This window comes from Anopheles coustani, chromosome 3 (assembly GCF_943734705.1).
Source record: "Anopheles coustani chromosome 3, idAnoCousDA_361_x.2, whole genome shotgun sequence".
NCBI lineage: Eukaryota > Metazoa > Arthropoda > Insecta > Diptera > Culicidae > Anopheles > Anopheles coustani.
Genome location: NC_071288.1, coordinates 88,423,404 through 88,481,344, shown reverse-complemented (window position 1 = coordinate 88,481,344; position 57,941 = coordinate 88,423,404). Strand labels below are relative to the sequence as shown.

The 57,941-nt window shown below is 41.9% G+C and overlaps 2 protein-coding genes across 2 annotated transcripts; one reads left to right on the top strand and one right to left on the bottom strand.

Moving 5' to 3' along the window:
- The first annotated feature begins 13,301 nt into the window (after window positions 1–13,301).
- LOC131271449 (uncharacterized) lies at window positions 13,302–55,232 on the top strand. Its single transcript, XM_058272882.1, has 6 exons — window positions 13,302–13,451; window positions 52,208–52,410; window positions 52,487–52,898; window positions 52,982–53,085; window positions 54,351–54,798; window positions 54,866–55,232. The coding sequence occupies exons 1-6, from the start codon at window positions 13,302–13,304 to the stop codon at window positions 54,992–54,994; spliced, it is 1,446 nt and encodes a 481-aa protein (XP_058128865.1). The 3' UTR covers window positions 54,995–55,232.
- Window positions 18,765–41,228, bottom strand: LOC131271450 (lipase member H). The gene is made up of 4 exons (XM_058272883.1): window positions 41,174–41,228; window positions 22,008–22,107; window positions 21,497–21,909; window positions 18,765–19,291 (listed from the first exon to the last, which is right to left on the bottom strand). The coding sequence occupies exons 1-4, from the start codon at window positions 41,226–41,228 to the stop codon at window positions 18,765–18,767; spliced, it is 1,095 nt and encodes a 364-aa protein (XP_058128866.1).
- Window positions 55,233–57,941: the final 2,709 nt, after the last annotated feature.

The following is a 57,941-nucleotide window of genomic DNA, read 5'->3' as shown; positions in this document are numbered from 1 at the left end:
GCAATCCGCGTTATCCGAGGTGGGTGGTGCGAATGACGTCACATCCTCCCGAGTATAGCATGTGCTGCTTGCGTGATTGTGCCAAATCTGTATCCCCTCCCGTAACGACCGTTGCGTCGGATTTTCACTTCGAAGCACACGGCTTGAGGAAACGTGCATTGCTATGTCCGGAAGCTGCCCTCCTCATTACGTTCAGTGTGGCAAGTGGGAGAGCGACATAGAGGACGTCTAGGAACAGCGCAAGGACATTAGGGAAGCACACTACAACCCGCACACACTACAATACATACATGTCGATGGCAACGACGAAGGGATGGATGCTGTCGGAACTTCTACGTACGCAATTTTCTTGCTTGTTCCGTTCTCTGGAGGCAACCGGTTGCTCCGGGGGAAGAAAATCGATGAAGGACACACGCAATTTCGGGCTTGAATCTGCGGATTCTGCTCGTATGAACGCTGTTGTATTTAGGGTAGCACTGCTGTGTTGGGAGTGATGCTGGCTAAATGTTTTCAAATGCGGATAATAATGCGGGATTGTGTTATTTTATGTAGCTGACATAAATGTATTGCAAGAATTAAAGCGTAAAGTTTTGAAGTAGAATATTTAAATTGTTCCTAGAAATACATTCCTTAGTATCTGGAAAGCCCCGTAGAAAGGGAAAATTCGTAGGAAAAGATTTGATTACGCTCACTTCCAGCGCTTCATAAGCAATCTCTAGGGAAAGCATTCTACAGCCTCCAACTTTTGATCAGAACAACAGCAACAACAACATTGTGCTAGCTTACCATCGAACGATTCCTGGAAGGAAGCAAGTGGGAACATTATAATTAGTTTTCCAATTTTATACCCTCGCCTCTCGAAGGCAACGTGTCAGCGGTTATTTAATTAACGAGTTTTTACAACTGCTGGCAGGCCTCGTTCCGCGCGTCGTAAAAAGTTGTTGTAAAATTTGAAACGTACATTTTGTTGCGTTTTTGTTTACTCCGAATAGGCTGTATCCATTGCGATTGCATAAAATACTGTTGAGGGCATATCAAAGAATTTTATTGATTTTGCTTTCCGCCGCTTTGAAATTTGAACCGGTTCAATTTCAACAACAGCCTGCAAGTAAGCAATCGAAAGTGCACGGTGCTTAGTTTGATCTATCCGATTACCGGTTTCGTTGGATTTAAAATTTAATTCCGCTTTTTTAATTAATGCGTGTCCGTTGCAATCACCGCACGATGAGGGATGGACCCCGTGGGACCACTTGACACGTGCAAGCGTATCAGTTGTCATGGGATGAATAATGAAACTGTTGAAGGAAGCTGAAGGCATTTGAATGATGATGCTTTGCTTGTGCATTCAGTACTAGAAGTAACCTCATTATTCTCATCGTCCTGTGCGATGGATAAATTATCCAACAGCATTCTTTGGGTACAATAAATATACATTTTATGCAATTGTGCGAATTATTTTATTTTTGTCGTTACATATTTTAACATTACAAAAACATCACTACCAATTATGTGCAAACTAACGAGTCAGAATTTCTGCAAAAAAAATGGAAACTATATAAAGCCAGTCGGTGACCGAACTAAGTTAGTCAACCTGTAGGAATAAAATGGAGCGAAATTAATCATAACCAACCGTTTGTGTTTTCTTCATCCACACTTTTTCCTACATATGTATTATGATAAAATTGGATAGAAAAAGTGTTAAATTGAAAGAAACATTGATTTCAAAAACATGTGCAAAACATAATCCAACCTGCTGGAATGGAATTGCTGCTTTGTACCCCTTTTAGCCTTTTTTCAATATGATAAGTAATTTGAAGCATTCGATGTATAACTAAGTAGAATCATCCTTGTTTGTGTTATGCATGAACAAACGAAGATTTTTTTCGAATAATGACATAAAGAAAATAAAGTTCAAAATATCAGGCAACACAAGCCGAAACAACGGCTTCATTTAGAAGAAAACTACATTATCTGCAACTTCCAAATTTGCCCCATGTTTTCCTCCATAGCATTCAAACACCTCAATGACGATGAAACAAGAACGACGAAGGTTCGGCGCGGTATCCATTAGAAACCAGCTTGGCCTGGTCGTGGCGAGCCTTTTTTCCTCTCTCACTCTCGATTGGCTGATGAAGTTCACGATAAACTAGGGCTCGCCAACGCTCGCTTGCGTGGCGCTGCCGGAACGACGGACGATTGTGCGGGGGAAACTCAAGGGTCGATTTTGCGGCCCGACTAAAGACGTCACAATGCGAAACCACACCGGCACTGCAACGGAAACGTGAGTGTGGTGAACGCGTGCCTCCGGTGCATCAATGCGGTCCGATGAGTACGACGTCAGCAGCAGATGCGCCGATGTTCGGACCATGTTTGGCCAGAAGGCTTCGAGAACGAGCGAGGTTTATCTTCTGGCAGGTGGAAGAGTTTCGTAGCTTATATGGGAAATTGAGGTTGGACTTATTAAGAGTTTCCAAGAGTTAAGATACTTGGGAGGAGGCTTTAATAAGATCATCTAAATTATTGACATCTCGAATATTGTGAAAAACCGCAAAAAAAATTATACTTTTTCAGCCATATTCTTCCGCAACGGTTTTGAACTTACGTCAGCAAAATAAGCCATCAGCTTGGCGACGGCACTGCACACTTCCCTGCAAATGTCCTGCGTGCTCCGTGTACCATGTGGCCTGTGCCGAAACGTGTCAGCGAGCAGGTGTGAAGTTGATGCAGATAATATTTCAATTCTATTGGAATTCTGCAGAACGCAGGACACCACACCGACCACTGCCAAGTGTGGCCCGGTTCGACTCGGTAACTGGAAGGTCAAAGTGTTGAAATGCAGTCGAATCCACTTCCCTCCAACAATGTTGTATACTGCAATCGAGGATGGAATAAAAACACACTTCTGTTCTTTATTTCGGACCAATCACTTATTATGAACTATTTTTTCGTTTTATATTAAAAACTTTTGGAAATTTATTATACGTCATATTATTTTAGTACATCAACGCCTACTGAATTCACAGATCATATGTTTACGAGCACAAAAATCACGGATCACGTATCAATTAGCGCAACGTGTGAATTATTCTTTTACCACGCCGATTCCACCATTCCCGCCATTTCTTGTTAATTAATTACCGTGCCAACATAATTGGCAACCGGGTGCCTTCCCTGGCGACCCTGCAATCACTAACATCTGAGGCCAGGGAATTTAACGTTAATGCACATACGTTTGTCGGTACGGAGAAGAAGGAGAAAAAAGCCGCTTTTCCGCCTTTGCAAACCAGTTCCAAGTAAACGCGTATGAAAGCAGATTTAATGCCCCATATATTTATATATATTTGTGCTAATTGGTTGCTTTCGTCTCTAAGTGCACTGCAGATGAAAAATGCCCACCGGCGTACGTCTGCGTGGTCGGTTAAGAAATTAATTACTGCCGTGCTATATTTGTCCCTTCCGACTTATAAATATCTTAATTACTTCGTCATAATGAGATTGTTTCGTACCGGAGTGCCACGGCAAAAAGGAAACAATTCGAACTTGTGTAATTTAAGACGGTCGGATTGGCCGGAATAGTCGGGAACAATTCGTCTCGAGTGGGTGTTTCTCGATCGTGAAGCACCGGGCGCCTCCATCAGAGGAATTCCGGGCAAAAGATGGAACATTCCCGTCTTCGCTGGGGTATTTATTTGCTTGCGAATAAAATCTGCCCACCGTGTCCCCGGTTCGATGCTGAACAATCATTATGTAGTCATTAATCCCCTGCTTGTCAGCATAAAATAAACGTCGACCAGGGGAAGCAAACTGGCCGCGTTCGGTGGGGAAAAAAGCTCCCCCTATAATCAACTGTCATAGTATTGGAGAACAGTCAACAGTTCCCCTACCGCTGAATAATGTAGCAATCAAAGTGGAAGAACTAAAACGGACGGCAAGCTAGGCAGGTAGCTATAATAAAGCAGGTTAACGAGCTGCCAGCATCAACTGGACGGAGATCATGGCGACGGGAGCGCATTTTTCTATGAATTTTAGCGAGTAGAAGCTTTCCAACAAGGGAAAGGAGACAAAAGAGAACAAAGAAGAAAAAAAAGGACACGACAAACGATGCAAACTGTATGCAAACTATTTTTAGACTCTCGTTACCGCTGGAAAGTATCTCTATTGTCCGCTCTCCGGACACGGAGATGATTCGTGGACATAAGCTTGTGGCACAACAAAAAAAAGGAAAATTCTTGGGTTCTAGTTTCACTCGGGAGTGGAATTTTTCCTGCAGAGAAATTTGTAAAATTAATTTTCTTAAACGAGCTTCTTATTAGAAAACTTTCGAAAGGTTTCCAGATTAATTTTAAAATTATTTACCCACCACTATTTTTCATCTCTGGGAAAAGCGTTTTCCCATTAATGCAAAAGCATGTCTCTTGAAGGAAAATTAATATTCCCGAGATTCCCGGAAGCTTCTTAAGGTCAAACTCTCGTCAAATTAGTCACGTAGATGGTTTTTCTTAATATTTGTCAGATATATTGCTAGCAATATTTTTTGGAAAAAATGAAAAGATTATTTTAAATTGAATATTATTAAAGATAGCTTTAATTTTTAATTTGGTGATCTAAAAATACCTTCGAGCTCGTGGTTAGCTTTAACAAGGTGTCGGTTAACCTTTCCGTTCCGCCTAATACAACCTCAACCCGATGATTCAACAGCTTCGCGATTCGGTTTCGTGAGACTCGTGGGGGTGTGATGGCGCAGCAAGGAAAAACAACACAAATGAAAAACCTATCATTCATCGCTGCTGACGTCATAGTTTGGTGCTGCTGCAGCTGGTGGCCGGAGGTTGAGACTCTCAGCATAATTTTATGCCGTGCCAAAACGTGCCCAATCGCCACGCGATCCTGAGGGGACGGGATTCTGGCGGAAACAGTGAGGGTGTACAAGGTTGTATTGGTTGGGTTTGCATGTGTTAGCGGGTGCATGGCGCTGTGAGACCTTCGTTGGGTGGTTTCGGTTCGGTGCGGTAACTTTTAACCGTACCGTACACGTGCTTGTCGTAAAGGAATGAATTCAGTTTCCTCAAAGCTTCGGAAGGTTCTGCATTATTCCTCGCATGAATCATCCGCAGAAGGAAAGGACAAACAATAATGCATGGCCCGGGGCAGACAATCAACTATTCATGCCGTTTATCGAAACCAACAGTAAAAGAGCAGCATAAAAGCCGATCGGTTTACATTTATTCCGACGCGTCAACGGACTGCGGTCCATTCGGTGTTCGGGATTATTGCTTGTGTATGACACTAAATACTGAGCGATTTCTTTCACTCTCATTTGCCAGATTGCCTCTCGCATACTCTCTTTCGTCCAGTACGGACAACAAAAAACAATCGTTCCTGTCGTCATGGAGAGCTGATGGCAGACGGTGTGGTTTTCCAATCGCTGGCCGCCGGGAAATGAGTCTTGAAAGCGCCTTCCACCGAATTTCAATCACGTGGCGAGAGCAGTGTTTTCGCACGTCGATTTCTACTCACCATTGTGTGAGTGTATGTGTATTTGAGTTTGTGGTAAGAATCATGTGTACACTAACACATCACAATGAGTATCGAGAACACTTGTATCAACGGAGGATGCACGGAATCTCCTGGTTCTGGTAAGGCTTCTATGTGTAGCTCTAGTACTTCACGCGCCGTGAGTATCCAGGAGTCGTGAGTTCCCTTCGACCAACCAGTTGGGGCTTACAAAAGAGAGAAGAATCATAGTAGTAGCCCACTGAAAATGTAAACCTCCCAACGAGATGTACTACCCGCATAAAAGAGAAAATGGGATCCTGGTTACTATCGAGATATAGAGGGTGAGAAACGTTGCCAACTTCCACATATCGAGGAACGTTTTCCAGAGAAAGAGAGTCCGCGCCGCTGGCGATGGAAACTCCGCGGAACGGCCCAACGTCTAGCTGGCCTCAGTGTACGCAGTGTGTTCCCTCGGTGAGGATCATCGGTGTCAATTTCGCTTCCGTTAACTGTACTGTCGCCTCCAAGCTCAACCTGCAACCTGCAAACTGCCGCCTGGTTTTTTGGTGGGTGATTGTCCTGTTTGCTCCCATTTAGTTTACTTACCTCGGACTCAACAGTAACACCAGATGTGCATCTGGTTACGCACCAGAAAACTGCAGTAAAACTCGTTCCGCAACCGTCCGACGTCGGTGGACGGTGCGAAATTTTCCGCACGAGCCTTTTCAGGCGATGGCCCGGGGATTCTCGGTTGGCAGACTCCGGCCCCAAGGCTTCGGCGTCGGTGCTGTGTTGATATGTGTACCGCCAGTTTCCGTGTGAGTGTTTTCGTGTGCCGTTGTTGTGCAAACGTGTCGAAATGCAGTGAACTTGGGCAGGGGTCCAAATCTCGTTCGCCCCGAAGCGTGGGAAAATCGTGCAAAAATCTCCCCCACTGGCGAGCGTCACCGACAGAAAAACGCGCAGTGCGTTCGATGGTTTGTTTTTCACATTTTTTTCGCCCACAAAGTTTTCCCAGATAGAAGCGAAGGGCGGAAGCAGCAATCGGTTCGGAAGGATCGAACGAAAAACGCTAAAGTAGTAGGCTAAAAGCAGTACATTGTTTATCATGTGGCGAAAATCACGAAAGTTTGTTGAAAAAGTTAAACAGCGGATTTGCGATGTGTGAACATATTTGAAAAGAAAAGCTACAGCCAGCATCCGAATGTATTCGAGAGATGTGCCCGTGTCCAATTACACTTGTCAGTAATAGGAAAATTTTACAGGAAATCACACACGTCTTTCGGGAGTTTTCTTTCGGTACAATGTGTCCTAATCCAATCCGAAGGTCGTTCAAAGGAAAATTCGTGAAATTGACGGAACGAAAGTGTATCCTCGGTCTTGTGTATGGAAAGCTCTTGAGATGAGGCATTCGGGCCCTTCCAGCGAATCGGTCACTAGAATGTTACGTCTCCTTCAAAGGCTCGAAGTTTTCGGTAAATTTGCGTGAAGGTTAGTGTCCGGACATTCCGGATGTGCTTTTGCTCGGTATAGAGGGAAAGATGTGTGACAACGAAAATTTGGTGGTTCAAGTGAACGGAACAAAGGGCAAGTATGTGTCTAGTGCTGGGCGATGCGAGTGGACCACAAAGAAATATGGAATTTGAAGGTTCGTTAGAAACAACTTACAGTTTCGGAAAGAAAAAAACATGTTGAGATAAAAGCAGCGCAAAAGTGGACAAAAACGAACGAAACCAAGCAGACGAATTGACTATTGCTAATGGTTAATGCTGAATCGCAGATAAATCTACACAAATCTGAGCCTACAGATTTGCCTTCGTTCGCCGGAAGCTGTCGAAGCGTTTTACCGTGTTCACGTCCAAACCAATGAATTTCACGATGTGCAGGGAACGAGGGGAGGCCATCGTTGGGGGGCTCGATTTATACTTTCCCTCAAACCCATCTCCACAACTTGGTGTGTTTTAAGCAAAGAGAACAATCTGCTCGAAGAAACAGTCGCGCTAGAATGGCGGCCTAAGCCGTGTCCTTGTGCTTGAGAGGAAACGTTTTTGCCTCCTTGAAAATCCTCCACAGTCGGGGACCGTCTGGTTGAGTAGGTAGATAGTTACTGTTTGCTGTCTTGCTGTGGCAGCTTCGGTAGTGAGTGTTTCTCCATTTAGAATCTCGGTGGCGAAGAGCAGTGGTTTTTTCTCCCCATCATCCGTCAAAGATGTGGAATGTAGAGTTGCTATTTCTTTTGCCATATTATGCAAAGCTTTTTTGTGCTCGAGGAAAGAGAGAAGACAAAAGAAACGAGAACCTGTTGTTGCGACCCCCTTCTAGACTCCCTCTGGTTTACGCAGAAACGGTTTTCTGATTCATGACTTTTTTCCCTTGATTTCAATTATGTTTGCTTCTATTTATTCGGAGGAAAGAGGATAAAGTTAAATGTTGGATAAAATTTATCTCATTTTTCACCCGCTCAGTTGAATATGGTTTGAGTTATGGAGTGTCTTTAAGTAAATTAAACACTGGCCTTGCGTCTTTCATGGAAAATGAGAATTTTTCTGCAATATGTATTTTGCCAATCATCAAAATGAGCAGTAATTTTCAAACATTATTTACAAATTGATGAAAAATATATTATATTGCTTATTCATAAGTTATTTTCCCGAAACATTCTGAAAATGATGGCGGCGGGGGTTTGAATTCCAACCGAGACCGAACCGTCCCCTGTACGAGAGGACTGACTATCCACCTACATAAAGAGAAAATGTCTAGCAAACTCTTAACGAGTAGACATGACCAAAAGATAGTAGTTACGCAAAGAAGCAAAAACATTCTAAAAATCTTTAAAGTATGGGATGCATGTCTCTGTTGAATTATTTAGCAAGATAAAAAATACTATAAACCAAAAGTAAAGACAAGTTTAATTCAACGCAATTGAAAGTCATGTCGAACAACAAATATTGTTGAAGATCTAACTGTGAAAAACTAAACTTAAATATTATAAATTTTTTGCGTTGAATTATTCTACAATCTATTATAATTGTTGGACATGTTATTCTTGGAAATATTATGTCATTCTTGGAAATATTCACATTTTGTAAGTTTTGGTTTTAAAAGATAGTAGGAGAACAAACAAAATTTTTGGTTTTCATCTCGGTATTTGGTTATTTTCATGCCTTTGAACATTTTCGCTAAACTAACACTTGTTTACTTTAAAATTTGCATAAACCTTTATATTTTGTGGTACCAATCCACTATTATGCTTAAATTAATTACTACTCTAGTCCTACTTCACTCATTTCTGAAGCCCTAAGCTACCAAGAAACCTATGAAAAACATCGGAGAACCGTTCACGTTTTGGAGCCTAGATCAAGATGCGTCCCTATTACTTAATTACTGCAACACACACCGCTGATCCAATTTCCGCTACATCAGTCGGCATCTTCCCGGAACAGGTTTACCCCCGGCAGGTTCTACGTCCGATCGCCCTTAATTCGCTACAAATCTGTAACACTTCGCCGGACACGACGGTTCCGAAGCCCCGCCCAACCCCGAACGTGTCTCAAATCATTCGACATCCTGTAACGGATCAGGTTTCCGTTTTGTCCTTAACGCGACCTGTGGAAATTCGTCGTAGGTGGCTATTTTTGGGGGCAATACAAGCGCGCACGGTGTTTACCGTGATGTCCGATTTTGGCCGGACTAATTTGCAAATGGACGGCCTACGATCCGGTGCCGCTTGGGGTGGTCGAGTTCGGCCTCAAGGGCCTCAGGGTAAATTAGACTTCCAAATGAGGTGCCGCAGTCTGGCGAACGTCGTGAGTCATGTGAACGCAAGAAGTGTCACCTTGCCACTCGAGACTCGGGGACTTAAAGATGGAAAGTCAATTAAAGGGCAGGGTTTGTTGCTTTTCGTGTATCAATCATTAAATTGGTTATTGTTTTTGTCAAGACATTTGTTTTAGTTTACAAATTCGTTGAGTCTTTCAGCTTTGTTTGTTGGAGTATATTTTTATATCTCATAAATGGCTTATGTGTACTTCTTTTTTACTTTGTTGATCTAAAACAGCTTTTCACACGTCATGTGCCATGTTCTTTTTATTATTTAAAACATTCTTCACCGGTTTGGTAATAAAAAAAGATTAATATAAATACTTAATTTCTTTATTTTGGTTGGAATCTAGTGCAGGATTACACTCATAAGGCTAGCTTATCTGTAATCAGAGTTACCAACCAAAACCCCTTGGTTACTTCCATCGATCACCTTGAACGGTATCGATATTGACTCGGAGCTGCTATCGCACGAGAGCCACACGGTGAAAACTAACCCCACCATCCACGACGCCATCCAGGGGATCGATGTTTTATCAATACGAAATATGAAATAGGAATCCTTACAACGACCACAACGACGATGACTAGAGCCGGCCCGGGCGCACGGCTGTGCAGTCACTTTACATAATGAAATTCGAGCATTTTTGTTTTTCCCCTCGCCGTTCGATCCGTTTTCCTTTGCGCGGGTCATCGTGAGCGTCCCGTGGAGGTGAAAGGCTGCTGGTTTCTGCCCGTCATCGGTATCGCCGGTACTCGATCCCGGTCCCGGTGGGGATTTGTTTCGGCACCCGAAGGGTGCACATATAGGGAGGGGGTTGATATTTTATTGGCACCAGATCTGATTTGCATCGGAGTGGATTGTCGTGCGGGCCAATCCAAGTACCGGAGTGGTTAGGATTTTTAGTGTCGTCGGGAAACGTTGAATCATGTGCACAGCGGGGTCAACCAAGGTAGGTGAGATGGTACAGTGCGAACACATAAGTAGTTCAGGAAATATTATACTTTTTGTAAGAGGGATTTTGGGACGCCTTTTTTACCACTTTAATAATAAAATTGTGCAAATTTCTAAAATACCTTGATACTCTGCAGTAAAATTCACGAAATTACATTTCACTTCTCCTAAGAGTAAGCTTAGCATTATTATTATTTCGATCATTTCCGCATCGTCATCAATTTTCCTTTCTCTTAAATGTCCCCGACCCTATTTGTCACTATACATATTCAACACAAATAGTACCACGCGGTGTACACCGCTTCCAGTTGACACCGCCCTACGTCGTGATTTGGCACGCCCAGAGGAAACCCACGTGCCACTTGAAGGTGAATTTTCCCTACCGTCGAATCTCCTTGAACGATGGCCGCCGTGTGGGAAATGGCAGTAAAAGAAATACCATACCTATTAATCCACATCTACCCTCGAGGTTGGCATTTGGCGAACGCGGTGCCACACGGATGGACGATGTTCGAAGGACGGCATGGAGATATCGCGGCACCATCGCATCGCGTCGCAGGTGTCAGGCGGCAATCGACCAATGTTGATTTTTCCACAGGATTGCGACCCGATGGAGGCGCCTGGTGCGGTGTGGCCTTTTTTGCTCTGCACAGGTGAGGGTAACAGATGTGGGTGCGTGTGAGTGTGTGGGTGAAAAGTCTCACGGTACATGAATTTATGCGTCATGATAGCACATGGGAGCGTGTAGGATGTCAAGCGGCGCTCGGGAAAGATCAAGGATTACCCTGGTTTAGCATGTGTGATATATTGACTTTTAATGCCGCGATCGTGCGAAAAAAGGATATGTTATAGTTTCATGTTATCTACATACTGATCAAAAGCACTTGTCGCTTACGTAAAATAAGTGTTTGGTGTACCGAAACGCTATTGGAAACCATGTACAGCGGTTAAAATATAGCATAACGGTTTTAACTAACAATCGTATAACTAATATCTTAACTCACACGAAAAATCGAGTTATATACCTCATATCTTGTTTTAAATAGTTCCAGAAAATATAATTTGGAATATATTTTGCTAAATACTTTTTTCGGTAATAAGTAAAATATCAGCTATTTTAATTAAGAATTTAATGAAATTTGTTATTCTGTTCTTAACTTTTCAACTTACAACTCGGTTGATTTTTGAAAACATGAGTATGATAGTAAAACAAAAATAAGATTGACTTTGTTTTCTAATCCCACTGCGAAATTAATCATTTTTAACCTGCCCAGTACATGCACTTTATCAATAAAATCACGTTTATATTTTCTTTATTTGTTTCGTGCTGTTTTAACAAATTCTATGATGAAGATCAAGCTGTTTATTACTCATAAAATTCAATTCTATGATGAAGATCAAGCTGTTTTTTTCTGAACAAATTATAATATAACACACATTTGATAAAGTTCCGTAGGCCAGTTACCAGAATGAAAAACGAATCGGTCTGTTGTTTTTCTAAAGCAAAGCTTTACGTTGGGTAATACAAACATTTGTCATTGGTGACTTCTCTTCTTTTGTCGCAATTGCGTTTTCTGCTACCGAGAACAACCAAATGTTGTGGCTTAACATGGGTTACTTCGATTTTATTGAATCCTTTGCTGTATCGGTCTTAGTTCTCACTAAAATGAAACATGCTATCGTACCATGGGATTCGATTGATACATTACAGTACCATTACCAGCAACATCGAAAGACCCTCAATCGTAGCGGTTAGCATAAATTCTACCAAAAACCAGTACGATAACTTTTTGATGATGTGGTTGTGGTGCGAAGGGACGGTTGGAACGCCATAAATACGCATCTCGCTGCGTACACGCGATTGTTTGCGATCGTTTGTAGATAAGACACTCCACGAAACAGCGGGAAACGACTCGACATTCAGCAACCTACCGGGAATAAACCCACCGGCCTGTTTTTCTTTGCATTTATTTCCCCCCCTCCAATGTCCAGGGAGTGAAGCGTCCAGCAACCAATTCCGATGTTCTGGTTAATGTGACCCCTGAGGGTCGTGATTTTACGATTTATGCTGGAGGACTTTTGGAAAACGTACGCAGTGCTTTTGCGTACTCATGTTTTCCTTCCCAGCAGTTGCCCAAAAACACCCGCGGAGGGGTTTCCAGTTTTCGTCGTTCGTACCATGGGAGTTACTATAGTAAAGGTACGCGGAAACAGTTGTGTTTTGCAAGTGGGAAGGTTGTATCGATGATTTTCGGTCGTTGGTATTCACATGTGATCGATAAAATGATAAAACAGTGTCTTAAAAGCACTCTCGTACTAATAGAATGAGTTCCTTTTTATAACAAGAAGACCACAATCTTTAAGCGTATACCTAATTTTTTACCAGTAATAAACAATAAAATATATTTATAGTACATGGAAAAAGTTTATCACAGCTAAAGTAATATTTTGATGATTATTCTTGAGGAGATACTTTACTCTTTTCAATTTGATGGCTCAAGTTGAATGCTTTTTTTATTTTGTTCTTATGTTTACTGTATTAATAAATGTGTACTGTTTGCAGCACGATATTCCATAGGTATAAATGTGTTAAAAAGAATTTAAATAACAAGAATTAAATTTAGTCCCCGGTGCTACATCAGTGCGTGAATCGGTGGGTAAAAATTGTGAAAACAAATCAAGAAATCGGAAAAAATTCTCATATGTGCGTGTGTGTATGTTGTATAACCGTTTAAAGATGATGATGCTTTAGCAGATCGTGTAAGCATCATTCCGTTTGGGAAAAAGTCGAATGTGTGAATCATGATCGGTCCTGACGATAAATCAGGACTGTTAATAGAATCCAGTGCTTCCGGAGTGTATGTGCGTCTTGGAAACGAATAAAACCAATACCTCAGTCGCACAGCCGTTACGCAGCAGATAGGGTACTGACCCGACCCGGTGAATTTGGCTATACGTTTGGGTCAAACAACAGACAGCGAAACATCCGGGACGTCCGAGGACGATACGGCTACATTTCCATTTAGTAGACATGCCGTTTGGCCGGAAGTCACCCCTGGAGGCCCTGACAATGCCGGGCGCCCTTATTGCCCACAAGTACAGCCAGTTCCGGCAGCGTCGTCGGGAGGCCGCGAATCGGCGCGTGACGGAACGGGAGTTGTCGGCGCTGCACACGAAAATCGTAAGTACTACTTTGGTTTTGTTTTCATATGACGCTCTTTTCCAGGAAAGTTTTCGAACCGGAAAAATATTTACAACTATTTACAACTATTGGGAAACTTATAAAGATAGTTGTACTATTCTTTGGGTGTTCAGTTACTAACATACCTACTATTGATGAAAAGCAAAACACAAATTTCAGTAAAACTGCTAATGTGTTTGTAAGTTAACAAATTTTAAGCAAAGACTGGGTCTTTTTAGGCATGTAAATGTGGAACTTTCGGTAGCACTTATATATTCCAAACGGAGTTTTACTTTCTGGCTATTGAGTGTTGTTGGATAGTTGAAGCGTTACATCTCGTTACACTCCGTTACAAGTACAAATATTAATGCTTCATGCTGACTTCAATTTATAAGACTTTCATGCAGTGATAAAGTTGTTAAAAGTATGCTGGTGATATAGTAAAGTTTTTTGAAAAATGGAAGGAATCAGTTGTTGCAGGATAAATAAGTTTTACCCTTTCCCTACCAACTTTCCACTTTCCCCTTCCAACGCGGACCAGTTTGATCAGATTGACGCTTGTTGATAAATCAATTTCTCACTCACGTCGCTTACAGCTATCGGGTTTGAGTAAGAAAAGATAACCCGACCACAGGCAATGATGGTGCCGCTGGATCCGGAATCGAATTCCCAGAAGCCATTCAAAACGACTGCTCCGTGGTCGCATCGGGTCGGACGGGAAGTGTAAAAATAGTTTCCACCCTCGCACTTCCTGTGAAGCCCGCTGTAACGTGAGAAGCCTGAGAGAAAAAACTAGTGCGAACTCTTTTGCGGGGGGAAAAATGCAAAGGTGTGGCGTCAAGGAGGTTGGAAAACAGCTTTCGATCAACTCGCCCTCAAGAGAGAGAGACGGAGAGATTCAGCCTCGATATAAACACGACGCACTGCTTCCCACGCCGTCAACGGTGAACGCTTGGAGTGATCCATTTTCCACGGGAGCAAATCATTACGCTGCTCACCAATCGCCCACCCATCCAACCGGAGTGGGGTTGGGAAATTGTGTGTGTGTGTGTTTGTGTGTTTGGTTCGTTTTGCTCGATAGCGAAGCAAGTTCTGCATCGGATAACATCCGCCCTCGGTCGCATAAAAGCAACAACAAGCCGCGCGGAGGAGGACTGTTTGATGGACGGCTTACGGGTTGGATAACGGCTGGTTCGAGGGAAAAATCACGTTGGGTAAATATTTGCCATTTGTATACATCGGCTCACCCTCCCAAGGGTGGGAAAAAATGTGTGGGTTTGCTCGGAAAATGCTGCCCGGGCGTTGAGGAGGAAGCGCGCACAAAGGATTTGTTGGATAGTTTCGGACTGGGACTTTGCATGTACTGTGGACAAGTTTTTTCTTTTTGCATTTGGAGTTCCACTCTTCACCCCCTGTGATCCTAATCCGTGAACAATAACACAGTGATGATGTGTGACAAAAGTGAATTATTACTCCCGCAGGATATTATTATATTTTCAGATGATTGGGGAAAAACCAAAATGATGATAACCCTTTATGCTTTTGAAAAAAAAACCTAAAACATTTGTATTCCTCTTGCGTATTGAGGAATGTTGTTTGTCCTGGACTGTTTTTCTTTGAAAGACCTTCTATCTAATCATTTATTTCATTTCACTATTTGTTTTATTTATATATTTTGAATAAAATTAGATTACTTTTAAGATTTTATTTTTTCGTTTTCTAGTCGATCCGTGCATTGACATATTCTTTTACACAATCACAAGTGTAAAAGTCCATCCCGTTTTATTTAGTTATATTTTTATTTACTTTCAATGCGATCAACGTGTGCACACAATCCAGTTGGTAGCACACTGAAACAAACCAGTGTGGGTGTTCAATATTTGGTGCAAAAATCTCACCACGAAAATGGCTCCGGAAAGTCTGCGACAATCAGTCTCTGCCAGTCCGAAAAGCTTGGATCCCAAAGTGGCGCATATGTGTACGAGATTCGATCGGTTTGACGTTCGGTTGATACCTACACAAGTGTTCTCTCACGGTACATCTTTGCCCTTTGGGAGCGGCATGTGCGTAGCTTCAGGCCACCACGTGACAGTAGTATCCGTTGTGGGAGTAAAAGTTCACTAGCACTTTATGGAAGAAAGGGAGTTGGTGTGGATGCCATTTGCTAAAAATAGTCCCGTACTGACGAGCGCAGGATCATCCTAGTTGCTACCGGGGCAAATAGTTCCTCATGTCTGGCATCTGGAGAACTATTTGATGATATACTTTAGAGTCTGTCCCTGATTGGGGCTCTTGTTGCGTTCGACGTATTCAAATGGATTGTCTACTTTGTCAACTTGCGTCGTCCAGAGAATGGACTATTTTGCAATAGCTCCGAAAAATGATGCCTTTCATCATTTCCAACTATTCAAACCTACCGGCACGGGAAAAGTTTGCCATCACCATCTCTACTTTATTGTGAAGAAGCAGCAAATGTCTATCCTTTCTAGAGGAATGATAACCAACGAGTCTTTGAGGAGCAGTTCCACGATTCAGGCTATTACTTCTGTCGTTTATCCTAATGAGGCAGTTTGTCTTTCTCCCCCAACGGTTTGGACCGTTCTCCCACATTTACTTGTAGACGGAAGGTTGCGTTGAGTAAATGGAGAAAAGAGAACTGCTCCTGTTCTAAAAAAAGGCATCGGATCATGTGACTGAATGTAGAATGGCAGGAAGATAACATTTGTCTACCAAAACGGTCTACATGGCGGGTAGTAAAAATCGATTTTCATTTCACCGTATTTGAATCCATTTTATGAGATGAGATATATTCAGATTGTAAGGTGTTTAGGTTAAATGAATGATCTTTCAAAAAGACATAATAAGTTTGTTAAAAATTAGGTCAAATATGTACAAAATAAAATAACTTGCTTATTGCTTCATTTCTTCTCGTGGCTTAACTACATCCAATCATTATTCATTCCAACAAAGAAACCATCAAAACATGTGAAAAATAATATGTTAATTAACAAATATCTAGAGGATGCTGTAGAGAAAAGCGACTCGTTGAAACTGAAAATAAAATCTCAGCACATCCACAAGAAGCGAATCTCACGATGGCACGACAACGATGGCCTTGGGCGCGATTGAAAATTATTTGTCATTTGTTGTCACGCCTGACGCTTGACTTCGCACTTCTTTTGCCCGGTCTATCGCGCGCTTTCGAGAGGCCTCGGGAAATGCTCCACTATTATCCCATGGAAAGCTTAAAAATGTGCAAACGAGTGACGCCCGTGGTTCTCCCTTTTCCTGCTGCAGGGGAACACAACTCTTTTTCGAGGCAGAGAAAAGCGTCGAAAAACAATCACATCACTTGTCAGGGGCGAAACACAAAAACGGGATAGAGACAAATAAGAAAGTGGGAAGGAAAAGTTGTGCCATCGAGCTTTTCAACCCGGTCGTCGGGTGCGGGAAAAAAACAAAAAGGCACAAGTTAGCGTCAAGAACGTCAGCAATAAAAGCAAAACAGTGTCGGTGTAATAATCGTTGCCTACCCGTTCCGTTCGTTTGCCACCGGGACGCATACATTTACGGATGCAGCAAATAAACCCGTCCGCTAACTCTGGACGAACTCTGGATGATGTTGTGGCGTACTTGGCTGAATTCGCAGTGCTTTGGAGCGGGTGTCTTTTCCGATGCTTTTGCCTTTCCGAATCCATATCCCACGCTGTTTGTCTCTACCCACAATTTGTCCTTAAATCGAAAACCGTTATCGTGCTGGTGTAACTGTCACAATGACACTCAAGCTGTTATGTTTCCAATTTGCATTTGTTATTGAGCTATGTTTTTTAATCTTTTCACCATAATACCCTGCTGAGTTATTATACTTACTCTCTCTCGCTTCTCTTTAATTTTTTTAAAAACAATCATGTTGCAAAATGATGTCATAGGTTTAAATTATTTTTCTAAAATATGTGGTGACATAGAAATAACAAAACCAAAGCTAAACTAGTCGGTTGTAAATTCAAATCAAAACTGTTCAATTTACGGAAAAAAAAATCAGAACATATTAATAACTTCCAGCAATCAAGAGTAAAAAACTACTTTGTGGTTGATAAAATAAAGTGTGGTTCGCCACTTCGCGTTATCTCGATATTAGAACGTTACAAAAAGTAGTATAATTTATTCTTAAAAATCGTTAGAAAAGGAAAAATTGATGCAAAAACCACTTCAAGGTTAAACATTGAACTTGACGGTATAAATTATGGTACAATATTATGACCGACATCGTGCTTTCAGCTAAACCTAACAAAGCTGTTATGTCATCTGCAATAATATATGGGACGGAAATTAATCATTTTCAATATGATACACGGTTGGCTCCCTGCCGGTAGCGTCCAAACATTCTTTATTATCTTCCAAGGCATAAATTCTGAACCAAAGTCACCTACAGTGAGTAACGTTCTAGAAGGCGAGAAGAGTTCTCGTTCCCACAAGCATCGTGAGGTAGGCGATTCCGTGAGCTGCGCAATCACACGTCCGTTTGGTAATTTTCAATTTTCCCAGCATCCCCGATCGATGGGTAATTTTTCCATGAATTTCCTATCAGGTCGTAAGGAAGGTTAAAAATCCTATCAACACTTCATTTCCTATCTGCCTCCGGAACGGCGTTCCGGGTTCCATCGCATTCGTGGAATTGCACGGACGGGTGTTTGTCTGTATGTCTGTTGAAATCGTTTTTCGCTGATTGGTTGGCAATAAATTATGGAGCAAACGGGTTGACTCCCGACGCTGCTGTAACGACGATACAAAGGCCGTCGTTGTATAGAAACGAAACGGCATCTGATGCTCATGAAGTATTCGGTAGAAGGTATGAACGAGTTTGGGAAAAAGAGAAACAGTCCCGCGAAATTTAATGACTATCAGGATAAAAAGGACGCCGGTACGTTGATAAAGTGGAGCCTGCGAAAAACTCCGCTCCCTTGTACCACGGTACATTATGATGTGGTTATGTGGTGCGCCCTGGACCTTTTCGGTCAAGGTTGTTCATGGGGGTTTTCGGCGGCTTGGGGTGAGGATTTAATTTTTAATTCATTCCAGAGAAATGTGGTCTACCAGTTGTTCTTGTGTTCTTTCTTGCGCAGCGTCCCCTCGGTTGGGAGGGTATGAAAAGAGGCAAGGGGTCGTTTGAAATTTAAATTTATTATTAATTACATAAAACCTACCTACGTACTATTTGGTACGCTACGGCTTTCCAGACTTTTGCCGACCTGAAGAGGGGTTTGCGAAAGTCGGCAAAAGTTTTCCGGAAGCTGAGCGGACCCGTTTGGCATTCTAGGACTGTCGTCGCTGCAGCTCCTTGTTTCGCTGCCGCTCCTCGGGCATCTGGTTTCGGCCGAACGGAGGTTCCGGATTGGTCGATAGGTAGAACTTGCCCCGCAGCGTCCGGTCGATGTACATGCCCATGAAGACCTCCTTCGTCATGGTGCAGTTGCTGGCCGTATCTCGCGAGGACCGGGTCGAGCCGGCACCGGAACCCTCGCTGGGCGTGTCGTTCGGTTCGCAGCGGTCACACAGGAAACCTCGTGGCCGCGTCAGAGACTCGGCAAAGTACTGCCAGGCTCGCGCGTGGCTGCAGCCTATGAACACGCCGAGCCAACGGTTTTTGGCCAGCTCTTGGCGGGCGCAGCCGGGTTGCAGCGGGACGCCACCGTTGGGATAGAAGTCGACGTGCCCGAGTGGCCACGGGTAGCCCAGCAGACCACCGTCGGTGTGTATGACGTCCACGAACTCGGCATCCTTCGGGCTGAGACGCTGCGAGGCCCGTTCGAACACGTACAGTGGAAATGCCGGGTCGAGACCTGTTGAGGAGGTGAGATACAGATACACAAAAAGAAGGGAAAACTAAAATAAGGAAAACATTTCTTGTTTATTTGACTACAGGAAGAGTTGAAACAGGGAGACACTCTTCCAAGCCAGACGGGCACAAGGCCAGGGAGTCGTAATGCAATTAATCAAACCACTATAGCCTATTGGTTTCTGTAGCTCACGAACCTCCGGCGGACATTGTTTTATCCGGCACGATTATTACGAATGCCACGCGGAGGTCCGGAGGAGCCCAGCCACCTCCAACAACCGGCGGTCCACGACCTGAGGGATCTTGGAGACCATGTCATACTTCGCTTTGATTTATTGCTCCGGCGAAAGTTTTGATGGCAGCTTCCCGTCCTCCTTCTGACTGGGAAGGGACTCCTTCATGCTGGCCTATGGAATGTTACCTCCCTTTTCCATTTGGCGATCGGTGGCATACCAAGAACTCTACCAGTTTTACGACCATCGTACGCTGGAGCACCATCGAAAAACCAATAAAATAAACCCGATATCTACTTGATGGTTTGGTCGGGTTGACAAACCTGCCCGCCGCGACCAAATGGATATTGGCGGGCAAACTAGCAGCGGTACGGATGTATGGAGAACTATTACGCAACGTTCTATTCGTAGCAAACTGCCCGCACTTCATGGTAGCCGTTTTTCTTTTTCGGTGGTAAGTGGTTGTAGGTTCCATTGGAATTCTTTGGAATAGACCGGTAGCCAGAGTAATAAATAAATACCGTGTATAAATTTTTATCGTCGTTCTCTTTGAGGGAAAATAAATTTCCGTCCAGCGCAACCGGGCACGAGACGAGACGGAATCCTCGTCCTCGGCCATTGGGACCGGAATCGATTAAAGGTGCTCTAGCCAGGCGACTTTCAGAGTGAACTATTTATGTGCATTCTTTGCAGGCGGAAGGGGAAGTGGGATTGAAAAAAGGGTGCGGGTGATGAACTTGGACATGGTACGTTTGTGAGACATATTTTCAATATCGTTTGATTGATCGATTTGTCGCCTTATTCACTCTTCAAGGCGAACCTTTAAAGTAAGTGTCAAACTTAAAGCTTTTTTTTAAGTTGAACAAATACAAAATAAAATCCATTATACACATTACTAGTTTCAGCTGGAACAGACACTATTTCAATACCTAGAGCGGGCTTCAATAAGTGTCCGAAACAGTTATTCTCATAATCATGATCAATTATACATGAACGACGAGTTACAAGAATCTCGTAACACTATTTGGTACATATTACAGAAGTAATTAAGAGAAAAAAGTAATTTGCTAGTGGGTCTTTTCCCTATTAGAACACATCAAATGTCACAAATTAATGCAGGATGACACAGTACCGAGCAGTGTCCTATCCATCATATATCAATTAGTAGTATTGACGAGCAATCGAGAAAAGGTGTCATATTGAAGAGTATTCTATTAAACAAGGGGTGATAAATGAAACGTTGAAGTTGTGAAGTTGGGAAGTCCTTATTGTAGCTTGTTTATAGAGTATTTTGAAAATTGTACTTCATCAACGAGTCAAAAGTTTCATAAACTTTACTACATCTACTCTACTCTAAACAAACGTGTTGATTTTGTGTTGAAAATCGATTGAACTTGAAGCTAAACTTGCCCAGATGGAATTGAATTTATTCTTCGTTTCTCGTACACTTTAATTTGTCTGTACCTTTAGTGCAACAATCTCTTTGTGTTGAAACTTGCTGCCGAGTTTATACAAAATTAAGCTACCATATAGTGGAACACAGCAGCTTGTACGAAGTAGATGAAGTTCGCTACCTTCTTTCATATTCCACGAGATTTTATGTTTCGCTCCTGTTTTTATCCAAGAAAACTTTGCTGTTGGTTTAAGGGATAAACTTTTGAGCAACGGTCCGGTACCATTCACTTGGAGTGTGTTCAACTTTCAGAACATCCAACTAGGAATGTTGTATCGTTCGTTTTTTTGAAGTAGAAATACGGTTTTTAGGTAAAGGGAACAATGTGCACTTGTGTTACATTTTACATGCCGCAACTATAGTATTGCACGTTGTGCTAGTTTTTGTGTCGGTCTTCTGGTCTAAAGGCATCTTCTAGTGAGTGTTTACTGTTGCATAAACTATAACGTGTAAAATATAACACCTGAGCACATTGTGTCCATTTACCATTCCTTTGCTGAATTAATTCCCTCGTCCAACAAACCTGTGATCCGGGGCAGCTTGAGACCCCACTCGTTCAACGTTTTGCCGGCGAATCCGGCCACCTCCGCCCCAAGGCTGAACCCGATCAGATGAATCTTCTCCAGCGGGAACTCGGACAGCACCAGAAACCGGACGAAGCGTGCAATGTACCGGCCAACGCGGGGCCCATTCTGGACCGAGTTCACGTACCAGGGCAGCGCGGTCAGCGGGCTCCAGTCGACCAGCACCACGTTGTAGTCGTCCGCCTCCAGGAGCGCGTCCCGCATTTGCTTGCTACTTTCGCCCGAGCCACCCGGCGCCCGCTCGGAAAAGCCGTGCATGTAAATCACGAGCGGGTTCGAGCGGTTCAGGTGTGACGCCCGGAGGTGCTGCTTGTCCGACACGAACAGGGTGTCGCCCTTTTCGGGGTTTTGTCTGCAAAAGAAGGGAGATGGAGAAAACGGAGTCGCAGAGTTGGAAATTAACGCCACCCTGTGGTCCCCGTCGGATCGAAAGGGATTTCGGCTTAATACCTGGTGAAGAGGAAAAACTGTATATCTCTCGGTTCCCGGATGGGGCAACAATTATCACAGTCGCCTCGTGGAGCCGGCGAGTACATCAAGGGAAGACCACCTGTAAAGGATAATTTGGAATAGGAATAGAAAAAACACAGCAATTGTTTATTTATATTGCAAAAGTTCATAAAGTGTAAATGAAGGAGATGCATCTGACGTGATACACAATTTATTTTTGTATTACTATATAACAATTTCTTAAACCAAATATCGAATAATTTTTCTTCGCGTACCGACGGTTTTTTGTCATGCCCTCCCCGTGAAGGGCTTACAAGACTTTTTCCCGTTGTGTACATCGATAGTCAGTCCTCTCGTACAGGGGAGGGTCCGGTCTCGGTTAGCAGCTCACCACCCCAACGCTCATAGGCTAATTTTCAACCCTCAAACTAATGATTGTCTTTCGTTATTGTCACCTCGCACTTTGCCAATTTCAACATCCTTAAGATAGAAATAAAATAAGATATCATAAATAAGACTTCAGATATCTTATGGGACTAAAAAGCAATGGTAGGTACTTTCGTTAAAAAGAAAGTTTTGTTAAGAAACGTGTCGTTAAGAAAAAGTAACCGAAGAAACATTGTGAAGAGTAATATGAGAAGCATTGATGAAACAAAATAGGAGGATGGATGCATTTTTGTATAATGAACCAAATTTCAACAACTACTATGTCAAAATAAATAAGACAATGGTTGAAAGAAATACCCAGCATCGAATGTTCAGTATTCTTCCCGACGTTGAACGAGCCATATCAAAAGTGTTCAGGAATTTGTGTGCGGTTTTCAACAAACAGCTTCTATTGAAAAAAAAAACAAATGAATAAGAGAAATAGAATCTATTGGTTCACGTGCTAGTGCTTTATCATGATGCTACAAGCCGTAAAATTATCGATGCGTAGCCGAAAAGTTTTTTTAAGTGAAATTTTGACTTTTTTGTTATGTGTACTGTTTTCGTCGAACGTTATAGGTGAGTTATTGGAAAATAATCATTGAATCGAATGAAACGAAAGTTAAGCCAAATTAGAGCAAAGTGGATTTTGAAACAAGAAAAAAATGGATATTATGGACTTATTGTGAGTTCTAGAACGAAAATATGTCACAAAAAGCCCTTAATTTTTTAAACGGCTGAATTTAAGAAAGTCATTAAGAGATTTAGTCATAATCGATATTTGTTGGTGTAAACCATGATAGTTTTCAATCTTATAATGAAAGTGACACTAATCGAGCTCAACTCAACGAACAAACTATTTTGTTAAGCTACTTTTTCGTTGGTTTAAAAACGTCGATCAAAAATATATGTTATGGAATAATGGGATTTTCCCATGTTGCATCACCAATACCTTTACCAGTTTTTCTTATCTACTAGCATACCAGTTTTATTTCTATCCATTAAAACCGGGTTATCAGGCGTAAATATATGAGTCATACATTTTGTCCAGGACCGGTATGTTTTTTGTTCACAATTTTTGTAATTTTTGTCACGGAATATGTCACAGAATCCTAAAAATTATTTCACGATTCTTAAAAAAAATAATAAAGTTTAACCTCAATCATCCTCGAGTACATTATTTTGCAATTTTTCTTCCTTTTTTAACTAATATAACATGTAAAAGACATAGAAGTTAGATTTGTCTAGCACTAACAAAGCATTTAATCAAATAAGTCAGTTATTTAATGATAAAGAGAGTAACGGAAGGGAATTGTGTTTTAAATAAAAATTTATCATGTTTTTACAAATCAACTAATTTGTAGATAGTACTAAAAACAATCACTAAGGTGGTGCCAAACTTATATATATATGGTGTTCGTATGGAATTATAAAATGTTTTTAAAAATTGAAAAAAGATATACGAATGTTAACAGGACGCAGCTACAAAAGCGATTGTTCGTTACCATCCTGGTACGATTATATTTTTGTAAATTGTAATATATGATTGACCTAATGTCCACAGTTTTTGACGTATTATTTGTGGATCTTTTTATGCAGCAATCCATATAGACGGCCCACGGATTGTAGCGGTAGGAAGCCTTGTGGAATGGAAATGCGTCAATAATGCGTCGGACAATCAGATGTTTTCTTCCGGTGTATGGTATTTAAAAAATAGTTCAAAACCTATTGACATTACGCCGCAAACTAACCCGTTAATTATTTCAAACGTTGATGGAAAAGATGCTGGACTTTACAAATGCTGCTCCATAGATCACGAGTGTGTGGAACAGCTATTATTGGTGCTAAACTTAAAAAATACGCTTGATTATATCGGAGTAAATAACTCTGCCGGACAATTAGTGATACGGAATCTTTCAATGAAGTTTGATGTTATCCACAACCTTGGCGGTGCAACAGTTGATATGAAAGATTTGTGTTATCACTTTAACAAAACTATATACACAGTGGTATTTCAAAATCACAAGAAGGGATACAATTTTAAAAATGCAACAGTAGCTCAGAGCGGTTGGTTTACCATCACGGTTTCTTACAAGAAAACAGAGCACATTTTCCATTTACTAATTTCGATCAAAGGTAGGTACACACATTTAAAAATGAATCAAAAGTTAATGATTTCATATTCTATAATTAAATGGTTTTTCATGGCCTTAGGAGTACCTGTGGTGGAAATTGGACTCAATGTTTCACTGCCGAGGACGGAAATGGTTGAATTCACTTGCCATGGAATAGCGTATCCTCCTCCGAAATTTGAATTTCAATCAATTCCATACTTGCAAAATACATCTCAAGAGCTACAAGTGGTAAGTTGTACTTTGGACAGCTCTTAAAAAATGCCCTAGGGTGTTAATTAAAGGTTTCATTTAATTTATTTCAGTTTAAACAATCAAATGACATGCTAAAAGCGAGTGCATCCACGCTTGTCAGTGTTCCGTCATCTGGACCTACTATCGTTATTTGTAAAGCATCGAACAGTGAGGGAAGCTCAAAAGTAAAATCATTCTTGTATCCGGAAGACTTTAACGACCACGTCAAGATAAATGTTATATCTCCGGTTGGTGAGATATTTTTGGGTGACACAGTTGTAGTGCAGTGCCTTTTGCATATTTATTACAATTTTACAAACCGCATTATTTTTATTCACGATACGTACGAGTTCGTGACAGAAGGATCAAATGTTTCGTATGGTTGGGCGGCCAACTTTTCAATGTTCAACGTTTCGTCAGAACTGTTTAAATGCCGGTCCAATTTGAGGAATGGAACGATAAAAGAAGCAGAGTTAACAATAAAATTGACGGTTCCACGCGCACTACATTTTAATAGTGGCAATGCCAATGAAACAACCATTTATTTGAATCCGGGTGAAAATACTATGTTGGACTGTGATGCGGATGGAAATCCTGTTCCTAAGATATATTGGTTCGAAAATGACATATTTTTCGAACATCAATATGGATCATACAACGCGACCCTGAACTCCGCAAAGATCATCCAGAAATACAAATGTTTAGCCAAATCAAGGAAGCAAGAAATTTGGAAATCATGGACAATCAAAGGTGAATATTGAAGTAACTTCTAGGGTTGTTGTACTTGGAATTATTTTCTCATCAAACGTCCATTTTTTGTATAACCTTAGCGCCAAACCAAATGGTTCAAATAGACGGCCCACGCAAAGTTTATGAAAATAGTAAGGTTACATTCGAATGCATTGTTTCTTCATCGATGAATAATAATTCATTTTTTTGGTACTTCTATGATAGGAATAATTCTAAACAGGTATAGTTTATTCTAAAGAACAGTTTTTAAAAATTGGATTTGCTGATTGACGACCTATTTTATCTTAGCGCAGCCTATACATATCTTCGCATGGAGAGCAACATTAGATATTGTTGGAATTGTTAAAACTTTTCACGCTGGTAGGTGCGAATGTTGCGTAACGAACGACACCTGTGCTGGAATTAATTTGTCTGTTTTAGAAGCTCGTAAGTATTTGTTGACAAAGTGGTGAATACACATGGAATGATTAACTTCGGTTCGATGAAATTATAGATGGTTCTGGTCGTTTGATGAACAATGAGACCGCGCTCTGGAACGATGGTGGCGTCGACTTTTTTTGTTACTTCCAATATGTGAATCCGGGTGCACGGGTATTATACACTCCTTATACTGTAGATCTTGAAGGACAACTGTTTTCACCTGCTAAAAACAAACTCCTTCGAATATATGCTAACAAGGTGAGCTTATAATTATTTAATGCTACTTTATTTGATCTGGTATTACAAGAAGGTAACTTTAATCTTATTATTTAAAGGTCGAGCCTTTCTACCCTCCGTACGTGGTACGTTACAGATTTCACATTCCTGGACCGATACAAGAACCAGGCACCGTCGATTGCAATGACAGATACTCAAGTTTAACATCATATCTAATGGTACGAAATTTCCATGAACCGATGAAACTCGAGATCGTGGGAACCAACGGAAGTACTATGATTGTACGATGCCAGGTGTACGCGTACGAATTTAGAGGAGACTTCATAATGTATGGCGATGAGCGAAACTACCATGCAATGGGACATCAAGAAGAATATGCATGGGTCGTAAATCATTCACTTAGCATCTATACCAAACAAGTTTCGTGCACGGCTATGCGAAAGACTATAGGATACTTAAAAAAGACCTTGGTGGTTAACTCGCACAAACCTCAACCACAAACATTTGAACTGGCTGTCGTTGTCATTTGCATTATCACAGTGATTTGTGCAATCGTTTTCCTGGTCATACGAAAACTGATAAATCCCCAGCGTAAGACATCTTTCAATGATGCTTCGATCAATGATGACTCGTTTAGTGATGAATCGTTCAACGATGACGATGTACAACTAGTTCCATCGGAATATGAGTTTTCAATGGATAAACTAACACTAGGTGAAACAATCGGACAAGGTGCGTTTGGTGTCGTAAGGAAGGCTGTTGCTAGAAACATCTTTGTCCATGAACCATCGACGATCGTTGCTGTGAAAATGCTGAAAGCGAACCATTCGACAGATGCGATCAGTAGTTTGGCTACCGAACTCAGCATGATGATCCAAACTGGACTACATGTGAACATTGTGTACTTCTTGGGAGCCGTGACCAAAAACACAGCGAGAGGTTAGTGTTATCTTGCAATTGAATGTGTGAGCGTTTGATAATCATACTCGGTATTTTCTTCAGGCCAGGCCATGTTAATTTTTGAATACTGTCAGTTCGGGAGCATGGATATTTTCTTACGTGACAACGCGCAACGGTTCGTTAGTTGCTTGGACACACTGCAGAACTATGAAGTTAGCAACGCTCAACCACAAATGACACATGCAGATCGAGAGGACAACACTGATACTGGCGAGTGGCAGTTGAGGACTACAGATCTTATCAGCTGGGCCTCGCAGGTGGCGAACGGTATGGACTATCTTTCAACTAAAAACATTCTGCACGGTGATCTTGCCGCCCGGAATGTGCTCCTCTACTCTCTGAAGGTGGTCAAGATAAGTGACTTTGGTTTATCGCGAAAACTGGAACGAGGTATATACAAGAAATCAAGCGATAGCCCCCTTCCATACAAATGGCTTGCCTTAGAGTGCTTCACAAATCACACCTTCAGCGTGAAGACTGACGTCTGGGCGTTTGGAGTATTCGTGTGGGAGCTGTTTTCGCTTGGTGCAATGCCTTATCCAGGTGTAACAGATGGCAAGAAGCTGTTGACAATGCTGCAAAACGCGTATCGTTTGGAAAATCCAGTTCACAGCAACAAGGAGCTGTATTACCTAATGTTGTCGTGTTGGTACGTCGTTCCACAGCGTAGACCAGATTTTAGGGAATTGGCCTCGGTCTTCAACGCAATGCTGCCGGTAGAGCTACGTGATGTAAGTTGAACCATTTGAAGAATAAACTAATTACAATTGCATTTAAAATAAATGTAACATTTCTTTTTCTACAGATCTACATAGCCTTGAAGAGCAAATATATCCAACAAGCAATTCTGACGAATTCTGCCGCTCCAACCGTGGAAGAAAGTAGTGTGTGACCATTTTTGGTATACATAGTGACATGGTTTTGCTTTAAGAGTTGCGATCTATCAAGATAGCAAGGAGTTGTAGATCAAAAAGAATCAACGTTAAGTATAAGTAATAAGTTTAAACAGTACGAAATCATCTAACGACAAATAAATACTGTAGAGCAAACCAGTAACAACAATGTTATAGCAACGGAATATGATGGATCATAAATCCTGATAATTCGTTGATTACAGTTTCTTAAAAACACAAAGCTTCATTTATTTATCTCATAACCAAGTCACTCCATGAGAGTGCAATATTTAAAACTTTCTTAAATGTAAACGCTGAAAATGCGTAGGCTCACCTAGTAATCAGCTTCCGGACCTCCGAATAATATATAATAAACCTAACTTGTATGAATTACAATGTGAATTACCAATTTTGTCTGAATTTTTTCTGCAATGGCAAACAATTTAGAATGTCTCTTAATTTCCCTAATTTCTCTCCGACCAACCATTACTGGGCAGCTTTGCGTGTAATCGGTCAGAAAATCACTGCGAAATCATGCTGTACTACGGAGTATTGTTTGTTTTTATTGGCCAGGCCACGAAATACATACACACCCATCCCGAGCTGTGGCGAGCTGAAATGTCATTTCACCAAAGTCCATTAGCTAATGAGGACGAACCATCGACGAAAACCACCGGCGATGAGTAACGTACGGAAATTTTCTTTTCACGTGGTTTTGAAAATGAGCAGGTAGAAAAGGTTGGTCTACAACAGTAGAAATGATTCAGTTGGTGATATTTCACAAAATGGCTGTAATTCTTGTCTGCTAACTGAGCAAATACAGTTTAGAATGCTTCTCGCTGATTAACTTTCTATCAATTTATAATTTAACCATCATGTCACTTAGCGTTTGACGTAACGAAGCCCCGTTTGACATACATCACAATTAAAAAATTAATGTTGAATAATTGAGTGAATACTACATGCAACCGTGCTTCTACAATTCCGCACTTTTTATTTCACTGTTTTGTCACACGAAACTCCATCGTGACATGTTTGAGTAATGTAACATAATTAATTGATTGATAACGTCCCTGCTGTCCCCTCTTTGAGTGGAAAGTGGGGAGGATGGGGAACGGTCGGTCCTTTTGAACCGAACCCATCACAATCCATCGAAAGCATCGTCGCCAAATGACACCAACAGCTCCCCAACTGCTTTTCCTGTCGTGTTCTGCTTTGAATCGACCATGCCTTTTTTCACCTCACCGGAAGTAGGCACCATCTAGGCGGCAAGGACGAAGAGAGGAAGGACAAAAAACATGGGCACTGACAGAACACTGGGTGACATTGGTGGGCATGTTTTCGGAGGTGATGGAAAATGCATTACGGAAATATGCGGACAGCCGGATGTCTCTCGGGAGGAAGGTACAAAGGGGAAGGGCGAGGAGTTGGGAGGGTGAATAAAAAGGTGACACGAAATGGCTGTCAAAGACTTGTCAAAATAACAATGGGTAAACCGGAACTTTGTGGTCAGGAGAGTGTGAGTATACAGCAAGAAAAAAGAGAAGCTGGAATAGTGTGCTTCAATTTTATTTTATTTTTCACTGGTCATTCGAACTACTTGGAAAAACTAAGGTTTAGTAGACCGCGAGCGATTGGAAAGGGGAAACATTTCCTTGTTGTTTGAGCGCACCATTTCCAAGGGAGCAAAACAAGACCGTGTGGCCCGTTGCCAGCAGAAGCTGTGGCCAAGGTGGTGTTTTGTTGTTGTTTGCTTTTCTTTTCCTCTCAGTTTTGGTCGCAAAAACTGTCCAAATTCGATCAAAAGCGCAGCAGATAGATTCTTCAACCTAGATTCTTCCCTTTCGGAGTAGGAAAGGTTCTCGGAAAAGCGAACAAATAGAGCACAACGGAATTGCAGCCAGCGTTGCATTTCATTAATGTAGAGCAAACATAAGACATAACAAAAAAGCAAAGTCACAACAAGCAACATGAGTTCTTTGGGTGGCTTTGCACTTTTAAAGGCAAACGAGCTTGCTTTCTTTAGGACACTCCGTTTTTTTTTTAGGAATTCATGTTGTTTTGATTGTTTCGGGCGTGTTTACGCAGTGCTAAACAAAATATGATTTCGTTCTGTTCTGAAACCTTGTTGATGTTCTCTTGCAGGAGGATTAACTGTGCATCAGAATCTTAAATTGAAATTTTCCACATACATTACGTTGCGTTTAAGATTTTTTAATTAGATGCTTTTTCTTTGAGATGGCAATAATGTTTTTAGTAATAATATTGCAGTTGGAAGTAAATTGAATGGATATATATTCATTCTAACGAATGTATCATTTACAAATACGATAAAAAGAAACTGAAAAGTTAGCTTGTGAACCATCTTTGCACAAAAGAAATAAAGTTAATTTCAAAATGTACAAATAACTTTATTTAACGACTTAGTCTCAGCTTTCCTCCACGTTTAAGTAAATTCCGTTTTACGAGAGCAAAAGGAAAATTCGAACAAAACTAAGTTATCAAGAGTACAAAGAGATCATTGTTTTGCATCTTCTTATCTTTTTTTATAGATATCAGAATTGTGCAATTTTAAGAATTCCATTTAGCTTTAACTGGTACGCGTTTTTCTATGTGCTATCCACTTTTTGCTCTGTATTGGCACTGTGTGTCGATGTTTTGCAGACCAAAATAATGCTTTAAAAAACGGCTAGCGCATTTTCCCAGGATAGATCCGCATTTCCCGGAATCGTACAATTTTTCACGCGAACAACGAAGAGGTCCGTAGCAGCAGCGGTCCAAAAAGCCGACACCCTTTGCTACCGGTACCGTTCTAGCGTGAAGCTTAACGATTTCCGATATGCAAATTAATTTTACACCGTCGTTCACCTTCGGGTTGCGGGGGCGGGCACGCAAGGTGGTGGACAGGGTAGCTAAATCGTTACCGTTTTGTCGGGTGAAATTAGTCATTTTGAAACCCATTCCCTCGGCTCATACTGGGTCGCTCGCCCAGCGGGTGGTGAGGGTGGTTTTCCCACCGGGCGAGGCGGAGTAAACGATGTTTTCCTTTCGTGGCGCATCCACTGGACATCCATCTTGGGCCGTGGGGTTGCGTGGAGCCCGCCGCCTCGGAACCGGTTACGGACATCCTCAATCACGAGCCGGCACGAACTGCACAACCGGAAATCACGTGTCTCCCGTGTATACTTTTTGCACCGGTGAAAAGCGTTGCCAAATCGGTGCGGCAGACCGACGCCAGAGAAGAAAATAGTATTGGGGAAAAAGTGGTCTACCGGAAGGGGGTGGTGTTGGGCTGTTTGGGGTTTGTTTTTTATTTAGAACCGGTCGGCTTTCCAGTAAACGTATTGCGACGGAAATGTGCTGCCGGTCGGATCCGCATTGGCCAGTTTTTCCGCTATCAACGGTTGCAGTGGCGTTCATTTCGGTGTGTTGCAAAAAAAAAGAAGAAGCGTAAAGCTGTCAAACATTGAGCCATATTGAGGGCTGTCGGCATACTGACGTTTGATTCACGTTTTCTAGCGAACGGATTCTTATTTCCTCAAGAGCGATCGATTTGAATTGTATCTTTTTTTTTATATACACACATTTATAAGGTTTAACGTCGATATGGATAAACTGAATATGGACACAATGAATACAGAATAAAAACAAACGGAACTAGTAAGAATAAATTTACATCGTTTTATGTATTGTATCCACATAATTTCGAACGAAATTATCTTCTTACATAACCAAGCAATGCTAGATAATTTCGATTGAATATTTTGAATAACAGTCACCAATTTTTAATTATTTTTATTTATTTATTTTTTATATTAATCTTTTGAATTTGGCGATGTTGGGCAGATGCAGGCTTGAGTAAGTAATTTATTGAGTAGGTCAAAGATCAATCTTCGTGTTGTTCTCGTTTAAACTCTCGTTTTTTGTTTAAACAAATATTCAACTGTAGCCATAGTTTTTTCTTGATCATTGAATCATTATGTAACTTGTTTTAAACAATTTGATTGCTTCAGCGTTGTTCATAAGAAAAATAACAAAAAGTGAATCATGAATAACAAGTGCAGCAACAAGTGATAAGCAACTATCGGACCCTAACTAGAGTGGATAGTTTCAGTTATAGTTAATCTACTTTTTTCATAGTTATAGGTTTTTTGAACCCTGTTTCGATAAGAAGTCTTCCAAATGTGTTTATAGCAAAGAATTTTGGATTTGTTTTTTTTTTTGTAAATTGAACAGTAAAATATTGATAAATCGATTTAGAAAAGCTGTTATAAAGCAGAAATGTCTTACCAACCAAATTTTTGAATTCCGTTATTAAAAGCGTAACATTAATGTATAGATGTTGGAAACCACTTGAAAGTTCCAGTTCTGAGTAGGTTAATTTTCGTCCCATGTTTGGTGAGTTGCTTAGGTTAATGGAGATGGGCTATACACTCGTTCTCTAAACCCTTATTTACCCATCCTTCGGCCAACGGACACGTTCGGCATATTTGTTTGCATTGGACATTGCAATTTGGAGTAATCGTTTCATTTGCCGATGCGTTGACAGTTGAGTCATCGCCGGTAACAACCCGACCCCTCTTTCTTCCCGCTAGGGTTTTGTGCCGATTCTGGCACGTGCCACTCACTCGGTGTCCGGATTTTACCGCTAAATGATGACATTATGACGGCTACCCGGTGCGTCAGGAAGCTTCCCGCTAGTGCATTCGATACGGTGGTGCGCATTTTCGTTTAACCAAACGGCCAATTATCGCCATTTTGAAACCCGGCTCGGGATCCACGGTGTCGGCCATTGTTGAGGCCCGGCTCGGCGTTAACCCAGTTCGCTCGTCCAACGCACGGTCCGCAAACAAACTCCAAACGGCCCGGGCTCAAAAGGGCGCCTGGTTCTTCGGAAGTGGACACTTTCCCATCCATTTCCGAATTGCTTCCGCATTTCGTGGAGCAAGGAGATAGGACCGGGTCGGGTAATTATTTCCCAAACCGTGCCCGAATTCCGAAAGTCTCGCCCGGAACGGATGGAAAGTGTCGGTTTTGGGGTACGGAATCGTTTGTAACACTCACACCTCGGCGTTCGTCGGTTTAGAGACGCCTTCAGACGCCACATTTTGGAAGCACCCAACAGTGGTGGACATTTTCTTTCCGGTACATTCCAACCCACCGGCCTCCCCGACGACTCCGGCAACTACCGAATGCCAAGCAAACACGCCATATCGCAATCACGATCCGGTTTCGGGTCCATTTTGATTACTCGCTCGGATTAAGTTCTGGCCCGAGATGGACGGAAAGCCATTCGGTGGAGGAATTCAAACGCTTCCAACCGTTGGAGTTGTTTTGTGGTGCGCAATTGGCGACCCTTTTGTTTTTTTTTCCCACCCCAAAGCCAACCATTTCGGTGGGGGACATTAGCGAAAGGTCAACTTTGGCAAAGATTGGCGATAAGGAGAGTAATGACTCTGGTAGGCGGCAATCGATACCATTGAAGGTCTTCCATCGTCCTGCGGTCGTGGGACGAAAGAAAATCCGTAGAAAAATCGATGATTCCCACAGGACGGCAAAAATCATTGAACGTTTAGAAACAATTCTCGACGATGACGAACCAAGGGGAGGGAAAATCCCAGACTCATTCCATTGGGAATGCGTCCTTGAAGCTCCTGAAAAGGAAAACACGCAAATAAGGGTGCGATGGTCGGATTGCTAGATAAATTAACTTTGCTTCGTCCCGGAGACGCCACACCGAGACCCATTTGTCACGGGCCCTGCGGGTGGAAATGGGTTAGTATTTTCTCCTCCTAAGCGAAAACGTCCGTAGCTCGTACGGTGGATAGTTTATAAGCAGTCAGAGGTTGATGTGGCTCAAAAAAGATCGAAGGTGATGAAATGATGGAGCTGTTTTTTCCCGCACCGAAAGAGGTGTGTATTGTTTCTTCTTCTGATTCGGGCGCTTTTCCAGCCCGGCTTGGGAAAGGCAAAATGGGATTTCATTAATCAATCAATTTCGGCCCCGAACCAGCAGCTATGATAAGCGAAAAAACACGGAGCAATTTTTCTTTTCCTTTCCGAGCAGCCGTTCTCGGCAAGGGCGGATCGACGGAAGGTCTCCTTTGCTAGGTCCAGTTCATTACGTAAAGTCTTAGGTAACGGAAGGTAAGCTATCGATTTTCGTTGGCATTACAATTGGAATTTCGGTGCGGGCGAATAGAGTTTTGCTGCCGGCGGGTTGGCTTCTATCGCCAGCGAAAATAATGGTCAATAAAGTGGTGAGAAAAAGGAGAACGAGTCGGAGATTGGAGTTCTGTAGGAGAGGAAAAACTTTATCGAAATCCGTTAAGGCCATCAAAGGATAGGGAAATGATTTTCGGAGTAAGGATTCGACCTTAATTAGAAAAATAATAACTTACAAACTGTATATTTGCTCATCATTTACATCTTATAAGAAATCAGATGTTTAAGTGTTTTGAAAAATGAACATAGCCATAAAATTACCCAACAAAACCTTGTGATAAATAGATGTAGAACTTAATTTGACATTTTGTGGAACAGTATTTGAAATCCACGACGCCATCAATCAACGAAGGTAGGAGAAAACGTGTTTGCTAACATGTTCTCATGCAAAAGAAAACACATTTATTTTGCTGGAAAAATAATAAAAATGCCACTTTCCACCACACAACCCTAGGTTTTCCCGAATGTCTGGCCGTTTTGTCGCTCCGTGGACGGACGGTGTTCACTTACAGCAATCAATCAACTTATTTAACCTGCCAACCACGTGCTAGTGTTCACGTGCTCGGCTGGTGACATCGACCGGTGACGGTTGACTTAATAGAGGAGGTATTTTACTAGGTTTTCGGGTAGCCTTAGTAGTCCATGACTTTGGCCGAATGTGACCGAGAGAGAGAGGGCGCTGACCGGAAGAGATGTCAATGGCGGGGAAGTACTTTAATACTCCAGAGAGCGATGCAGGTAATCACAACGACGCTGGGATTTGTAAGTAGTGCGACGATTGCGGCGAACTAATTCTCAAACCAAATAATCACCCCCTCCACTGTCGATTCATGGTACCTTGGGAATGGATTATTTGTGTTTACATTCATTACATTTGCGTTCGGTAGTGAAATATAATCAACGATTCTTGACGCGTTACTTCCCAGCTGACGAACGCTCGCAGTGCATACGGAATGAGTCAGCGATGCGGAATCATATGCGGAATCGAACACGAAAGTAAAACAAATAAATAAATGCTCGTTCATGATCAACCCACTGACCCGACTCCGAACGTTGTGTCTCAAGGTTCACTCGGAGTTGCATACCCAAGCCAATAATTTAAAAGAGCTGTGTTATCGCGCGACGGTTTAAAAATAGCGACAGCAATCGTTAAATTACTAGTTGTACCAATGACAATTCACTTTGTGTTTCCATGGGGAAATTCAAGCTAAAAGAATTTCTCAACAATTTCTGCCCCGTGGCGGACATTTGACCTCCGGGAAGGGTGTCAGCGATGGATGTGATAATTGTTACTTGTTCTGATTTCTATTTTCTTCGCAGGAACTTTTTCTCTCCACTTAACATAAAAATCTGTGTCTCGAATCAATTAGTGGTGAATTTATTGCAGAAATAAAAAAACGACTTAATGTGGCACTTGTATTAACCCTCGACCAGCACGTGTTTCGTACCTCGATAAGCACCTCGGGAGGTAGAGTCCAACCGCACATAATAATGCATCGGCCGACGAACGATGTGCGAACACACTTCGATTGGAAATAGATCGCGAACCCCGCAGCATAGCGGCAACGAAGGTCGGCGAGCATTTGCCACCCCCGGCCGATGGTTTCGAGCGCCAAATCGGCTTACACAAACCACCGGCAGTAGCTAGCGCGACCGGCACATGACATGGTTGCCTGAGCCGTGCTGTCAGTTGTTTGACATTGAACTTGATGCTCCGGTGCGTCCGGTAGGTGGTAAGCCAATGCGTTACGACATGTGCGGCATTGCTTTGCGATCGGAAGAATGCAGACACGTTGTCAAGGGTCCTGGCAGGTGAAGCCACGTAGTTGACAAGGTGATTTGTTGGGTGTTAGTTATCGCCAGGATTAAATGAGAATGGAATGCAGAATGATCACATTCATATGTTCGATATAGATGGTTTGAGTGAAATGTTTTTCTTTAAAGAGAAGTTTAACAGTGGAGAAGTTTTTAGTAACCCTGAATTAAAAACATACAATTATGTATTGCATCAATTTTTATAAGAAACCCTCCGATTTTAACTACGATTTATATTTTATTAATTACATTTTTTAAATATTTTGTTTTCACTCAAATTTGGTCCCATGAGCATTCTCCTACAAGAAATCTAATGTTGGATCCAATTTTGTACCAACACAAACGCTACAATTAAGTAAATACATTTTTAATTCTCATGCCATGGGAATTTATCATAAGGGGACGTGATTTTGTTGAATGTAAACGTGAACCAAAATTATGTTTTTCTTAATTCCTAATTAAGTTAGATAGGCATGACAAAGGAACATACATGAATGAAATGTTTAAGATAGTTTTGCATAAATGAAGGCTGGAACGATTATGTTTGTTTGCAATGTTTTATCAAGAGAGGTCAATTCGTTGATTAACTTTGCAAAAAGAACCTACAAATTCCAAACGGAACCTTTGCATCAACTCAACTGATTTGTTAACAAGTTTAATAATTTATATAATAAAAAGTAATAAAAAAAAACTATTGCAAAAATGTGAATGTGAAGGGCTACAACCAAAGTGTAGGATTTTATTATTATGACAGCCATTATTGAGCTATTCTATTATATGATTGGGCTTTTCTATTTCGAGCTGCTAACCACATTATTGCGTGATGAATCAACTATCGATTTTTTCAATTTGTACCAAGTTTACTAATCTCCATTTCGAAGGAGTTAAACAACATTTGATTCGATTAGATGATTAATTTTTGATTAAAAATGAAGTTAATGTCAAAATATCAGGTTCGTCTCTTTGCGCTCGGTTAAATTTAATTGCAGCTCGTGCAATTCACACCGAGAACTTCAAACGGTCCAAGAAAGCCATTCACACTAATTAGAGCAGTGGAACGCAACAAAATGGAAGGGTTGTCTGACTGCTCACTCGACATTTTGAACTAAATTGACAAGAGTCATGCCAGGATGACGACATGCGTCTGTTTGCTGTTTTCCCGCGCCACCAAGACAACGCCACCAAGACAAGGTGAATCTCATTAACGCCACTCGAAAACCTAAGCTAGCCAACCGAGCACTCGGTCCGAAAATCGAAAAGCGATAACCATATTTCGCCAACGTCTCCGTGTGCCATAAGTAATTAGGTTTGACCGACCGCACGCCCACCCCCCACCCACCAAGTCTTAACCCATCCCCCGGGAGAGGGAAACACGCCGCCGGCTCGGAATGTCGCGTGCTGGTGGAGCATTTTCCTCGCGGGTCGGAGATTCCTCGGGTGGTTAAACTGGCACCATAAATAAACCAAACTAGAGGATTACCCGTGGGTGGTTACGGAGTGGTGCGTGTGTATGGGTGGCGTGCGTAGAAAATGGCGTGATTTGGAGGGACCCGGCGGGGCGGTCAGTTTTTCCTAACGTTCTGTTGGCGTGCTGCCTTGATTTCGGCTTGATTTTTTCTTTTCTCTCGCAATGAAAAGTTTTTCCAGCACATTTGCTAATCCTTAAAACAACACCACGCTACCGTTAATGGCTCTACTAGCGTAAGGATAGTAGTGACACATGTTGCCCTGTTATCACGTGGTGGGAGGAGTTTAGGTTGAGTGTTGTTTTGTTTTGATTTCGTTTCGTTGCCACTTGAAAGTGATGATTAGTTTTTCCAACACCGCACGCCCCTCCCTCCCCCGATACCACAGGTTGGCCGGAAGCCGTCGACATCGGTGACAGCTCATTAGGAATGGCAAAACTTTGTCCTCAGTCAGCGTCACTATTCCCGTGGGAAAGCGATTTGGAGTGAATACTGCTTCGAGTCATCCACCAAAGGGTTCGTTATGCATGCAAAAAGATAAAGAAAATATTTGTCAAACATTCAAAAACATATTTAAAAGCTCATTGTTTAATGAGGGAAAGCGATTTGAAATATTTAGAAAATTTATTTAAGAGTGAACTTCAACTATTTTTGCAGTTTTCTTTAATGAATATATGGTCAATTTGACCGTTCATTTTTAACCCTATTTCTTTGCCTTTTTAAAGGATTATTTTAATCTATCTTTAGTTGGATGTCACTTATCAAATCTAATGTAATAAAAAATGTTGATTTGTTTTTGGAGTTCTTGGTGTTTCGATGATCCTCCCATCATCATTTCCACCACGAAAGTAAAATAACGTCTAGAATATTTTTTTAAACTTCAATGTTCTCTAAGAAGAACTGTAAATCTGTAAGCATTAAATAAACAAAAAGTATGGACTGAAAAGCAAATGCAATAAATCATGTTTCAACATAGTTTCATATTTTTATGAATAAAAGAGATGTTTCAATGTTTATTAATCAAAAGGCACAAAAAGCCATTAAAAATTGATAAAATGATTGAAAATGCAAAGAGAGTGAATAATCAATATTTTGTCCATGTTTTTGACTATCATGTGAGCTCTGTTTGATTGAACATAGGGATTGAAACATCATCGTAGGTAATAGATTTAATGATACCCTTCCACGACTCTGTGCATTATTTTCCAATGATTTAGCATGAACGGACGCTCTTTGGGTTATGAGAAATGGTCATTTAGTTTTTGTTCAGGGCTATCAAATGCCCTTTTGAACCAATGACTCAGGTTCCGGGCGAGATGGAAAAATGAAAATGAAAAAACGAGAATAAATGATACACCGCCACTTCACCGTGCGGGCGAAAGGTTGAAGCTGGCGTTTAAAACCACCACCCCGGACCCCAAACCATCGTCGTGTGCTAGGGTCCTAGGTCGATCGAATGGTTCATCGCTGCCAACGATGGTGCCATCGTACGTACTTATTGAATTAGTAATTTGATAATCACCAATTAGTGTCTTCCGCCATCGTCGGGCATCAGGCAAACCGAGAGGGAATTCGGTTGTTCTCGTGGAGGGGGGGGGGGGGGGGGTTGGGGGGAGAAGCGTTTCGGCCTACAAAAGAAACTATGACCGGGTGGAAATGGGAGGTGGTTTTTCTCTTCCATGCTGCGGCATTTCCAACGCACGAGCGCGCTTCGGGTTTGCATCGCTTCCTCTCGGTGCGTTTTTTAACACAACCGATTCTTTTGCTGGCAAACACTCTCCACTCGGCAAAAGGGTCACGGTCACGGTTTAATGCACACACTTGTGTTGGTCATCTCATCGATGCTCATGCCGGCCGATCGGTGTCCGGAGCCACAGATCGAACGGAACGAAAAAGAGTTAGAGAGTTGGTGCCCGCTTCGTCCATGGACGAACGGACGTTTTAGGCCCACCTTTTCCTCAGTTGATGTGGAATCGTGACTGGGCAGTTAGATCGATCGAATGGTCAAGATCGAAGGCTTTCGTAGCGGAAGAAAAACTTTCGTATGAGAAAACCTTCGCGCAGGCCAAGGTTGCTGAAAACGCTTGAAGCAAAGAAGAGTTTAAAAGTGATATGTAGGAAGTATAGTTCAAATTTTAGAGTGAGTAATTTTAGAATGTGTGAAGTTGAGTTTTCTATGATGTGTTAACAAAGAGAAATAAATATTAAATACACTGTAGCCACATTTTAAAACAAGAGTAACCTTTTTCTCGTTTGTATTTTATGTGCCAACCAATCTCTATGTTGAACGTCAATAGAAACTTAAGACTTCAAGGCTCGAAAAACCACTGCAGAAAGCGGAGAATGTATTTACCTACTTGACAACGCTCGGGCCAACCTTGACAAATATGCAAGCGAAATATGCCCGGCCACGACTGTTTCACTTTTCCCCGCTTGCCAAAGCCCCGACCCCGGGGCCGGAAAAGCGAACGCTAGAAGCTGGCGGATACGGCGGACGGCCCGAAAGAGGTGTGCGTTTGCATAAAGAGTAAAATATTTGTTGACACAGTTTTTTGTCGCGGTATGCTCCGTCCGACGTCGGTGCAATATCTCGTGTTGGTCGTATGTGCTGCAATAGTAGGAGTCACGAGGTTGATATCGTAATGTTTATCCACGACGAGGTGGCCACCGGTTTGCACGCGGGTTCAAAAGACGACCACAAGGGACCGTACCACCTCGGTTCGGGAAAGGTTCAACGATCTTTCGACGGTTGGGTATGCGCTGACACACTACAGTCTTGAAGATTGACGATTGCTTAGCTGACCTGCTTACGATGTTGTTGAGAGGATTTACTTTTATTTTTGTAGTAGTATATATTTTTATTTTAAATTTGATTAGAAGACAAAATGAATTTGTTATGTGATGAATAATTCAATCCACTTCAAGGAGAATTTGACACATGCTTTAAACAACAAAGTTTATCGTAGATACATTTCTATAGCCATAGTAAAAACGGTCTTCATATGCGGTATAAAGTTTTACGTTAATAACAACCTTAGTAAATATTTCATAATAGAAATAAACAAGAGTTTTACACTTTCAATGTCTTTTTAGTTGTAACTTATTACCTGTTTTTAATTTGTTTCATTATACAAGGCTGTGGATTTTAAAAATTATTGTGATAAAAACCGAAAACAGTTCAAACAAAAACCAAATGTTGTGAGAAAGAAACTTAAATGTTATTCTAATCAATAAATAAATAAGTTTCTTCAATATTTAAAAAACATACGTTTTTGTTTTCGTACAGAAAATTAATTTCATAAAATCACAACGTTGTTTTTAAAAACTGGTTGCTTTTATTTTCCTTCTTGCAAACAATATAGATTTCCTTTTGATCGTACTTCCTAATATATTTGTCGTCGGGTCATTGACCTACGGAAAAAAATTGTATTAAACCTACGAGTCGATTTTGAGTAATGTTTCATGTCTTATTGGATTTTTATGGTTTTCTATTTTGAACGTGCCAACCCTTATTGCCATTCGGCACGATCCACCTTTCTATTTCAACTCAAGCAGAGAGTTAGCACAAAGAAAAGAGGAAAAATGTATTGAAATAAAAAAAAACTTACCCAACCATAGGGTGAACACTGTGCACAGTGCCAGCTGTCCTTCGCTCAGCACCATCGCGATGCGTTTTGAAGACTTCGTCCTATTGAGTTCCGCGTGTGTGTGTGTGTGCAGGTGACTTCAGCTGGTTCGGAAAATATTGCTCCTTTTTCACCACCCACTGAAGGACGCACCGGTTGAGATATTCGTTGCCCGCCTCTTCCGGATCGCACCCGGGACACTTCACTTTCGAAACACTTGGCTTCTCTGGCCGATCGAACACGAGTTGTCCTATTTTTCTAACTATTGAACGATATAAAACGGAATTGGAATTGAGAAAGGAAACTCGGAAATCGATACACCGTGCTGCACACTTCCTTATGTAGCATACGTGTGATTCCACAAACCAAAGCTATCGGTTCATTATATTTCTTTAATCCAACTGCAATAAAAAATAGATTCAAAATTCGATTCAAACCCCAACCGGACGGGCTAGACAGAACAGGGTCGAGCACGCAATATGGAGCAACTGTCCGATGCACTTCATTGCTGCAGTTGGATTGTGAAGGATTTCCTACTTCAGCAATAAATTCAACTACCTAGTTCTGCGGTCGGTTTTCTTTATTTTGCAAAGGGGCCTTGTATATTATTGGACTAAAAAGATTCTAAATGTGTCCTGTTTTCCCAAGGAATATATTTGCCTTTCCACAATAATTCATGCGGTTTAAAATTGCCCGTTTTTCTTATCGACACGGACACTTCGACTAGGTGTGGTAACCAGCTAAATATTGGGATTAGGTTTAAATGCTTATCCACAACACACAGCGTGAAATTTATTCATTCTTTCCAAAACGATTTGTTGTTAAGTGGTATGCGGGTCAATTGGAGCGGAAGATCGTTTTGCAAAACGATCCGACAGCTTTGAAGTTGATTTAGCTCTTTCCATCGTGTCTCGTTCGGTAAAAATAATGATTGCACGCGGTGTGGGCTTATTTCGCACTGGAAATAACTACTCGCAACGATCCATTTCGTTGTGCTAGCAATGGAATTATATATATAAAACACTGACACACTGGCACACCGCCTGATGGTATCGGAAGCAAAACAAAAAATTTAAAACGAAATGGTAGATAAACAACACGTCACGCATGCCGGCCGATGTTGATGGGTATGATAGCACCTCTGATTGAGGTAATGCTTCGCCAAATCGCCGATCCATTTTTCCGCTCGAAGGCTGCCACCGGCCACCAGCGTGCTTTTACCGGGGGCGAACGTTTTTCTTTGCGCTTTGCGATTGGTGGAAGAGGGTCCGCAAAGCAACCAAATGGAGTGTTGGGAAAATTGTGCACCATTGTACCAAAGGGCAAACGGTGCTGCACGATACGGTTGAACCTGGTGGTGGATTGCACGAGCCTTATATAAATATTTATGCCCGTCGTGCTGATTGTATTTTAACCTGTAATGTTTTCTGCAGGTTTCAAAAGATAGGTGTTGGGTTGAAAGTAAAATGTTACAGGAGAAAAATTGGAAAACGCTTAGACGACTGTAAAGTCTATGAGCAAATGATTGAAAAAGAGGGTTTGTAAGGAAAATTGGTTGTTAGTTGCTCTTCTTGGCATAAATACTTGGGTTTAAAGTAAAGGAATGGAATGATACCATGTACATTTTCCACATATTTTTAGATATTTATATGTTTACATACCTCCAATTCAGTATTAACTATTTTTAAATAACAAGAATATTAATTATTCTGTAGCATAAATCTTTATGAAACGCAAGCATACATTTTGCAAAGGGAAAAATGCTATCATCATGTCGACAGCCGATTCAATCTGATAATTCGTTATCCGATTGGAATTGCGTTTGAAAACTTTTTTATCTTAAAACCTACTGCGTGATGGGATTTTAATATCAAATTTATAATTGTTTCTGTAAACAATTATTTAGTTACAGGAGAAAGCAGTGCTGTATCTTGCCTCAAATAAACGAGCTCTAACTATTAAATACAATTTTACAGAAGTGAATCAATCAAAAGAATCTAATGCCTTCACAAACATCGTTGTAAAATGCTTACTAAAAACAAATCAAAGCAAACCACTTGCAAAGGTGACACTGAAACTGAGCGCACTGAAGCGATGGAAGGCAAAACAACGGAATCGGATATCAATCGGCCAGCATCGTTCAGCAGCATCACGCGGATTGAAACGGAACAAAAACAAAATTCACTACCGAAACTCGACACCACGAGCGGATTCGGGCCAGTGTCACGACCGCGTGAGATCTCACCGCATCTCGCGTTGATGTGCCGCGCACCGCAACGCCAGAAGACGGTTGGCCCGTTAGAGATTCAATGCCAACAGCCATCCGCCGGGTCTCCGCTAGGGGTCAATCCGTGCGACATCGATTAGTGTACGCCGTCTTTTGGCCCCTTTGTGTACCGCTTTGGTAAAGTATTGCAACATCACTGCGTTCGACCGGTTTGGCTGAGCGGTTCGTCTTATTTTTGTTATGTGTGTGTGAGTATGTGTATTTGGCGCCTATCGGTGCATCGGTGAAGCCATTTGTTTTCCATCTCATGCGATGGTTGACATCGAACTTGCATTTTTGGGAAACAAGTGGAGGTGGAAAAGCACTCACTCAAGCAAAGCCAAGACGACCGTCTTCTGCCCAAGCGATTGTTTACTCGGTTCCACCAGGCCCGTCAGGGTCAGCGTCGGTTTTCGGTGGTACGCCTTTTTTGGCAATGACAGCAATGAACTTCAAGCGGGAGATAAACCGTCTCAACAATTATCGCAACTTGTTTGGTCACATTTTTCCCACATTTTTCAAGAGGTGCTAAAGTTTCTCATATTTCGTATGGTTGCGAATTGTGAAGCTTCTTTTAAATAAAATACTGCTGGAATTAGCTCAACCTCACCAAACGCGCCTTTTGAGGTTCGTCACCTGGCGTCAAAATTCGAGAAGTTTCACCGAAACGTAAAAAAAAATAAGCCCCCACATGTTGCGAGGCATTTAAACAGATCAATCGAGATCAACGCAAACGGCTAGGAAAGCCTAGAGAAACAGAGCAAGAGCGATAAAGCAGGTGACCAAAGGTAGCCTATTTTCGCAACACATACACACTCGAACGCGTCTCGGTCGTAATCAAAATATGCGTGCCGCAGATGCAATACTGCAGAGGTTTTTTGTGTGCATTTTGTTTTCGGGTTTTCTGCTTTGTTTCGATTTAGTTAATCGAATTTATTTCCATCCGGATTGCGCCACTGACTCTACGTTCGCGCGGCAAACAAAAGACTTGGCGTGAATGGAGGAAGCGACGAACCTCATAAAAATGCATCAGATGGCTAACAGTGTTATTTTGCATTTTTTTTCTTCAACAAAACTGATGATACGAACACAATTTTAAATTTATATTTAAACTATGTATAAATACAGTATTTCGTAAAAAAAACTATCTAAACAAGAATCGATTCCTCAAATAAAATAAAAGTTTCTCGCCATTGCCACTCACAAATTTAATCACACAATAAGCACCCGAACAGTTGCACGCTTCTTCGGCCTCGACGCGCGGCAGTTTCCACGGTTCGGTTCGGCACTCGAACACACTCGGCAGCGAATCCGAGCAGCGGACGGAAAATGATCATTAGCGCGCGACGATCACCGCGAAACTGAACCGCCGTCTAACGGGCTTGCCGGTGCTTTGCTCGCTAGCGATCGATTCAAACACATGCTTACGCTAGCGGAGGTAGTGGTGGTGATGATTGTGGTGTCGCCGGTTGAGACGGCATTAGATTTTCACGGTCGTCGTTGATAAAAGCCCGTCCAGAAGGAAGGGGTCGGTTGGTGCTATTGCATCCGAATTTATGTCCATACGCACGCCATTCCGGCGTTCGGCGATCGTTAATGAACCCAGCTGCAATCGGTCACGATAGGCGGGATGGCGAAGGAAGATTATCGGAAGGACGCTGGTGCAGGTTGAACCGGTCCGTTCCATGATGCAAAGGGCGGTCGGTTGCAGCGCCAGCACCTGGGACCTCTAGGAGACTGTGGCGCTGTTGATGGCCTTGAGCAACGAACAGGGCTTAAGCCCTTGCGTGAGGGCGAGTTTGTTGTTTCTTCCCTTATTCAATTTCCATTTCGCAAGTAGTGTGTCGTTTCCAGCCTAATTGATTAGTTTAAAGTTCATACTATTTTATCGTTTGTGAACGAATGTTATCGATCATCAGTTTCCATTTTTAAGGTAGCTTTGAAGATAAATTACCTTAAGAAACAAGTCAATACGAATATCATACGAAATTTATTTTGTTGATTTCATTTACAATTCATTTTACATCGTTTACATTTCTTATTAATTGACTCATTTCTCAAAAGTTAACGGTAGCTACGAATACCTAATGCGAGTTACTTTTAAAACCCAATCGTTAGGTTTTAAACAGCGTGGTTAATGTACAATTATTCTAATTTATTATCTTATATTCGGAAATATTTAAACTCAGCAAAAAATAACTCCCTTGTTTCCGTTAAACCAGCTAATAATCTTTGTTAGTTCGCTTCAAAACATAAAAAGCTCGTGTTCTATTTCCGCCCAAGGTGAGCTTTAAGATTTCGGTAGAAAAACGAGCAACAGTACAACAAGTACGCCAACGCCCGGATATCATTCGCTGCAAAATGAAGTTATCTCGACTAATTTAGTGTGCGCCATCTGCCGAAACGATGCGGCAAATTCCCGTCATCATCGTCGCTGACATTAAACGTCATTAGGCGCCTCCATTGCGTCGCCCGCCCGTCGCCCCTGCACCCCGAATCCTCGTGGTTTGTGTGCGGACCAATTTGCAGTCCGTTATTTAGCGCACCATTCAGCCAGTGAGTGAATCACTTCCGGTTGGTTTGCGATTATGCGCCCCCCTTGGCTCCATTGACACTCCCCCTGTTTTTTCCACGTTTATGTGTGCGCGTGTGTGTGGGAGAGTTCCGTTTGTATGATAATAAACGACAATGGAGGAAGTGACAGGACGGTTTTATACGCTGCAGTCTACTGGTGTAATACCACACCGCCAGCAAATAGAGTGAAATGCATTTTATGTTGGGAAAACCCCAGGATAAACCGTGGTGGGTGGTTACCCAGAAGAGTAAGAAAATCAAGCCAAATATGTACTATCACTTACAGTAGCGAGCAAGCTCGCATCACAAGTGAAAATTATCCTTTCTATTACTTATCTTTTGAATGTGGAGTGGATCTTGCAATCAATAATACAGAAGGATAAAAAAATATTACTTTTACTTTTTTACTACTTTTTTTAAACGAATTCTGAAACAAAACTTTTATGAAACAAAATATTTCCTTAGTTTTAGTCACTTTCGAGAGAGTTTTAAAAAATTTAAGGCAATCTAAACGGAAAGAAAATATAAAATAAACATTTTAGTTTCATAATACGAGTGTAAAAATACCATAATGTAGTCTCGTACGTAAAGTATACCTTTTTTATATTCTAAGTGATAATGTGGAACTGTGTTTACTATACGAACATTTTCATTTGTAATTAAACTCTTAATATTTCCACTTAAATATTGTTAAGAAAAATGTTTTACCGTTTTTGATGAAACCAACAAAATTCAAATTGATATAAAGATCTTTCAAAGTCTTGAAATATTTAATTTTAAGATATATTATTTTTCACTTTAGTCTCCAAAAGAAATATAAATAAATGTACTAAAGAAACAAATTCTGTATAAACAACATGCAACTGCAGAATGTGTCAGCTGATGGAGGCTCGAGAACGGTTAGCCAAGGTTTTCCAGTGAACGCCCATTTTGGACAATTCGGATTTGTTCTCCACCGACCCGTTCCGGGGAACGAGAACGGGGAAAGGGGTGCGGCATTCATGCTCCCCATTGTCATTACCAGCAGCACGTGCAATGCGTCCACGTTAGTACGCAAGACGTAATCGATCGGTCAGAAGGCGAACGAAACACGCCACGACGATGACGATGATTGGCGAAACTGGGCGTGGGTCGCATTCGATATCGCACCCCAAACCCCGAGCGCATGCAAATGGGGTTCATTAAGCCCTTGGGTCGGTGCGAAAGAGGGTAGGAAGGCGAGTGCAAGGAACTTCCGAGCATTGAAGTGCCGAGGATGAAGTTCTCCTCTTCAATGACTACCTCACTAGAACTTCGCATGAGTTGGCGCGGGGAAGAACCAACTGCAACTGTTGCTGGAAAAAGCATTTCTTGTCCATGCCTATGCATTTGGTAAAAGAAAAATAAAAGACTATGAGAAACTATTAGCATCAATTAACCGGTTGCACTTTTCAATCGTCGTTTTTTATTTCTCATCCATCCCAAACGGTGGAATATTTTTCATGGAAGGGTAAGGAAGGTTAGATGATTTATTGATACTCATTGAATGGAGTTTTACGAATTGATGCTATAACATTTGTATTCATTAGTTTTGCCACTTAATTCGGTGGAGGGAAGTGAAGACATTTTCAAATGTCTCGCATTCCTAACAAAAGGAACGTTCCAAGCAGTCTTTTAAGATGCGGAACCAAACATGCGACTTGTGGAGGATTGGCTAGATCAAACTTGTTTCTTCTTGTTGTTGTTCGTCGATTATAATGGAAAAATATAGCTCCGATGATAGAATAAAAGAGCAAACGGAATACAGAGAACAGACGCGTCGAACCAGCCCCTCGAAAACTAGTTAACCCTGGAAAATTCAACCGATCCTTCCAGATGCCCGAATGCGTGGTATTTCGACGAAAATAGCCCCCGGTTTTATTGTCACGATCCACCGCAGGAGTCGAACAAACAATATAACAGCCCCGGCGAGCCTCTCAGTCAGCTTCCTTATGTTGGCCCCCCCACACGGTCAGCAAATGTATGCAAATGTGCCTCAAAATTCGCTGAATGCGGTGCAAAAATAAATGAACATCAGACAGTGGGTATTCATTTCGAGAACCGTTTTTTCGTCGTCCTCGCAAGGAAATGCGCGATAAGATTCTGTTTACACGGCTTAAAACACAGGCACGCAGGTTGAACAATAGCGCCATAACGGGTTTGCTTCCTGTTCGTGTTTGCCTATGAATATATGGATGTGGTAGCTTCTGGAACGTTTGCGGATGTATTCACAAAACAAAGCAGAGGACATTTTCAAATGCGACGGAGCAGAAGTGACTTGTTATTGTTGATTTAAAAAAAAAAGTGTGTTCTATAAAATATTATCTACACTTTTTATTGGCAAGTTTAGTTTGTACGTCAGAAATAAAACTATTTGTTCTGGACAAAAACTAAAATGTTGTTGTTTTTCGGGTACACCAACTTTAAAGCTTTGCAAAAACAGTCATTTTTTAGTATCTTTCATGTGGGGTTTAAATAAACGCACTATTCGTTTACGTTATCAAAAGAAAATAGTGTTCACTAACGTTACTTGTTTACATGTTAACAAACATTTGTCTCAAGGACCGCAATGCCCTTAAAATAAATTCAAATAATGAATAGTAATGTGACAGGTTGCCTTGATTAGGGCTATAGATTTTCATACTTAGCTAAACACTTTAATTTCCCAAGGCAACTTGGCTTTTGAATCGATCGAAGCTTCGTTCGATTCTTTCGGAAGCAGGAAGAATTAATCTACTTGTTACCTGCCACGAAGTCGGTTGTCTTTCGTCCAAGGAGAAGAATAAAGTGCAGCATGAAGAACAACGAATGCTTGTGTTTGGTGCCACGCTGTTTTCTTTCCACCTCGCAAGGAATGGTGGGGTAGGTTTAAAACGTTCAATGCCTAACCGCGAAACGAATGAACGCGCGCAGCTGCATAAGCAAACCAGCCTCTCGTGCGCTTGCCATGCGCAACACGAGCAACGCGTGGATGAACGAAAAAAAAAAATAGAAATACTATGAAAGAACAACATTAGATATGTTCAACATTTCAATTATCGACCGGCAACCGAACTTGACCTTAGCCAAGGCTTCGATTGAACCGATCCGGTGACGCTCGTTGTTGAAGTTTGTTTTCGTTGTTTTGTGTAAACTTTTTTCTTTTTCTCGCATTTTCTATTGCTACGGATGAAGGTTGACACTTTACCGAAACGGTGCGTGTGTTATTGACGGAAATTTTGACAGCGGTGGCAAAACGGGGTGAGTGGGAATATTGGTTTGGCCAAAGGTGAGGATTGGAAGATGGAGTAAGCAAATATTATAAATGACGTGTGAGCGAGAGTAGCCAAGTAACATAATTTGACAGTCAATTTCCCGTTAAACACAATGAAAACAAGAAAATGTTTGACGCCGTTGTCAATCAATCTATTTCGATTAGGTTTCAATGGAGGGTACAAAGGACAAGCTGGCTCTTGGTTTGACAAAGAACACGATACTTAACGACTCCTGTTTCGGCTTGGGGTTGTGAGCAATAGAAAACTGTCAAAAGAATGACAAATGCGTATCACTTTTCTAAGCCATGGCATACTTTAACACACTCATTCCATAATCCACCTTTTCTCGACGAAGGGGCATGCCTTTCGTTCCCCAACTATGTGCGACCCTTTAATGCGTTGAACTATCCCAGGGTCGGTTCCATCGAAACCGGTCCCTGATGGCGTAGGGCTGCCATTAAGCTTCGTGCGCTTACGGAATGGCACCTTGGGATGTCGTGTGCCACTGGCATCTGTGGAGGTCTACACCTACTCGCAACCGGTTTAATCTTCGAAACGGTATCATCCCGATCCGTTGCTGCTTTCAACACCTAACCGGTGTGCGCTCCGGGAGGTTCACTTACTGATTCACGGTCAGATGAAGTGTGTCAATAGCAGCGATTGGTAGTTTATTACGAGACATCTTAATCGATCGCTGGTATCGGTCGTTATCGCAACGCTAACTGATCAATATTACCATGTTAAACAGATTGAATTACTTACATCAACTTTGGTCACTGGTTGTACAACGGGATTTTAACTCCACTTGATACATTTACTGTTAGAGTAATTAAACGCACATCACTGCACCATCAAACGTTTCAGTGAAGATGGCGAAGCAAATGTGGTCATTAACCTTACCGCCTGTGATCCATCCGCTTCCGCGCAGATTTGATCTAAGACTCGCAGGGTTCAAATGTCGCTGATATGACATTTGCGGTTCGGGTGGAGATCATTGTCCGCACGCAAAAAAGGTTTACAATAGTTTACGTCCGCATTCTGCAATCGCCGCTCCTTGGTAAACCTCCGACGGCTTATGCGTCATCTAATTGGCATTAGGTAGGCTGAGTAGATCAGTGATTCTCAACCGATGTAATGTATAAAGGTTTCTTTTGTGTGGGACATTATTTGCTGTTAATGTTATAATGTTAAGTTACTTTTTTTTAACTATTTGTACATCAAGAAAATCATGTTGCTCGGCTTTTGTATTCAACCAATTATTCAGATTCATTCAATAAAAATAATGTTAAATTCGTTTTTTAAATTAATTTAAAAAGGGCGTTATAAAAGGCTTGAAAGCTATTTTGTGAACCAAATCAAATTTGTCATTTTTTGACGTATATGGTTTGATCCATTATCTTATTTTATTTTGTTCTACTTGGTTGGCATCATGACCGCACTTAATAGGTTTACTAGACTTTTCCGTATGTGGATAGTCATTAGTTCGGTCGCGGAAGGGACTCGACCCTCAACCCTCTTAGGTTGATTGTTTAGCCGAATATTACCGGTTCACCTAACGGTTCAACTACTCATGGGTTAAAACTAACGAATTAATGTATCACCTATTGCCATCCTACAGGTACTTTTAAAAATAGTGAAAAAAAATTCTTGCTGAAAATCTGGTTGAGAACCTCTGAGAGTGGTGTAGATCATTAAAAAAGAGACCGCTACACCGGTACTCGTAATCGTATGACATGCGATCGCCGGCCCGCCGTCGAAACGTTATCACCTCGGATGTGTGACGGCGACTGATCTACCTTGAACTCGAGGCGATCGCCCGAAGCGCTCCGGTTGGTGTGGTTTTTGCGAGAAAAAAACCACTTGAACGGCGCCATACTCGTTGCAGTGAACTTCAACCACGTCATCCACGTTAGGTGAGATGATTTAACAGGCAGAGATGGTGTTAATTTGCGTGCGGCATGTCTCGAGGACGCGGGGTTTTCAAATCTCAGTCAAATGACAAAATGGTGGAATGCCTACACATTTTGCAGGTTTATGTCTTCCTCAAACATTGTAAGCCGTGCTCCGGAAAAGGTTTCAAATGCATTATTAATTATATCCGTCAGGTGTTGAGTACCCAATGTATGGTCATAACCTCAAATAAACCCCCACGAATTTAGCACGAATTGTGAAGGCACCCTGCTTGAGTACACTACAATCGCAAGGATAGTTTATGAGTACATTTCCAGACCACTTCGGCCTCTGCCCTTTCACACTTTCATGCTGCACGCTTCCTTGGTCCTTGTTCCCCGATCCGAAAGCAAGTGCTCAGAAGTTCCACGCACGGTTCACGGCTTGCACCTCTTTGTTACCTCCTACATCGGAAGTGCTTCCGGGCGGTGGACGGGGTCGTCGGTCATAATTAGTCGTTCGGTGAAGTGGAGGAATCAATTGCCTTTTCGCATACGCCGGGGCAAACATTGACCGAACCCTACACCGTAGCCTTAGCCTTAGAACCGGGTTAATGCCCCTTATACCGGGCGCTCGAGCTGAAGGGTTGGGTCTTTGGTTTTCGTGCGGCGGAAGAGATTTATTTTCAACGATATGGGTTGGTCTGGCCTGCCCGAATGGTCCTAGCCGTCGTGGCCATTGTTGTTAAATGCAGCCGCGTGCAGCGCCAGATCCATTATGGTAATTACGGGAAGTGGGCCGCCTACCATCACCGATGTACATCGTAGGGGCAAACGCGAACCGTTGATGTGTTCATTCGCCATAAGAAATTAATTAAACCAGGACATAATTGAGGATCGGATTACCCGTAGACGAGGACGACGGGGAAAGTGACGTTTCGCGTCGTCAACGTTGACAGCTTGTCTTCACCGATCGACTCATCGCCGCCTACCTTGTTCTGCTTTTCTTTCGTAGGAAAAACTACTCTGCAAGCTCGAAGAGAGCGAACTGGAGCCTCCCACATCGCAGGAGGACGAGTGCGTCATCTGCATCAATGCCCGGGCGACGATGCAGACCTCTCCGTGCGGGCATCGCGTCGTCTGCCGTCGGTGCTTCGTCAAAACGATCCAAAGTGCCGTGGCTCAAAGGTTGCTTCCGCTGCGATGTGTCATCTGTAGGTGAGTTCGGCTCGGTGTGGAGTTGTGTGGAGTCCCATCCTGTTCGCTGTTTGTTAAACGCGTCGTTCAATCCCAGGGCACGGATCAATCGGCTCACTTCCGGCTCGACGTCCTGGCGCTTGCAGGGTTCGGCCAGCAGCTACTCGATGGGCAGCAAAAGCTGGAGCGTGCCGGGATCCGCCAGCTCGTACAGTGTCGACGCCCGCGTCACCCAATCCGCCAGCCTGTACTCGATGAGCTCGGGCTCGTCGTGCGTGTCGGGCATCTCGAACATGTCCAGCTGCTCGGGCACGTCCGGCACGTCCGGTATGTCTTCCTCCTCGTCCACCAGCGGTACCACGGATGGGTCGCTTCACGGGCACGGCCACAGCCACAAGCACGGTGCCGCCGGATGTACGAGCAGCTGCAGCACCAGCGGATGCCTGGGGGCCATTCCACGAAATCCTGCCTACCAGCATTACCATAAAAAGGGACAATACTACATGAAGGTAAACGTTCTGGCGCTAAGCGAGGAAAATGAAACGGTCCTAACCATGCATCATATTCCAATCCAACCTTGTGTTTCAAGCAGAGCCGTATTCCGGAGATGCCAAATCGGTTGCCACCAATCATCGAGTTTAAGAGCCCCACTCGCCACAGGACCCCTTCACCGGCCAATCCAGGAGCCCGGTTCAAGTAAGTAAAAGGGAAGTTAGGGTAGTGGGACGCAGGGGTAGTCGACAGAAAACAAATTATGCACCGTAGCATTATCACGCAATGGTTGGCCGTACGCCAATGCTACAAAATGGGTTCCTTGTTTTGCCTCCAGCCATACTTTGTGGCCAAATGTATTTCCAACTGTGTGTCCAACTTCACGCCGATTCCGAAACCGAGATGTAAGAGTTTTTGGCAGTTTGTACTTCCCCGAGGAGGACCGAAAAAAAAATGCAGGAGGTTACAGAACCGAAACTGTTTCCCCGAGTACGACATATTCAGTAGGGTCCTACTTTGGAGTACAAGTTTCCCCATCTGTGTCCACCGTGTGCATTTTTCATCGGTACCATCAGCATTCCCGGTGCATTTCACTTCCGACATTGTGCTGGGTCACCAGTTTCCAGCGAGAGGGGCGAAAAACTATATTGCTGGCCAGCAGCCAAACGGGTTCGTCTACGGTTTACCCTGTTCTATTTGCATGCTGTTTTACATTCTCCACTCGTGGACGGTGTGGAGGAAAAAATAAACGAAAGAAACAGGGATGATAAGCCCCGTTGACTCGCTGCGAGCACAAGCATGCCAAAGTTTTCCGTTTCATCTCTTTGAGCATCGGCGAAGAAATTGAGGAGTAGTGACAACCTTTTCCTCATGCTCTAGGAAAACTTGTGATGCCGTTAGTGCACACGACGACGTGAGGGAAGACAGTTTCGTGTCAGCCACTAATTTTTATGTAAGGGAAGAACAGGCAAAGAAGAGAATTATTATTTCTAAGTTTAACAAAATGCTGTACAAATTATATAAGTACACATTAGAAGAAGACATTCGTAAGCATGAATGAAACTATTACATAAAATCTCATAACAATCATAAAGGCGATGTTAGCTTACATCGCTGGAAAACAGTCAACATTTTTTCCACTTTTAGAGAACGAACATGTATATTTTTGATCAAAAAATACTCCAGTTCTTCGTCATTGAAGGGGGTAGGGGATTATATAACCTTATAAAGGGTTATAGGACTGAGAGAAAAACCGCTGATGTTGAAAAATAACTTATTGGGACGTTGCTCCTTATTAAACCTTTTACGCCTAGATGTATGCAAAGCGCATAGCACCAATGTGCTCGAATGCCGTTCTCATGTTTTAAAGATTTCAGTTACATCTAAAAATTACAAAGCACCTGTATAATGCCTTTTTGGATTACGAAGAAACCTTCATAAATGTAATTTTTATCCACATCATTGCACAGATACTACACACAACCGGGAAAACCGGCGAACCCGGTCGAATCGATACCGCTGATGACGGTGGAAAAGCTCGTCCCGTGCAAGTCTGGCCCGTCGAAGCTCGGACTGAACGCGAAAATAGCACCGGTCGCCTCCAAATCGCCCATCAACAAGACCAACATGGCCACGGGCAAGCCGGTCACGACATCACTCATCACGGCCGTGAACAGCGGCACACCGAAGGCTCGGGTCCTGCCTGCGTCTGCCGTATCGGCTTCGTCGTCGTCGGCGTCTTCGGTGGCCGGTCCTTCCGGGAGCGGCAGGGGCGCCGACTCGGGAGGTGGACCCGGTTGCAGCAGCTCACACGCCAGCAAGCAGGACGAAAAGTATGACAATAAAAAGAACGAAACAATAGAAAAGAAAAAGAAAGAGGAGAAGGCCAAACAGAAGGCGGAAAAGGAAGCACGAAAGGTAAGTGACAAATAGTATCAAACACTTTGAAAATTAAAAGAAATAAAACCATCGTCCATCCTTACAGGAAGAAAAACGTATCGCCAAAGAGGAGGAAAAGCTGGCGAAAATGCTTGCCAAAGAGGAGAAAAAACGGGGCAAGAAGGAGGCAAAGGAAGCCCTGCTGGCTCACGAAGGCGGAAGTGGCATTAAATAATCGTGGATGGTAAAAGTGAAACAATATGTAGCAATGCAATAAGGTGTAAGCAAGAGAATAAAAAACTCACACGGAAACCATAAACAGAATAGCTTCCAAAGCGGTTAAAATAAGAGACAGAAGTAAGTAAGTGTGGTTTCAATCAAACGCAGTTCTGTATTACCAAAGCAAAACAAAATAATATATAAATTCCAAAAGAGGTTTTTTCAACACAACTTTTTGGGTTTATTTCAGTAAAGGGTGCATTCAAATGGATCATATTGATTCATACTATTTTAAAAATGATGATTTGTTTCACGTAACTGCAGAGTGAAGGCTTCACTATATTTTTCAAACTATTAAGTAAAATTTTCATAGTTTGTCTTTCGTTAAAACAATTTGGTTGGGATCGGATCTACAATCAAACTTAGGTTTATAAAAAAAGGAAAAGGTAACGGTAAAAATAAATTGACAAAAACATATCGCACTCATCCCACGTAGAGCAAGCAAATGAAGTCATTTAAGGAATTTGAAGTAAATCTTTCCAACGAAACGGGCGATAACGTGGCAATCTTTTAAATCCTACACTAAGCGGCAAAGGGTACCCTTCGTCACCATTCTTCCTTTTACGATTTCTCCACCTGTTAAGTAGTGGCAAACGTACCATAACACGCGTAACATTAGCCCAGTAGCACTAAGTGTACAACATATAATATGTTCCTACGAGCTGTTTCGAGTGTTTCGAGAGATCGGGTGACCGAGTGAGGGTGCATGTTTGTACGCAAAAAATTGATTAAATATCACTACCTTCCAAAACGACGATGGAGTGGAAGGTATGGACATGAATACAATAACTCATACTGCCTGATTTTTAAGTTGTTTATTTTTTTACATAATTTTCTCCCTATGTTTTAGTTAGGAAGAGAAGTAAATGATTTTCGACTTCAATTGATAGAATAGAACATTTCCCACCATCTGAGAGAAAGAAATGCATAAACAAATGAAATCCCTTCCACCAAAGCAATGAGCGCAGCGTTTCTTATCGTCGGCATGCAAAATGGTAAAGATTAAGTTCCGCGGCTCGACGTCAAGTGAGAAATTATCATTAATCTTAAGGTTCCTGATTTCAATCCAAGGTTGATAAAAAAAAGCAAAAAGAAGGCATTCCACCAGTAGGCGATCACGTTTTAGTATTAAATGTCGTTGCGCTTCGATCACAACATGCAAACAACAAAGCTCACTGTGATAGGTTGAACATTGCTGGTTTAAACAAAACAAGGGCGCATCGGGTTGAAAGTAGTAGGCTAAAAGAGAACCAAGTAAAAGCCAGACACAGCAAGCTGTAAGCATGATCACGTTCATTGTGGTCTTCAACGAAATGACAACATGGTGAAACCATTAGCATTGAATAGCGGCAAACACATAAATCAATGATGGACAATGAGTAGATGAAAGGAAAAACATTGCTTCGTTCAAAGCATAGTTCAGTTGTTTCAGTGACGAGCACAAAGACGAGAAGCAAAAGTGGTAAAATATAAATTAAAACAAGTGAGAAATAAACCAAAACACACATGTTAAACAAAGTAAAAGTAGATAAGTGTTGAGTAATTATGAGCATGTACAGTCTATCAAGAAAGTATCCGTACAGTCATCAATTTCAACTTCAAGCCTAGTTATCTCAGCGACTACATGACCTAGGACAACCATTTAAACGACACATCGTAGATAAACTTCTATTCTATCCAATGAGGTCTTAACATTTCGAAAAAGTTACTTGTAGGTCACTTTGTTCTACCGAAACCCCAAAAAAGGCTCAAAATCGATGACAAAAAAGTATCCGTACATGATGAGTATTGATGATATGGCTTCCGTGCATGATGTGCCAATATGGTGCTATCAATGCCACTTGCCTCAATAATAGCCTGTAAGTGCCAAGAAATAATTTCTACCAGTTTTCTTTTCGAAAGATGCTGGAAATTTGACTCGATTCCCCAATAGTTCTAAAGATGTCTACTAAGATCAGGATAATGTTCCGTTGGTGGTAAATCTAGGCATCTTTCGACAAATGTTGTATAGAGATCGATTCCGGACACTTTTCGAGTATCGTCAACACTTGTATGATCTCATAAAGTGGTCACTCTTGGACAATACATGGCCTATTCTTAGGATCGTTATTTTACTCAGAGAGCATATTATTGAACATTTCAAGTTTATCCCAGGCATGACTAGTCCAAGTGGCAAATGGGTGAAGTAGACCATGTCCCACAAATGATTCATAATTAATTCAATATTTCCAGTTCGATTAATGGCCTTGGAATACCATAACACAAACTCTCAACTACTGTGTTTTATAGTTGGAACAACGTTGCTCGTACTGATGGTTGAGTTCGACGTCTGGTGTCTATTGTTATTCGTTTTTTGGCCAAAATTGCTTAATTTTGTCTGTATTAAGTCTGTATATAGTGTATAAAACACTGAGCCTACACGCCAATAGCATCAAAATACAGCGATTTTCAAATCCCCAGTCTTTCTTATTCTTTCCTAGGAAATGAAAAGTTTGCAACTTACAATAATGCAATGTAATTGTTATTTCCAAAAAACCTTTTTAAGAGTTGAAACCCAAATCATATGATAGATGATCTAGACACTTCGTTCGTCATGTTTGAGGACTCGAAGTATGGAGAACTCATTAGCTTTTCGAGCAATCACCCTCCCATAGCGATTGAGTAACCACGAAAGATGTCTGTTTGCAGAGTTTAGTCTAGTTACATCCTGGTTAATTCGACAAATTATAAGTTCCTGAGTCTTAGAATGAGATTTGCCACAGGGTTCATCAACTTGCCAAGTTAGGTTCCCTTTACATCACATGAAAAAGATAGTTCTCTATCGGTTTCAGCTGTTTGCTTAGTTTCACCGGCCATTTCACGTTAAATGATGATATAAAATTGTTGCCGCCATACTTTTAGAC

What these genes read in the sequence shown, in the direction of transcription:
- LOC131271449 (XM_058272882.1), top strand. Translation starts at nt 13,302, where the DNA reads ATGCCGTTTGGCCGGAAGTCACCCCTGGAGGCCCTGACAATGCCGGGC. An exon ending in CTGCGATGTGTCATCTGTAG is followed by an intron (nt 52,411 to 52,486) that starts GTGAGTTCGGCT and finishes GTTCAATCCCAG; the next exon opens with GGCACGGATCAATCGGCTCA. An exon ending in AGGGACAATACTACATGAAG is followed by an intron (nt 52,899 to 52,981) that starts GTAAACGTTCTG and finishes TGTTTCAAGCAG; the next exon opens with AGCCGTATTCCGGAGATGCC.
- LOC131271450 (XM_058272883.1), bottom strand. Translation starts at nt 41,228, where the DNA reads ATGGTGCTGAGCGAAGGACAGCTGGCACTGTGCACAGTGTTCACCCTA. An exon ending in AGTGTTCACCCTATGGTTGG is followed by an intron (nt 22,108 to 41,173) that starts GTAAGTTTTTTT and finishes TATCCTTTACAG; the next exon opens with GTGGTCTTCCCTTGATGTAC. An exon ending in CAAGCTGCCCCGGATCACAG is followed by an intron (nt 19,292 to 21,496) that starts GTTTGTTGGACG and finishes CCTCCTCAACAG; the next exon opens with GTCTCGACCCGGCATTTCCA.